General features: G+C 51.1%; 1 protein-coding gene across 4 annotated transcripts; it reads left to right on the top strand.

Moving 5' to 3' along the window:
* The first annotated feature begins 289 nt into the window (after positions 1-289).
* Ccdc34 (coiled-coil domain containing 34) lies at positions 290-59,878 on the top strand. Of its 4 annotated transcripts, none has more exons than XM_021263945.2 (6): positions 290-660; positions 4,004-4,133; positions 6,200-6,307; positions 10,506-10,664; positions 11,214-11,355; positions 59,349-59,878. In XM_021263945.2, the coding sequence occupies exons 1-6, from the start codon at positions 305-307 to the stop codon at positions 59,441-59,443; spliced, it is 990 nt and encodes a 329-aa protein (XP_021119604.2). In that variant the 5' UTR covers positions 290-304; the 3' UTR covers positions 59,444-59,878. The 4 variants fall into 4 exon arrangements, with proteins under 4 accessions (XP_021119604.2, XP_021119603.2, XP_021119605.2 ...); XM_021263944.2 differs by lacking the exon at positions 59,349-59,878 and adding an exon at positions 56,981-57,138; XM_021263946.2 differs by lacking the exon at positions 59,349-59,878 and adding an exon at positions 26,506-26,858.
* Positions 59,879-70,203: the final 10,325 nt, after the last annotated feature.

Below are 70,203 nucleotides of genomic sequence, written 5' to 3' on the forward strand. Positions count from 1 at the left end.
CTGCTGCTAACCCCAGAGGAGCGGCAGTGGGGACTCTTGCCTTCTGTCTCTGCCCCTTTTTAAAAAAGGATTTGTCTTATTCAGTGACAGGTAACCTATTTCATGTACTAGTCTGCAAAACAACAGCGAGCCCTCCAAGTCGCCAGCGGGGACTGCGGCCTGTCCCGCAGGAGCCATAGTCCGGGAAGCCACGCTGCGTTGCCACAGTGAACCCTCGCGGCGTCCAGGCGTCGCCATGGCAACGCGGCCTACGGCGACCCGGATTGGCCAGGGGCGGCGCGCGCGGGGCCTGCCGGGAAGGCGCATGGCCGCTGCCGTGGCTGTCGGTTTGAACGCGGGCGCGATGCAGGAGGCCGAGCGGTGCTGGGCGGCGTCGCCCCCTCGGCGCTCCCGGTCCTCCGCCGCCCCCGGCCCCGGCCCGTCCTCCTCGGGCGCCATCCTCGGCCTCAGGTCGGGCGAACAGGCCGCGGCGGAGGGCTCGCTGTCGCCGGCCCCGAGCTGCAGCGGCTCCACTCTGTCGCTGCTGTCCCCGCTCGGCCGGCCCGGCTTCCCGTTCGACGACGGCGACGACGAGGGCGCCGGGGACGAGGATGGAGAGGCCCCCGGCTTCGAGACCCGGAGGACCGGCCCCGGAGCAGCCGCGGCTCCGGGCCACGACAGGTAAACTGAGGCCGGGAGCGCGGTGCCGCCTCCCAAGGCGCTCTGTGCCCGCGACCCTCCCTGTGGACCTGGGGCCTTTCTTACCCACGACGACGTGTTTTGCAGGACTTTGGGTGCGTTTTGTTTTGGATTTTGGTTTTTTTGAGACAGGGTCTCACTGTGTCGTCCAGGCTGGCCTTGAACTCACTAGGGAGCCCAGACTGGCTTCCGACTTCTGTTGATCCTCCTGCCTCAGCCTCCAGAGTGCTGAGTTTGTAGCAGTATCAGTGTGAGACATTCATAGGAGAGTGAGTGAGCGGACCGAGGAATCCTATGAAGTGATCCAAGCCTGAGCTTCCCAAACTGAGCCTTTTAAGGATAAGGGGCAGAAGGAAGCACTTTGGTGGGGTCGGAGATCTGGAAGCCACTGGTTCACATCGAGGTAGGTACATGGTGAGGCCCACCAGGCCTGGCCTGATGGGACTCAGTTGTAGCACTGTGCTTCGAGAGTCCTTTTCCCTCTGAGCCATTGTAAGGCGTCTTCAGGACTGAGTGGGTCCCAGGGGTTTTTAAAGTATATTTCAAGGCCTCAGGAGACCCTGGGCACAGTCAGCAGGACTGCCGAATGGATACAGTTGGGCAGCCTGAAGCGGAGACCTCACATGAGCTTTGCCAGGGGAGAGTGAGGTGCGTGACCCTGCGATGCAGCGGTGTCCTGCTCCCCAAAGCCCTGGTCAGCACTCTGGGGGGTGGGTGCCTTCCTTACCTCATCCCCAAATCAGGACTTCTGGAACCTGCAGACCTTGTGGGTGGCAGGAGCCAGATGGTCCTCAGTGCTGACCGGAGAAGGGGGGATGCAGCGATTTCTGCAAATGCCTTGGAACTCAGCTCGAACTCTGCCCTTTAGCAAAGGTCCTTACCCCTCTTCCCCACCCCTGAGCTTTGTTTGGTGCCTGACTTCGGAGGGTGGGGGAGGAGGGCAGGAGGCCTGGGTCACAACCCAGCCGAGACTGGGGCTGAGCAGCCCTGGGGGGTGGAGAGCAGAGCACGAGCCACGTTGCGGGGCTCTGTGCCTTTTCTCCAGCCTCAGACACCAGGGCCCACGGTGTTCTTGGCCTGGCCACACAGAGGAGTGAGTTCAGGGTATTGTGGATATCAGTGGCACCTGGGGAGGACACAGGGACTTTCTAGAGTGCCGGCTGCAGTGAGGCGGACTGCAGAGCTTGCCTCTGGCAAGATGATGACAGGAATTTTTCCTGGAGTCTTTCAGTCTTGCTTTGTAGTTCAAAGTAACCTTGAACTCAAAACGTAGCCCAGGCTGGCCTCAAACTCTGAGCAATCCTCCTGCCTCACCCTCCTATGTACTGGGATAACAGGTGTGTGCCACCACACTTGGCTTTATTTTCTTTCTTTTTTAATTACTATTATTAGGAAAGTTGTACATTAATAAATGTCCTGGCTGCTTATCAAGTCTTTCTTGACCAGGGGTAGAAATACAGTGTGTTTGCTGCATGTTTTGAACACATCTGTTAATGTTAAGCAAGGGTTTAATGTGCAAAGTGTCTATAGTTAAAAACAGTCATGGTTTGACTGAGTTCTTCAGGTGTCCTGGACTCTTGGCCCTTAGGCTGTATTTTCTTGCTCTGAGGAGCTCGTGCCCTGTGGCGGAGTAGACAAGTGGCGGGAAGGCCTGGTCATTAATCAGGTGTCCGGCAGAGTTGCCCAGGCAGTAGGGGTAACATCAGAATCGAATCTCGAGCCTGTAATCCCAGCACTCAGGAGGCTGAGGCAGGAGGATTGCTGTGGGTTCGAGACCAGCCTGGACTACACAGTGAGACTCAGGCTCAAAAACCAAGAGAACAGTGGACTCTGGACAGGAGGAGGACTCAGCTGGCCATGGAGGGCCGGGAGCTGCAGTAGGTGCGGGGTGGGCTATGGCTGACTGGAAGTGAGCACAGAGATTGTGACCTGAGGGGCCGGCGCTGTAACCTTCAGATCCAAATTCGCTGGGAAGAAGCGGGGCCACCCAGGCCCTCGAGTCCCTGAACCTCAGGAGCCCCACTGAGTGGGTTGGGGAGGAGTCCCCAGGCCGCTGACTGCACACAGCCCAGCGAGACTCACCAGCACAGAGGGCCAGTGGACCCCGGCGTGGTGCCAGCCTTGCGCCCTGGTGACAGGGACAGGGCTGGGACAGGGCCAGTGCCTGGGGGCAGCTCGGGCACCCGGAGCCCCCAGAGCCTGGCGGTGGGAGCAGGAGGCAGGAGGGTGCATGGAAGTGGGGCCTCCGCCACGCCAGCTTGAGGGCAGCTTGGCGGGGGTGAGCACGGGCAGGAGAGGAGACAGGCGCAAGTGGGGACCACGCAGGCCAGGGAGAGGGGCGGGGGCGGGGCCAGAGCCTGGCGGGTGCGGCCTGCAGTGAGCTGGGTCAGTGGGCCGTCAGCCTGGCCGGGCGCGTCCGCGAGTGGACGTCTGCAGGGCTGTCGGAAGCCGGCTCCAGATTGCTGAGCTGGTGTGGCTGCCTGGGCCTGATGGCTGAGCACATCGCTGGGGATTGGAGCCAGGCGAGGCCCGGCCGGAAGGTACTGGCCTGGGCTGCTTGGCCAGTAGTGAGAGTGGAGGCTGTGGGGAAGATGAGGGTGTTCCAGCCAGGCTAGTGGCGCATGCCTGGAATCCTAGCATTTGGGGAGGCAGAGGCAGGAAGATCTCAAGTTCAAATCCAGCCTGTCTCCAATAGAAAAGGGTTGGGGATATAGCTCAGTATGAAGGCCCAGAGTTTATCCCTAATACCTGAAAGAACAAGAAGAAAAAGAAATAATACATCAGCAGTGTCTCTTGCCCACTGGAATACAAATAAAGAACATGAATGAATGAATAACAGCGGCAGAAAAAAATGAGTAAACTGACTTTCTAAGGCAGAGGAGCTTGCACAGAGCAGTGGACTAGGCAGGCGCTTTCCAGAGGGGCGAACTGTGATGACCAGTTTCCAGTGCTCCTGGGGCCGACGGCTGGTAAGCTTTTGCTTTTGCTCTTTTGTTTCTGAGACAGGATCTTCCTATGTAGCCCAGGCTGGGCACCAACTAGCTGTGATCCTCCTGCCTCAGCCTCCCGAGTGCTAGGATGACAGGCGTGCAGCACACGCCAGGCCCAGTAACGTGGTTTGTGAAGCGGAGCACAGCAAGATGCAGAAACTAACGCACACGCTACGCTTCCTTTTCATGACTTGTCTGTGCGTGCGCCATCCGTGTGGATGTGTCAAAACGTATAATCAAGGCCGCGCTGCATTTGCTTCTGTGGCGGAGGCGGAGCTGGGCAGTGCTGTGAGCAGAGCTTGGAGGCCAAGCCTGGGTGTCTTCTCTTCGAGCAGCGAGGTGGAGCCGGGAGAGGCGCGCGAGGAGCAGGTGGAGCGCGGGGCCTGGAGCCTGACCCCTTGGGAGCTGTGGTTCGTGGGCAAAGAGCAGGAGGAGCGCGAGAGGCTGCAGCAGAAGGCGCTGGAGGTGAGGCCGCAGGGAGAGCGGACGGGCGGAGGGGAGCGCCGGGTGCCATGTCCGGGTTGGCGCATGTGGTGCGGTGCTCAGCTCCGCGATTTCCGCTAACCCTGGTGATGAGTGCCGGGGTGTTCACCGGCAGGTCCTCACGAGGAGGACGGAAGTCGATTCCCGTGGCCGAGAGCCACTGTTGGTGTCGCGCAGGCAGCCTCCCTCCACACTCCTGCTCCGTGGGCCCCATGTGATCTGCCCGGGCGCCTCGGGGCACAGCCTTCTGCAGACCGGAAGTCCCTGGGCGGAAGCGGGGTGGGGCCCCCCTGCCTCGCGCGTTGCACCTGCGCCAGGCGGGCAAACCGCGCCTCGCCTCGCTGCGTAGTCGCTCTGCTGTTTAAGGGACGATGAGCAGGAGAAACACGGCAGAGCCAGCGCGTCTTCCCGACGTCTCTGCTGGACCCACGTGCGCGGTGCGTTGGATCCGAGGATGGAGACCCCGTGACTCAGGGCCGCGCGTACACAGGCGTGGACGCGGACTCAGGAGGCCCGGCAGTGCGCGCAGGGAGGTGTTAGGAAGACTGGAACGGAGGGGTGCTCCGCTTGCCTGAAAACTCGGTCTTTGGTCCCTTGCTCCTCCTGCTGCTGCTGCTCTTCCTCCCCTCCCTCCTTCCCCCGCAACGGTGCTGTGCACAGGATCCTCTTGTTGAACTCTCACCACCCTAACAAAATAGTTGTGGACTGCACACTTAATGATTTTGCCACTCAAAAACCTAGCAACAAATGGATTTGTATAATCTGGCGTTCCTGAGCTCAGTATCCAAACTCACTGTCCAAATTGTTTGTTTGTTTGTTTGTTTTGGTTTTGAGACAGGGTGTCCCTGTATGGGTCAGACTGGCCCTGAACTCACTGTGTAGCCCAGGGTGGCCTCTGACTTGCAGTGATCCTCCTGCCTCAGCCTCCAGAGCCCTAGGATGAAGGGTGGGTGTGCGCCTGGTCCCTTTCCTGTGTCCTTGCTGGCTTAAAAAGCCTTCTTCCCTAAAGAGGGAGTCAGCTCTGTGCTGGCTCATTCTGTCTCCGCCTGCTTCCTCTCCACCCTCGCCTTGGAGAAGTGTTGGGGAACCGTGCGCCGACACCCTGGCTCTGCCTCCTCCTGAGTCGGGCGACTCTGGGCTTCACGGACACAGCAGCTGGGGCTCTTGCTGGCTCCCGTTAGTGCTGGACCCGAGTGGTGTGCAGGACAAGTGATAGCTGCAGGCTGGGCGGAGTCTTCAGAGCGTCCCAGTGTGCACAGCGAGTTTGGGACCTAGGTCACAGGCCACAGGTTCCCTGAGGTCAGCAGCTCGGGGTGCCGTGTCCACGCGAGACGGGGAGCCGGCCTGTGCGTGGGAACATCGTCCTGGCCATGCCACCCAGCGGCAGGCAGGTGTCCTGGGGAAGGGGCGGCCGGGGCCTGGCCGAAGCCCAGAGTGGATGGACCCGATCCCAGGGCACGAAGCTCCCCTGAAGCCCTGTGGCTTGGCCAGCTCAGGGCCAGTGACAGTGGTGGATTTGGCCATAGGCCGCATTCTCCCCAGGAAATGCCCAGGGTGAGGATGGGGCTTTGTCCCACCCCCCAGCAAGCGGCGAGCAAAGATGAAGAAACTCCAGATTCTTTTTCTCTGAGGAAGACCGACTCCTTTGCGTTTCTCCTCTGGCGTGCCTCTGCATTGGGCTCTTCCTTCCTGGCCTCACTTGCTCAGCGCCCAGCAGCCCTTCGTGACCGAGACACTGTCACGGCCCTGAGCCCGCATCCCCAACCGCCGTTACATGTGGGAAAGTTGGCTTCAGCGAGGGTGGTTTTGCTGCACTTCAGTCTGAGAAACGAGTGTCTTGCTGCCGAGCAGTTATTCGCATTTCCAAAACCCGACGCGATTTCCTGGTGCTTTCCTTCGTCACAGACCGGTCACCTCAGCGCGTTGCTGTCACACGCGGCCGTCGCGGAGACCCACTTCGCGCTCACTTGGGTTCAGCTCAGCCTACTAAAGGGGCGCGCGTGCCCACTTCCCTTAACTGTTGCCTTCTGTTTAAATCCCACCCCCAGGAATTGAGTCAACAGATGGAAAGAAGAAAAGAAATGGAAGCGCGCGAGAAGAGGAAAGTGATTGCGGAGGAGAAGCACCGGGAGTGGGTGGAGAGGAAGAGGCGCCAGGTGAGCCCCAGCTTCTCCCGCTCCGCCCACCCGGCCCGCGGGGGTTTCTCTCGCTGCCCGCGGGGACCCTGACCGGGCCCTGTGGCCCGCTGTGGGCCCTCTGCCCTCTGTGCTGTCTGCACCCGAGAGGATTGTGGGTTTTACTAGAAAAATGTGTGTTTTTATATGAAAATAAGCACAGACTTTCAAGGGAGCAGAACGTACATTTTGCCTTCATTTAGGGTCCTGCCAAGAACCCAGCCGAGTGCTGCTGGGCAAGTCCTCTGGCCTGAACTGCGCCCAGCCCTGAGTTGCCTGTCGTTCTTGGGGTATAAATGGATCTGCCACAGTCTTAGCCCCGGCCTGTGCTTCTGCCCCCAGGAGACAGGTGCCCCTGAGACATTGTGAGAACGCGCCTGTCTGCCCGCCCGCCCCCGCCCCCGCCCCCCCCCCCGCCTCCCTCCCTCCCTCCCTCCCTCCCTCCCTCCCTCCCTCCCTCCCTCCCTCCGTGGTACTGGGGATTAAACCCAGGGCCTTCACACTGCACTGCATCCCCAGCACTTGCCTGCAGTTTTTATTCTGAGATGGGGCCTCATTGGATCATTGAGGCTGGGCCCCAGGCTGGGCTCCAACTTGCAGTCCTCCTGCCTCAGCCTCGCAGAGTGCGGGGATGGTATTTATTCAAGATGCAGCCTCATCGTATGCCGCACTTTGCTTTTCCTTTTGTCGTCCATTCAGGTTTCTTCCTACATGAGCGGTCACTGTCTAACGGTAGACTCTTTCCTGTGAACCTTTGTTCAGTTTGTGCCACTGTTAGGGCACTTTGTCGTGTCCTTTCTTGTTCTGTGGATATGTTTTGCAAGAGAGACAAACCCCAGCTATTTCATATTATGTACAGGGCTTCACTTTTTTTGTCATCTTGAGATCCTTACCAACAGATATTTTTGGGTATTACTTTTATACAGCCTCCCTGTCCTGGGTATTGTAAGAGGGAGATGGGCTAGGGGCGTGTGTGTTAGAACCATGAAAGGATTCGCTCAGTACTTTAGAAATCAGCTGCGGGTATCCTTTGTTTGCTTCAGCTCACAATATCACAAGAGTTGTTTGTGAATAAATACCGAGATCAAAATAAGCTTGTATGACCATTACCAAACTTTGGATGATAACTGTGTGTGGTACTGAGGACTGGAACCAGGGCTTTCACACTGACCTACATCTCAGCGCTTGTTGAAAAATTTTTAATTTTGAGATAGGTCTTGCTAAGTCACTAAGTTGCCCAGGTTGGGCTCAAATTAGCAGTCCTCCTGCCTCAGCCTCCCAGAGTGCAGAGCTCAGAGGCCCATGGTGCCGGGCCTGGCCTGGTGCTGAGGTTGTGAAGCTGATGGTTCTAAACCACACGTGCGGGGAAGGTTGGGTCTGGCGGGGCACCCATGCCGACGTCCCGCCTGCGTGGTGGCAGTGGATCTGCCCAGGCCTTGCGGAACGGGTGCTGCCTTGGGGGGCAGCGGCTCTCTGGCCCGGCCTGGCCTACTCAGTGGTGCTTCCGGAGGCTGTGGGGATGTGAGCCTAGGTTTTGCTCTTGCGTGGCCAGGGGAGGCCGAGGGCTGTGGTTTTCTTTCCCGCTTGGCCAGCCCTGGTGTCTGCCGCCCGCCGGGGCCCTGCCCGAGCCTCCTGCCTGGCGTCCACCCGCCACGCTGCACCTGCTCCCGTCTCGGGCCCTGTGCCTTGGCTGCACTCCAGCCGGAGAGGGACAGGGAGGATTCCCGCCTGCCTCGCCTTCTCTAGTCTCACCGACTGCTCTTAGCTTGGTCACAAGCTGATTCATTTGCTAGATTTCTCAAACAGCATTAATACATATTTTGCAAAAAAGCCTTTGCCGTCTGTGTTTTGATGTGACATACAATGAAGTCATTTTTTAATTCTCAAAAACACAGCTGAGATCTCCCCGTGCGGAGTGCATCTCCACCCGGGCCGCACGGCAGTGAGCCGCTCTCCCGACTCCCCATCCCCGAAAAGCGGTTCCTAGCCTGGGGGCGGCGACTCCCCCGCTGCGGGGCCTCCCTGTGCACCGAAGGCGCCGTCTCCCTCCTCCAGTGCAGTCGCCGGCTGTGGCCAGAGTGCAGGTGCCCCCGGAAGGGCCCACGTCCTCGGCATTCAGCCGCCCGGCTCCAGGGACAGCGGTGTCCCCAGAGCTGCGGTCCGGCGGCTCCCGCGGGTGTGGTGCAGGCTTCTCGCTTGCAGCCCCTCAGGCTCTGTTCTGCATTGCCCGTTGCTCTGCACTGCCAGGTAGTCGCTGGCCCACCAGGTGCGGGCAGTGCGGCCGATTTAGTTACAGAGAAGCCACTCGGGTGCCAGTCTTCGTGGGCTCTAAGGCTGTGCGGGTTTCCCTTCACGGGGGTCACCAGCCGTGGGAGGCGCTGGTGCCCGGGTGCATCCTCCCGAGTCTGACCTGTCACTTCCGCAGCCTCGGGCGCCTTTGCCGCCAGCTCCTGGGGGAGCGGAGCCTGGCCTCCCCAGCGGGAATGACCCCGGGCGAGACTCGGAGGGGAGGCTGGAGACAGAGGGCCGCTGCAGGGCCCCGGGCGGCGGCGGGTGTCCGCGCCTCCTCCTGGCCCCTCTGCACGGGCCGCGGTGTCCACTGGCGGTGTCTACTCGGGCCCTCTCACCGCCCAGACTGAGCTTCCAAGGGCGGCCCTGGGATCCGGGATCCGGGCTCAGGGCTCAGCGCTCAGCGCAGGGACGGCGGGTGGGGACAGCGTCCTGCTTCCAGCTGGTCCTACAGCTCCTCTTTGTCAGCTCTGCTCCTGAGTGCGCACGGTTTGGGCCCTGAGAGCCGTTTCTGGCCTGGTTCCTGATGCTCTCCTGTCATCTCCACGGCTGGCTTTCATGTCAGAAAAATGCTGGTTCTTAAAATGAGCTTGGATGTGTCCCCTTCTTCTGTTTTCTAAAGTAATTTATGTAGTTATCTGGTATCATTTCTTCTGTACACGTGTGGTAGGATCTACCAGAAACTATTCGAGGCTGCGTTTTTGTGAGAAAGTTCTTACTTTTGAATTGTTTTTATAAGTAGATGACTATTCTGACACTGTTTCTTCTTGAATTAATTTTGGCATTTTATGTAAGTTGTTTATGTTTTTTGGCCTAGAGGTTTTTTTAGCATTTTTTCCCCTCGTTTATGTCTGCGTGATCCATAGCGTGCCCCCCCGGGACGCGAGCTGTGGCCTCAGGAAGGCTGCTGTCTCCCTCCTGTGCAAAGCACAGCACCGTCCTCGCCGGGCCTGGTGGTACCGCCTGTAGGCCCAGCACTTGGGAGGCTGAGACAGGAGGATCGCCGTGAGCTCCAGACCAGCCTGGGATACATAGTGAGGCCCTGTCTCCGAAAACAAGAAGTAAACAACAGTGGCGCCCTCCTGGTGTCGCCCTTGGCGCTGCCCACCTGCACCACGTGGAGGGCGCGGAGCAGCTGCTGTCCTTGCGCAGGCGCACAGCTGACGCCGACGTGCCCTGCGCTGCTACAGGGGGCACAGCATCTGCGACGCTGCAGGCTGAGTCAGGACGCGCCTCTGCGCCCTTCCCTGGCTCCTGCCCCTCCGCCGTGCGGCATCCGCCTCGCCTCAGCCTGGCCCTGCCGGGCGGGCTCTGCCCAGCGCCTGCTCTCCAGCCTTGGATGGAGCTCTGACCTCCCGAGGAGGCCTCCGCCGGGCTGCCTGGAGGAGGAGGGCACCGCACCGGGGGCCTTGCTCAGTGGGGGCGGGGCGAGGACCGGGGTTTCCGGCTGTGCCGTGGGGTGCAGCCGGCACCCCAGGTGCCCTAGTGTCACTGAGAACAGGGGGCGGGATCCCTGGGCCTGGGGCAGCGCCTGTCCGCGGGTGACCTGGGCACCGCGTGGGCCACCGCCCCCCTGTGCGCCCGGGGGCTGCCTCGGAAGGAGGGGGGATCGCCATTAAACCACCCACCCGAGACACCCGGGCTAATCTGTGATCATTAATTTACACAGCAAGCCCTTACTGAGCTCCTGCTGTTCACTGGGCCTCCGGGCTGGGGCAGGATCTAAGTCACCGCCCCCGTGCGGCCACAGGGGCAGGAGAGGGCGAGGGCCAGGTGCCGCCCTGTACAGCCCAGGAGCTGTGGAGGCTGAAAAAGGACTGTGTGCAGCAGTCTTCCCTTAGGGAGGGTAAGTGCAGGTATTTCAGCTAAAATGCCTCCATTTTCATTTAAGGAAAGGAAAGAAAGAGAACAAAAAATCAATAAAGAAATGGAGGAAAAAGCAGCAAAGGAACTGGAGAAAGAACATTTGCAAGAAAAAGCAAAAGAAAAATATCAAGAATGGTTAAAGAAGAAGAATGCTGAAGAGTTCGAGAAGAAGAAGAAAGAAAAGGTACTTTCATGGAGGTGGCGGGCTGGAGCTCACGGCTTTGGCGTCTGTGCCTGCCGGCTGTGTTCTGGAAATAAGGTGTGATTAGAAAACTGGCACTGCCTCAGCCCGAGATCAGTAGATGAAGCTATGACGGTAGGTTTAAGCTTCAAAATGAATAAGAGCCTGTGGTTTCCTTAGGTTGAGAAATGTTAATAAACTCATTGATATTTTTAAGTCAGATTCAGCATTTTTGTTAATTGCTTTTATTTTGGATGCATTTTTATGCGGTGCTGCCGCAGCCGTTTTATTTCAGTGTGACTCACCCCACCCGCTGCGTACAGCAGCTTGTCCCCTCCTCTTTGGATTGACACATCCCTGTCCCTGTGTTCAGAGGGGGGCGTCGTAGGGTCACACCCCGACTTGTGTTCGCTTTTGCCCTCAAACTGCAGAAATTTAACTCAGTTTGCCGCCCAGAGCCACCAGCGCGGGAGCAGTGGGGGTGTTGGGAGATTGGAGTGGGATCCTTAGTTACAGAACTTGCCTGGAAATTCTTGGCCTTGTCATTTTAAGGAAAAAGAAAAGCAACGGCAAGCTGAATTACAGGAGAAAAGGGAAATAGCCGAGAGAAAGTTTAAGGAATGGTTGGAAAATGCAAAAAACAAGCCCCGCTGCACTGCAAAGAGCTACGGCTTCGCCAATGGGAGGCTCACAGGTGGGTCTGCAGGGGCAGGTGTTTCCTTTTGACGGAAGTGGAAACGGGAGGAATTGTTTATCAAATGACTCTTTTCTGGACAATTGAAAGGTAGGTAGTATGTTGCTGAGGAGGTACTGTAAACCTGCCAATTTCTGTAAGTTATATGTGTATATTTCTTAAAGAAAATTCGAGCCAAATGTGGTTTCTAACCCTAGGGCTGGGGCCGGGCCACACTCCGGCTGTGTGACTGTCTTGCTGTGCGGCGCGGCCCCCGGGAGGGAGGGTGCCCATCTCGGGGGACAGCCCGGCCCAGGCTCACCCATTGTGGGGACAGCAGCGCCTGCACCCCTTGGCTGTGCCTCTGATTGGCGTACAGGGTCTGGGAAGTATGCCACCCTGATGGTGAGATAGTCCAGCTATCAGCAGGGACGGTCCGATGGGCCACAAGGCGGCTGCTGAACCATGGAGTGTTGCACTAATCTTCCTTTGCTTTGGGCTCGAGTGTAATTCTGCCGTCCAGCATTCTTGTGTGTGAAGGGTATTCCCTCTCCGCTCAGGTCTTCATTATCTATGCTCGTGTCATTGTTACGCATTATGAAATAAAGACATTTGTGTGCCTTGGTGACAGAGGACTGACGCTAACTCACAAAACCATGGTCCTGCTTGGCTGTCACTCGTCCCCGCCACCGAGCTTTGAGCCCGGCAGACGTGTCAGTAAGGAGTGCGCGTGTGTGGCAGCCAGAGCCACGGGAACTGGAATCTCACTGGTTCAAGTGTCGTGAGCACACCGCCGTGGTTCCAAACGGTCTCCATTCATTTTAGCTACAGCTGCAAAGTAAAGCTTTCCGTGAGCCTTAGAGTCAGACAAGGGGACCCATCACAAGCAGCTATCCCCTCCCTGGCTGAGGTTACAAACGAAGGGTCTGCTCAGCTGCGGACTTCTAAGATCAGTTCCACAGCATGGCTTTTGTGGGCATTCTAATTTATATCGGCTTCATTATTATTATTTGGATTCTTAGAATGATCATGAATCTTTTAATATCCACTGTAGTATTTAGTATATTTGAAAAGTACCACTTCTTTAAAAACATTCAGAATTTCAGGTTTTAAATGAGTCAGGTTTGGTTTATCAGTGATATTTTGCCTTTTTGACATTTAACCTTTTTCCTAGGAATTTTAAAACAAGTGATTTCTTTGACCTCAGGAAGTGTTTTTCTTTTGTCGTTGTGACTTTTTAATGATTGTAGGTTTTTACAGTGGAAATTCCTACCCGGAGCCAGCCTTTTATAACCCCATTCCCTGGAAGCCGATCCTTGCGCCCCCGCCCCAGGAAGCCCGGGGCCTCTCCGGGAGGAAGAGCCGGAGGCCGGCGTCGTCATCCTTGTCCGCACGGGCAGCTCGTGGGGCCACGAGCAGCCTTTGCCTCGGGACTGCGTGCAGAGCCCAGAGATAGCGGCATGGACTGGACGCCTGCCCCCCGAGCTCCTGGGTTCTGCACGGGAAGTCATCCCGCCCTTTTCACTGGCATGCGGCATCCCCAAGTGACCCGAGGAGGACTTTTCTTCATCTGGGCTCTCATCAGCCTTAGGGCTACCCTGCAGGCGCGTTCCCAACACCTAGCACCTGTGCCTCCGTTTGCCTTGTACTGAGTCTGCGCGGTAATGTCAGTAAAACAAGCTTCCTGTGTTCTCTCATAGTGTGTTATGTCTGTTCTCGAACATAATTAGATTAAGAGTAACTTGTTCCAACAAGCATTTCTAAACTACGTGATTATCTACATGGGTTGGAAATCCGGACTAATCAAAACCAGTCTTTGTTGATGCTTTTGGTATATTTTTCCATGTAGATTCTCTTAGTTTTGAAATAATGAGCCGAAAGCTGCCTGTGACGCAGCAGTAAGGTTGAGGCTTCCAGGGGAAATTGCCTTGGACCTTAGATGGATGCGGTGGAACCTCGACTCCCTGTTTTACTGTGCTGCACTTTGTAAAAATTCTCAGATAGTAATTCGTCTCCTGGCTTTGAAGTTAGAATCACCAGTACGATATCCCTAGGATTAAAAATGTTAAATGTCAGGCTTCATTTTCTGGAAGTGGAATCAGATCTTATTAATATGTACCTTTTAAGGGTAGTAACTGAGATGAGTACTAACATAGCAGTCTGCTTTTTTGTTGAATTTTAAGTCTATACCAGTTTTGGAAAAGTTCGTCTGTTGTAGGTACTGACCAAGAAATGAAGATTTGCTCATTTAAAAGTGACTCTTGCCAGGCGCGGCGGTGCAGGCCTGTCATGGAGGCTGAGGCAGGGGGGTCACCTCGAATTCGAGGCTAGCCTGGGCTACATGGTGAGACCCCTTCTCAAGAGAGGTAGATCAAGTGATTCCGCGCAGCAGACACCCCGAGCTTTTGCTGCCCAGTCCTGTGGGATCCGGGAGGTGGGAGCAGCGGTGCTGGGGACCAGGAGGGAAACAGGCAGCCTCACTTCCGCTTCCGGGCTCGGGAGTCGGTGCAAACCCAGGGAGGCGGAGGCGGAGGCGGAGGCGGAGGCGGGGCCGGGGCGGGGCTCTGGGTGTGGTGCTGGCTCCCACCTCCGGGGAGAGGGGAGAGTCGAGGGTTCTCCGGGCCTCAGACCCTGCCAGACCCCAGTGCTCGCGGCTTCACTTTTGCCTGCAGAGAGCAGAATCAGCAGCTAGCAGCGGTCTTCTTTAAGTATCTATAAACGCAGCATGCACGCATGTAGAATTTCTGGGAGTTGGGTACAGTTCTGGACAAGGGCGTTTCTGCCTCCCAGGGAGGACATGTCTAGTACAACCACAATGGGGAGACTTTGCAGGCATGGAGTCATAAACCCTTCCTGTCTCCCCGAGTCGAGTGGCGGAGCTTTATTCAGACGGGACCCGGAGCCTCGGCCAGGTTCTCAGCAGAGCATTCGTGAGATCTGCTTTGGACTTTGGCAAAGAGGAAATCAGCCCGTGGGGGGCCTGTGATCCCAGCACTTGGGAGGCTGAGGCAGGAGGATTGCCAGGAGTTCGAAGCCAGCCTGGACTCCATAGCAAGGCCCTGTCTCAGACAAACAAAATATGTCTTTGGAATCCTATGTATTCTAAATTTTGAGAACCACTAGGATTGTTTAAGAAATTATGTGTTAATTTGGAATGATTCAGGTAATTGGAATTTCAGCTTCAGTTTTATAGTGGAAAATAAACAATGAAAGTATATATTTGATGAATAGTAATATCAACTTGATGTTGAAAATTTTTTAATTTAGTGTTAGTTTACAATTACTGCTGTTATATAAAATGGCACGGATGGGCCGGGGATTTAGCTCAGTGGTTTTGCCGCCGGCCTCGAAAGCACAAGGACCTGAGTTTGATCCCCGGTCCAAATAAATAAATAAATAAATAAATAAATAAATTTAAAAAATGGCATGGAATTAAAATACCCTAATTTTCACAAATCCCAATGAGCCTACAGCGTACTGAGAGAAAACAAGAAAATCATTGAAAACCAACAGTGTATATGATTAACATATAGGTTATTCCTCAGGCCGTAGATATTAGATAACGAAATGCTAGTCATGCTACTTTCTCTTGCAAAAACTGAAGCTGTGCTTTAAAGAAATTACTGACTGCAGCCAGGACTGGTGATGCATGCCTGTAAGTCTAGCATTCAGGAGGCTGAGGCAAGATGATTGCCCTGAGTTCCAGGCCATCTTGGGCTACGTGGTTTAAAGCTGGTCTGAACTACATAGTGAGATCCTGTCTCAGAACAACAGCAAAAAGTGACTGGCCAGTCCACTCCCAAGTTAGTGCTTACTGATGCTAAATGGAACCTTACCGCTGTTACACAGAGGTTCTGGCAGGGTGGAATCCCTTTGGGCCCGGGTGGGACTGAGGAAGGGCCCACTGCCCCGTCCCAGGGCCGGAGTGCTGATCAGTAACTCAGCAGCCACCAAAGCAAGGGCGACAGGGAGGGCCCAGCTCAGCTCCCGGCAGGCGCCGGAGCGGGCGCTGGCCTTTGGGTGACAGCGAGCGGGATTCCCGGCCGGGCTCCCTCTGCGGGCACCGTGCCCGGCCTCCTGGCTGGACACCGGCCACGCGGGCCCCGTCACCATCTCGGAGGTGCTCCTGGTGGGAGGGCAGCTGCGATCAGGATGGGGCTGAGCAGGGGTGGCCACGGCAGCCTGGGGGTGACCAAGGCCATGACTGAGCAGACCAAGTTAAACCCGGGCCCAGCCATCACCCGGGCGCAGGGGGACCTGCGATGGCACCAGCGACAGGAGTCCTGCTGCAGGCCTGTGTCCCGACGGGCAGGCGCCGGGAGGCTTCAGGGAGGCTGTTCCGGGCCAGAGGAGCGGCCGGCCCGGCCTGCTCTGTGAAGCCCGTCCAGGTGGGGAGAGCCTCCTCGGCTCATCCCGGCTCCACGAGTGTCACCAGGACCCCAGGCCCTCGCGGCTCAGATGTCAGGACCAAAAGGGAAGCAAGGGTTCTGGGTGGGAAACAGAAAGCAAAGAGAAAGAGAAACAGGAGCGATGGAGCCACGTGGGGTCAGCAGTGCCTGGAGGGAAGGCCCGAGGACGCTCCGTGCCCGGGCGGAGTGCGCAGTTCTGCCCCGTGGTGGTTGTTGTTGTTACTACTACTACTGCTACTGCCGTCCTGCATATGTCGGGTGCACATTCACCTTAGGGGTCTACCAAATTGTTTTTTTGGTACCAGGGATCGAACGCAGGGCCTTATGCTTTCGAGGCTGGCGCAGCGCCACTGAGCTGCATCCCTGGCCCAGGGCTCTACCAATCTCGGCAGGACTTTTTAGAAAATGTTTGAAGATTGTTAGAAGTTGATTTTATTTGTGGTTTTTATTTTCAATCGCACGAATGCACGGCATCTATGGCGCTGTCCACCCATGTGCCGGGCTCGCAGGTGGGTCACGCCATCACCCTCCATCCCTTCTAGACCACAGCGTCTCTTTCAGATCCTGAATTTGGGCTCTTACTGTGCTCTAGCTTTTCTTCCTGTCAGTCCGTGTGTGCAGGACGTAAGGCTTACCTTCATCGCGGGGAGCTGGACACGTCCGGGACGCAGCTCCATCTGACGTTTCATCGACTCTCCTGAGCGGCGTGCTGTCCTTCTTTTCAGTCCATACCCGCAGCACGCAGTAATCACCTTCCTTGTTGGCTTCGGTCCTGGTCCTCGCACGACAGCTGCGCCCCACCCCTCCCATGGCTTGGTCTCCTCCCTTACAAAAGACCTATCTCCCTACCTTCTGTTCTCTGTATTTTCTTTTGCTCTTTGCTTATGAGAAATTCTTAGCTCTGTAAGAGGAGACAAAGTCACGTTTTAGGGAAGGGGGTCCCCTGGGAGTAACGGGACTCCCCGAAACTAGCGCTGTTCTTCCCGCCCGCTTTATTCCCTTCTCCCACTACTTGCTGTTCGCAGCCTACCAGGGAGCAAGAGTGTTTGGCAGCCGAGCGGGTCCAGCCGAGTGGCTTTGAAGCTAGTGATCTGGGGCGTCAGCTGCCTGCTTTCCTGGCATGCAGCACAAACCGATGCCCTCAAAAACCCCTACCTTGTTATTTCAGGTGGTTCACGTCGGATATTCTTACATAAAGATGTTAAGGTTCTTCCAAGAGAGGTTCAAAGAAAAATCTCAAAATAAAATGTTAAACAGTATAATGATCATGTCACCCAGGGCAAGATGCGGTTTGCACCACCTGGCCAAGGTTTAAAAAAATTGTGCGTCGAAAGACTCAAGATTTTATTAGCTCTATTTTGACCAACAAGAAAACAGCATAGAGAAGCTAATTGTTAGTAGCAGAACTGGTTTTCAAAATACCTAGCATAATACATTCCACGTGCTAACTGTGCTTGGCAGCGAAAGAAGGGGAAATGTTTATGATCTGTGGGGGCAACAGTGACTCTTTTGTAATCCTTTCCTTTTCTCGTGATACCTTTCCTAATAAATATTGAAGAACAGGGTGAAAAAACCCTCAAGTTCACAGGGTGATCTAACCTGTGTGAAGTCAGAAAGGAGTAAACTAACTTATAGCAAAATTGATTTCAGCTCCGTTGCAACAATAAATTAAAACATCTACATGTCAGGTAGACACAGGAAGGTGTATGGAGGATTACAGAGACTGTAGGTAGAGACACCCTGTGTTTGGGTATAATCTGGTTCAACTGTTGCCAAAATGAATTTAGTAAGACTCTTACCATTGTATTTTGGGACTGATTTCATTCTGCAAGTTTTGCTACATTTTTAAAAACATAAATGGCCATGTGAGTTTGCTTTTAAAATATTCCCCATTCTCCAGGACCCAGCACTTCTCCTGTCCTGTATCCCCGCACGCGGCTCACACACACGCACACACACACACACACAGAGGAAGACGCGCACACAGCCGTACAAAAGTGGGCTTTAACACTCACTCATTAAGCACAACGAGGCCACAGAATGTGTGGGAATGGGTTGCGGCCAGGGTTTACTGCGTGGCCAGAGAGCAGCTTGGGCTGTATTGAGGCGAGGCGAGCAGACGGGCACAGCCTGGTCACGGCGCTGAGGCTCCAGTCCGCAGCCACGAGGGGCAGCTGTGCACCGCGCTCACGTGAGCAAGGAAGCTGGGAGGGAGCCTCCCAGTGACACCTCGTCTGTCTTCCCGGCGTGTGGGTGTTGTCCCTTCCTGGGTGACAGCCCCACAGTCTCCGCAACTACGACGGCTCAGCGCTGTGCTGCCCCTCGGCCTCGGGGTTCTTCACCCCTGCCGGCCCGGGGCGCACCCTTTCCTGGCGATGTTTCTGTCTGTGGGAAGTGTGTTTAAACACTGCTACCCAGCTCTGCAGTTTGGAAAGAAAACCTTCCTTCTTGAGAGCCCTTTAAATTATTATGTTACTTATTAATTGGTTCAAAATATCTTTTCATTTTTTCAGCACATGGTTTTAGGAGGAAGTGTAGGAAGCGGATGCAAAGCGAGGACAGCTAGCAGGAGGAGCCAGTGCATGATGTGGTTTAAAGGGCAGGAAGAGTCAATCAGCGAGCGTGGAGGAAGCGGCAGCTCTGTGTGTACACAAGCAGGCACCGTCGCGGTGTTCCTAGCAGTTAGGTTTATGGAGAGGGAAGCAAAGAAGGCAGGATCGGTTGGGCTGCTGTAGCCCTCGGGCAATGACCTTGGGCAGAGTTTAAAGGACACAAGATGAGTTTGGGGTTTAGAAAACTCCATCCAACAGCTACTACGTTCACCTACGCAAAAAATGTGCAAGTCCTGAAATTGGCCCCCGGGGCCGAGACAGGAGGGAAAACAAATCACTCAGGCACATGCTGGATTCCAGACAGAGGTGAGGAGACCCAGCATTCAAATCACAGCTCGGGCGCGGCTCGTGCACATCGATAAAACAAAGTCGGATCCCAAAGCTTTGCACTGTATTTGAAAACAAATTTGGGTGGATAGAAGTCTTACATGTGAAAGCAGGCACATAGAGCCCCTGGAAGGCCTTGTGTAGCTGTCGCTTCTCAGTCTTTTGGGAAAGGTCAAGCGCAGACCATGCATCGAGCGTAACCTCTTGGTACAGAAGGAATCCTTACAATGTTAAAACAGAAGTGCAAATTGCAGGAAAACTCATCATGGGTTTAGCCGTATTCTGTGACCACAGTTCATCAGACGATAAAGTCCGAGATAGACGTGATGTGGGAGGAGAGATTTGCAACTCATCTCCAACAAAGGATTGGCACACAGAAAATATTAAAAGACTTTTATGGATATATAAGATGTAGATATCCTAGAAGAAAAATGACCAAAATATATTAACAGGCATTTTATGGAAAAGGAAACAAAAATGGTCCATAACATAGGAAAATCTGCTGCACTTCATTAGTAACCAGTGCAGATTAAAGCCACAGTGAAGTATCACGCTATGCAGCAAATTGGGAAAAACGTTAAAGTTTGTATGCTGTCGGGTGAGCAAGGCTGTGGAACTGTGCAGCTCCCATTGTTGGTGGGCGTACAAATCGGGAGTGTGTCATTGACACGGTTTGTCATCACCCAGGACAGCAAGGCCACACGTGTGCTCATAGCCCAGCAGCACCGTAAGGCAGCCTGTAGCTTTCTGTGATTAGAGTCACATCAAACAGGCAGATGAATCAGCCTTAAAAAAAAAAAAGCTGTAACAAGAAATAATACCATTAAACAGAACAGGATAGAAATAGAAAATTGGGCCAGGGATTTAGCTCAGTGGTTCCGGCGCCTGCCTTGCAAGCACAAGGACCTGAGTTTGATCCCTGGTACCAAAAAAAAAAGAAAAGAAATAGAAAATACTAGGTTGCATTACTAATAGTACGCTTGTGCATTATTTTGTTAATCTTTTGGGTTGCTACTAGGAAAGTTTGTATTGTTCTATCAATCTCTGTTGTGTTGTGAAATATATTTCTAATTGTAACTTGTGTTCAGAAATTTTTGAAAGCCACCATCCTAGTGAGATCTTCATACTGCCAGGATGCAGTTCTAAGCATGTTCACAACAGTATTGCTTTTAGTAACAAAAAAGCTGAAAATGGCCCCAAATATCCAACAACAGTAACATAAGGAAATTTTGGATTAGTCATCTAAGGGAATATTTTGTAGAAATAAAATGAAGGAACACTGTGGATTAAGAGAAGTGACAATAAAGAAACTTGCCAAATACTACAAAACAGATAAACCTCCAAGGCACAATTTTGAGGCAAAAAAAAGATGTTAAATACCATTTTATAATATAAAATTTAGGATTAAGCACACCACCACACTCTGTGCTCAGGTCTAAACACACAGCTGCTGACACCATGCAGAGGGGCAGAGCTTACCGTGGAGTGGAGGGGGAGAGGCGCCGGGGAGCGGGGAGGGCCACACCGCACCTGTGAAGCTGCCGAGTGCTGTTCACTTGGGAGCGGGTGCACATGTGCCGGTACTTGTGCTGTTATTTACTTTGAACAGATACGTTTATATGTGCACGAGTCCCCTTTCCCACTGCCGGACACAACACCCGGCACTCACACCTGAAAGAGGAGAGGTTTCACTTGACTCACAGTTTCAGAGGATCCAGTCCATGGTCAGCTGGCTCCAAGGCGGGGCCTCGTGGTGAAGGGTGCGGCAGAACCAAGCTGCTCAGGTCATGGGGGCTGGGAAGCAGAGCGGGGAGCAGCGCCAGAGAGGAAGGGGCCAGGGACGCCGCCCAGTACACACGGCCACGCCTCCGTGACTGCCCGGACACACCCAGAAGCGTGCTGCACCAATTCCCCAGCTGGATCTGAAGCCGATCACGTTGACACTAAGCCCTAACCACCACAGTGTGCTTTCCATGCACGATATATTTCTCAATTCAAAAGAGCGTCTGCACGGCAAGAGAGAAACTAATTGGCAGAGTCGACTCCGTGAGGGAATGGCTTGGGCAGCTGGCTGCACAGCACAAGGACATGGGCATTTCCTGGACACAAGGCTAGCTCCTCTGCAGGCGGAGCGGGCAGACTCGAGGGTGGGACCAGAGGAAGCCACGCTTGCGGGCGCGTGGACGATCCCCGGGAAGCAAGCGAGAGTTCAGATCTGAGGGCCGCTCTTTTTTGGGGAGGACGTCAGGCTGTGTGCTGAGAACCCAGGGCTGGGTTTGGGTAGCAGCGTGAGGGGATTTCCGGCTGTGAATGGCGCCATCCATTGGTGGTAGGTGGAGGTAAATGAATACGTACGAGGCTTCACTCGGCTTTCCCAAAGCCTTTGGAGACGGCCGGAAGAAAAGAGCTAAGATTTAAAGGCTGCCTTGATTTTGCTCAGAGAAAAGCCCTGTATGCTCGCTGTCGTGCTTCATCGCGCTTCTGCCCTCGCCGGCCAGCGAGGCTGTGGCGTGCCCTCCCATCTGGAAAGATGCTTCCAAATCGCTACTTTCCTAGAAATCTCCCTGCGTGCTGCCAGCCGTGGGCCTGCCTGCGGGAGCGCTAGTATGCCACCTTGCTGGCAGATACGTGCTAATTGGTTTAATCCTTTTATTCTCTGTGAATAAGGGCCTGAAGAAAACCAACTAAGCACGGAAGACATCATAATTAAGGGAAAGTAAGAACTGCGTCTTTCTTGGGTTCTTGGTGTCTCATGATCTGTTCGGTAGATGTCATGGGTTCTTAGCTTGGGGCCCTCCAAGTCCCAGGGTAGCAACCCTGCAGTGTGGTCCATGTGGGGGAATGTTTGTAAGTATCGGTCCACGATTCCTCACAAGCCAAGAGGCACCTCTAGAGATCTCCTGAATGTGCTTCGTGAGAGGGAAAGGGCGCATCATGGCGAAGACTTCTGACAGAGGACTTCCTTGCCATGGGAGCTGTGGCTGGGGTGCAGGACACCCGGCGACAGCCCCCGCTTCTTGGCCCCAGGCCAGGCCTCTGTGCGAGACGCGGCCCCTCTCAGACTCTGCCTTTTTGTCTCTTACCTGGAGGAAACCTCAGTTCTTAGGCTTTCGTGATAAGTGATTGGATGAAGGCAAACATACTATTTAAAGATTCGAGTTGGTAGACCTTTGTCTGAGGGACCGCTGGTGAAGATTTTTTCCCACATTGTGGGTTGTCTCTTCACACTGCTGGTGGTTTCTCTTGCTGTGCAGAAGCCTTTTAATAAGAAGAGATCCCACTTGCTGATTGTTTGTGCTAGTTCATGGGCAACTGAGGTTTTGTTGATAAAATCTTTTCCTACGCCAATGTCTTCAAGGGTTCTACCTAACCTCTGTTCCAGGCGATTCATTTCTATTTTAATATTTAGATCCTTAACCCATTTTGATTTTAGTTTAGTGCATGGTGAGAGATACAGGCCTAGTTTTAATCTTTGGCAAGTTGAAACCCAATTTTTCCAGCACCATTTATTAAAGAGGCTATCTTTCCTCCAGTGAGGGTGTTTGGCTCCTTTGTCGAAGATGAGGTGGCTGAGTGTGTCTGGAGTTGTTTCTGCATCTTCTAATCTGTTCCACTGGTCTTCAGGTCTGTTTCTTTGCCAATATCATGCTGTTTTTATCACAGTAGCTTTGTAGTTGAGTTTCAAATTGAGGATTGTGATACCTCCTGCCATGTCTCCATTACCTAGAATTGCTTTCACTATTCCGGGGCTCCTCTTGTTCCAAATGAATTTTTGGATTGTTTTCCACCTCCAGAAAGAATGGCTGCTATCATGAAATCAACCAATAACAAATGCTGGCGGGGCTGTGGGGAAAGAGGAACCCTGCTCCACTGCTGGTGGGAGTGTAGACTGGTGCAACCCCTGTGGAAATCAGTATGGAGACACCTCAGAGAACTAGGACTGGAAGTCCCATTTGACCCAGCTATTCCACTGCTGGAGATCTTCCCCAAAGAATTAAAAGAATCATACCACAGCGATATACGTGCACCCATGTTTATAGCAGCACAGTTTGTAGTAGCTAAAACTTGGAAGCAGCCCAATTGCCCATCAACTGGAGACTGGATAAAGAAAATGTGATGTTTTTATAGTATGCAGTACTACTTAGCCTTAGAAAATGAGAAATTAGAGACATTTATAGCTAAATGGATGCACATTGAGGCGATACTCTTAAGTGAAATAAGCAGGACACACATGTGTAAATATGGAATAGTTTTTCTAGTGTGAGAACCTGAAAGTGTAAATAAGGACTAAAAGGTATAATAGATAATGTGTAATAAGAAGAAAAGGGGCAAAGGGGAAGGAAGTGGGAGGGGTAGGGGAAAGGAAAGAAGGGAATGGAATTAATATGAGAAAATGAAAAAATGGAAACAAAGTCTTTGTAAATAGGGAGGGATGGAGGGGTTGAAGGGAGGGCAGGGGAAGGGGGAAAAATAAGAACCAAGAGAGATTGTGTAAAGGTGCAAATTCCCAATGATGAATGTCATTATATTGTATACCTAAAATGTACCAATAAAATAAAAATTTAAAAAATACTATTTAAAGGTGTTGTCTCTAAATGGAAAGATAAAGGAATGCGTTTACTCTGGTGTGTGTTCTTAGCCGTCAGAGGGAGCTTTAGGGCTTGGGGAAGACAAGCCCCCATGTCTGTTTCTGAAAGTCTGAGCCTCTGCGAGGACTCCCTTTGTAATAATGTTTGCACTTTATAAATATCTGTCAACTTTTTAAAGGTAGAACAAAAGCGAGTTGAAGCACTTTATCTCTGACTGCTGACCTCCTGAAGGCCTGGTGATGCTGCTGGAGAAGTCCCAAGGCCTCCTAGGTTTCCAGTGGTGCAGCTGAATCCACGGCTCCTCACTTCCGGCTTCCTTGGATTGCCGTGGGTCCTTCCCAGGCCACGCAGGACCCTTCAAATGGGAAACAGGCGGTTCTGCACAAACTGGGAAAGTCTGAGCTCGCTCTCTCACGAGGTTGATGAGAGAAGTCACAGGCAAAAGGCGGTCGGGAGCACGTTTATTGGAAACAAGCAGGGGAAAGAAGCTGGGGGTGGGCTGTCAAGACGGGGCGCCTCGCTAGACCTTCACCCACCCAAGGTGTGGGAATGAAACGTGACCGTGCTTCCTGTAACGCGGATTTTCCCCTCCTCCTCTGGCAGACTTAGTCGATGGGGCGTGGCGGTGTCCGTGTGGAATCAGCTTTACAGCAAGGAAAGGAAGGAGGACGCACAGCTTCGTGGGGGAAGAAGCTTAGGAAGAAACTGCTGCTTTTCCTTTAGCAACGCCCCTCGCTGTCCGTGGGGCACAGCACTGCTGGATGGGTTTGGGGCCCCGGGCCGGGAGAGTATGGGGCTCAGCTCCAGGGGCGCCCTGAGTTCTCAGCTCCGCTCTCGCTGGGCCACGGAAGAGCGCGTGCCTGTGGCAGTCACGCCAGGAGGACGAATCCGGAGACCTTCTTAGTCCCCTCTGACCCTAACCCGCGCCCCGCCACCTGCCCCAGTGGGCCCCTCCCTCCCCCCAGGCCTCACCCGGCACAGGGGCACTGTGCTCACCGAGCTGCTGCTGGCCTCGAATTTGTTGGGACAGGGAGGGGTTTGCGGCTGTTTCCCGTCTGTGCAGCTCCTTGGGTTATGTTTCATACCCGCAGCAAAGTCCAGGCCTGTAGGAAACAGTGAAGCTCATTGTTTTTCCCTTTGACATACATTTGCAGGGCGTCTGTTGTTGTTTTAGTGAAAACCAAGTTGCTGTGCCCGTCAGCACACTGGTCCAGGAAAGGGTCCATCAGCGATCTGCGACTCCTCCTGATTCTAAGATGGACGCCCGCAAACCCTACCCTCAGCGCATTTCACTGTTTAAAAGAGGGAACAAGGGGCAGGGCACAGTGGCACACGCCTGTCATACCAGCGCTCGGGAGGCTGAGGCAGAAGGATCACTTCGAGTTCGAGGGCTGTGTCTGTCTTAAAAAAGCGTTGGGCATGCAGCCTACAAAGCTGCCTTGAAACCCGGGCCCTTCTTGCAATCACTGCCCTTGTGAACTGAAGGCTGCTCCGGGAAATACCTTTCTCTGCCTGTGTGTGTCTCAAACAAGAAGTGCTGGGGAGCCCTCCCCGGCGCATGCTGGCGGGGTTCTCAGGGGCCAGAGGCAGGAGGAGCAGCTGCCAGCCGCCGGGCACTTGATGGACACCTGCCGGCCCTGCTTCCCGGTCCAGGGACCCACGGAGCTGGGCTGTTCGGTTGCAGGGGGCGTCTCCTAGGCTGAGGCAGGACAGCTCCGGCAGCATCCCGAGGGCTCTGTTAGAACTCGCGCTCTGCCTCAGCAGGCTCTGCAGGCCGGGACTCTGGTCACCAGGGACTACACTGGAGCAGGCTCTGCATCTCTCGACCTCTACTTCCTGTTTCCGGCGGATGCACAACTTAGTAGGGTGGGGAAGACCTTTCCTTTTAAAATGTTAATTTTTTTGCTCCATGTTTGCAGTATGTGAGGAGCTGGTACACATTCATAACACATCTCAATTCCTTTTCCATCCCCTTCTTCTCTCCATCTCTTGGGGTAAGACCTTTCCTAATCTGAGCCTCCACCACTGTCAGAAATGTAGAAGGACTACATTATAAGCCCATGGACAACCATGAGGCCACAGATTCTGTCCTGAAATTGCTAAGCCATGACTTGGGACTCCAGTTGATTGCGTGGGAATACTGAGGCTCAGTGCGTAGTGCACACCTGCCAGGAAGCCCAGTGAAGCGGATGTGGCCTCTGCCCCGGCGCACAGAGTGGGGTTTATGGGGTGCTCTGTCGTGGGGGAAGCAGGGACCTGGGGAGGCAGGGGAGCCGCAGCGTGGGCCCCAGAGCTGGCCGCGGGTGCCCCTCGGGCTGGAGCCCCGGGCTGTCCACTTCCAGCCGCCGAGCTGGGCCAGGCACTGGGAGGGCAGGTTCTGTGCGGCCCCGCGCCGCTGCGCCCTGGTTCCCCGGCTTGCTGGTCTGTCCACTGCGTGGTCTCAGCTGATCCCAGCCCTGTCGCTCGTCAGGCTACGCAAGGGACCCTGAGGCACAGGGGTGAGAACCCTGCGTCCTTCCAGACATCACGGAAGGCATTCGAGAAATAGGAACTGCAAAGCGTGTGTCAGGCGCTAAGTACAGAATCTTCTCCCTGGAGCCCGGGCCGCGGAGGCTGAGGCAGTGGCATCTCCAGCCCTGACCGGCCTAGCCCGGGCACTCCCGAGGCCTGGGTGAGCAGGGGCCGCGGGCAGGACTGGGCTGGGCTCCCTGGGTGGTGAGCGACAGCGGCCGAGGAGGGGCCATGACCATGGAGACGCAGGCGCAGCCCGGCAGGCAGCCAACACCGCGGGCTCCATCTGGGAAGCAGCACTGGGCGGGGCCTGGAGCCGGCTCGGTTCTGGTTCTGAGCTCCCTGCGCGGAGTCCCAGGTCTGCCGGCCCCACGCACTGGGCCCACGGCCTCCCTCCACCCCTCCCCCTTTCCCTTCTTTGTTGCATGCGGAACATTGAACCCAGGGCCTTCGCACTGAGTCCATCCCTAGTCCTTTTTAATTTTATTTGGCGCAGGCAGAGTCTAGCTAAGTCCCTAACAGTCCAGGCTGGGCTTGAACGTGAGGTCTTCCTGCCTCAGCCTCCCCAGGCGTGCTGAGTTTACAGGTGGCCACCACCGCGCCTGGCTCAGAACTGTCTGAATAAAAACAGCTTTTATCTCAGAGCTTATACTTTAGTTACATTCTGATTTGCTACTCTTACTGGTAAAAAGCTTCGGGTATTTTCTTTTTTTTGGTACCAAGGATCAAACTCGGGACCTTGTACTTGTAATGCAGACGGCGGAACCACTGAGCTAAATCCCCGGCCCCACTTCGGGTAGAATAGAAGAGTGAGACAACAGGGAGAGAAAAGAGAAGGCAAAAGGAAAGGAGCAGCCAGCGTTTGAGCAGACCAAATAGTTGCCATCAATGATGTTCATCTCCCAGTTGGCCATCCTGCTTTTGAAATAAACGGATCTACAACAACTTTTCCCCATGGGAATCCTTCTGAAATAAGTGAACAATAATTGAAAGGGGAGAACAATTTATTCCTTTTTGCTTCTTTTTAAGTTTCCTTATTTTTCCAGACTACTAAAGCTGCTGAACTGGGTTGCAGTGCTGAATAAATGCTCCGGTCTCTGCCTGGACCTGATTGTCATTTGCCAGAGGCCGCGATCATGGCAGGGCGGTGTCCTGGACCCCTTCGTAGGCTGACACCCACCGAGGCAGGGGCCGGGAACTCGCTCCTCTGCTGCTGAGATCTGAAGATAGGCATCTCGGGCGCATCCCGGAAGGATGGTGACGCCGGCCCACTCTCAGCAGAGCCCAGAGCTGAAGGCAGACACACCGGTCTTGCAGCTGTCGTTGGCCGGGAGGCTCTGCCTCCATACTTCACAGACAGGGCCGCCCTATGCATGGGCGCGTGTGGCGGCTCTCAGCTGTCCAGCAGGAATGAGCCATTGGGACGCCCAGCTGACTGAGAGGCCTCGGCCGCTCCCCTGAGAGCGCTGTCTCACCGAGGCCGTGGCAGCTGGAGGAAGGGGCCCCAGCTGGTGTTAGGACTGAATGTTCGCCCCCCACCCATGGAGGCAACGACCCTTCGTAGCCGAGGCCCAGGCATTTGGCTTTTGGGCTGTCGTTTCTGTGGGTAGAGCTAACCCTGGAGCACTTTGCTCCGCGCTGCGCCTTCCACAGCGCCAAGGCCCAGGACGTCTGCGGCCATGGGGCCTGGCGGGTCTCCCAAGCACGGGGCTCATCTGTGGGCCCTGCCTGCCCTGTGCGCTGTCCACCACCTCTTGCACACTGCTCTGGGCCGCGGTCAAGGTCAGAAGGGGCCACCTGTCTGGACATCCCGCACCGACCGCCACTATCTTCTGGATTATCCCGACTTCCTTCAAGTGTCTGGGCTCAGACAAGACTCCTCCTTCAGGGCCTCTGTCATGAACCCTCCTTCTCTCTGGTCCCCTCTGCACTCTAGCCGGGCCCACTGTCTGTCACTTTCCCATTACTGGATGCAGTACCAAGCCCGCGACTTAGAGGAGGGGAAGTTTAACTTAGCTCACAGTTGAAGGGGGTCCGGTCCATGGTCAGCAGCTGCAAGGTGGGAGCACCATGGTGGAGGGGCGTGGGGGTGCACAGCTGCTCAGTTCATGGTGCCTGGGAAGCTGAGCAGGGGACAGAGCCGGAGAGGAAGGGGAGGGACCAGATAGAGTCCCCAGGGTCGCCCTCCGTGCCCCGGACACGCCCAGGAGCTGCCCACTGACCCGCCGGCCTTTCCTAATGCAGTGGAGTGGACGGGTCAGTGGTCACAGGCACCTTCTTGTCTTGGGTAGGGGGTGGGAAGTTTCTGTTTGGATACAGTTCTCCTTTTTTGGCTGTACTGAATATTCCCTTAGTGGTTTAGGTTTCCAGAAATGAGAGGCAGGAAGAGAACTGCAGGTGACTCCTACTGCTCCGCACTGTCTTCCGCTCCTCACAACTACTTGAATGGGGGGTCTGGGGACGGTGGAGCACAGCCTGAGCAGACAGCAGAGCCCAATCTAGCCCCAGCACGGTCCGGGAGAGGCCTGGCTTGTCCCTTGCCTTTGGGTCCACTGCCGGAGGGGGCACTGTCCAGAGGCGAGGTTGTGGGGAGCAGGTGGAGCGCGGCCTGACACACAGCTCACAGCAGGCGGCACTTTGGGGGCTGCAGCTGGAGGGATGGAACAGCCAGTAGAGCGTACACGTGCGGGTGTGCGTGCGTGCGTGTGCATGCGTGCGTGCGGTCACAGGTCACAGTGTGAAATGCATTGTTTCGGGGTGCTGTCCTGAAAACCTTGCAGGTGACTGGGCGGGAGGCCTCCGTGTGTCCCTGCTTCTCTGTGTGTCCCTGGGGGTCTAAGGACTCACTGGTCAGCAGCTGTGACCATGCAGGGACTCGGGGCGGGGACTTCTCCCGGTGCTGCAAGCCGCGGGGTAGAACCCTTCTCCTGCTCCTGCTTCCCGAGGAGCTGCTTACCCTGGCCCCTTCTCACCTCCAGCGGGGCCTCCTCCAGCACATTCGCATTTCCCTTCCCTCGACTCCCCTCTTCCACACTCTCTCTCCCCTCCGCCTTCCGTCCTCCCTGCTGTTCTCCCACCCATGGCCGCGGAGGACAGGGTTCCAGCCTGTTTCCGCGTGGCTTAGCTCGCATGGGGCCTGGTGACCCTGCGCTGTAGACCTGCGAGCTTGCCAGAGTGTGGACAGCAGCCCTGCCCTGTTGCCCGCACACAGGACTGAGCCAGAGCCTCGATTCCTGGGGACATTCAGGTGCGAGAAGCGCTGCTACGGCCGCGATCATCTTCCTAAGCAAGGAGACCTCTGCAGTCCGCCCTCAAGCCCTTCGGCTCAGTTACCCACAGGCCTGTGGGTGGGATGCAGCCCACGCTCTGCTTCCTGGACAGAGATGGGCCTGCGCTGGGCAGTGATGAGGTCTGGGTGCTGCGAGGTGGGCTCCCACGATGCTCCGTCAGAGGCAAGCGTCTGGCGTCCGACAGGCAGCAGGCCCCTCTGTTATTCGGGTGGTGGCGGGTGATGTTTATGGCTTTGTGACCTGCTGCGGGTTGTCAGATGCCAGCCCAGGACACGCTGGCTCCAGCTGGCACGGAAAGGGGCACTGGGCCGCGTTCTCCCTCCTTGGGAAGCATGGGATGCGTTGCAGGGCATCCACTGCCAACACATTTGTGACAAGTCCTGGGTTCCCTGGGACAGTCTCCGGCCAATGTCTGTTTCTCAGGAAATTATTCACGGGGCCAATTTCACTTCCAGAGCGTCTCGGTGTGAACAGAACCTTGTGCCACGCTGGGTACAGTGGGGCCCAGATGGTGCAGGCATCTCTAGGGACGGAGCAAAAGCGAATTGGACAAGTGGATGGTCCACGTCCCTGATTCTATTTGTTGCCAAGAATCGGAGCCAGGAAAAGATTTCTGCCCAATCAGCGCCCCCCGATACTAGATATTTGGGGGCATTTTGGTCACCTGGAATTTAAGAAAAGAGATCCTGACTTCGTTGGCATCGTACTGCGGGTATGGGCCTATGATGGGACAGAGTGTGAGGTTCCGACGCACGTGTGTAATGTGTGATCGCAGCGTGGAGACGGGCGTCTGGTGCTGCAGACGTTTATCGTTTTGTATTGGAGACATTCCAGTTCTGCTCCATAGGCATTTGTGAAATATTCAGTCAACTGCTGTCAACCACAGCTTGGCGACCGTGCTGTAGACGTCAGAGGTTGTCCCCGCCACCTTGCTGCAGCCCTGTTCCCACCGCCCACCCGCTGTCTGTCCCTCCCTCCGTCACACCTTTCTGTGCCTCTGGTAGCCCTTTGTCTGTTCTCCTTCTTTGAGATCAGCTTTTTAGCTTCCACTCATAAATGTGATTATGGAGAATTTATTTCCCATGGCTGACTTACCACTTAACATAATGACCTTGGGTTCCATCAGTGTTGCTGCAGATGACAGAATGTCATTCTTTTTTATGGCTGAATAATGTTCCATAGATGATATATACAGCACCACATTTTCTTCATCCATTTGTCTGTTGATGGACACTCAGGCTGACTCGACACCTTGGCTATTGTGAACAATGCTGCAAACAGTGTCCATGTGCAGAGCTCTTTGGATGTACCTGGTAGTGGGTTGAAGGACCCTATGATGGCTCTATTTCTAGTTTTTGAGGAGCCTCTGTACAGTTTTCTATAATGGCTGAACTCATAGACGTTTCCAGCAAGGATGTGTACGAGTTTCTCTTTCTTCACCAATATGGTAAACCGTTCATCCAAGAAGGATTCATTCCCAGTATACAAGGCGTCTGGGATGTTCTGAGGGACTCCCACCTTGTGTCCTCTCGGTCTATTCTAGCTGCCCCAGACAGGCCCAGGCTGTATTCCTGGCGCCTTTGAACTCCTGCAGCCGCCATGACACACGAAGAGTGCATTTCTGTGCATCTCCTAGCTGCCGTAGTCTTTGTGCCTCTTGATTCACGCATGGAAGGAGGCGATGGTGTCTGCAATAAGGCGATGCCTGCACTTCCGGTGGGAAGGAGCTCACTACCTTGCAAGTGCCAGCAAGGAGCCCGGTGTTTTAGATCACCTTATTGCAGTGACATCCTGAAACTGAAATTAATCCTGACGCCAGATAGTAAGAGTGGGAAGATGACAAGTCTTCCCGGCACAGCAGTTCCGGAATCGCCTGCATATTTATTCTTGGTTCCTCCTGATGCTTTCCGGGGCTCCTGAGTGGATCACGAGCTCCTTCCGGTGCCTCTACATGGTTCACATGCAGCTCAATGACACTCCCTCTCCTCCCATGCCACCTGGAGCCGCAGGGCGGTCGTTCTGGGGGTTCCGAGGACCTTCCAGGCCAGGCTGTGGCGCTGGGGCTGTGGATGCATGAATGGAGCCCACTGTGACCCTGCGTCTGCCTCGAGCTGGTATTTACTTTTCCAGCCACGCTTGGTTGTGCGAGGTGTTAGGTTTCTCTGAAGCCTCCCTGACTCCTGGCCCTGCGTGAGCTCAGGTTCCGCGTTTCCACCTCCCCAGCCCATGAGAGCCCAATCATCTGGAGGGAGCGTTATTCTTGCTGGCAAAGCTGTCTTCGCTCAGCCCTGGGAGAGCAGACACAGCTGGGCGCGGGCTCGCGGTCTGAGGAATTTGTTTCTGGAGGTCGATGTTTTCAAATGAGCAAACGGCTTATTTCCCATAATGCTCGCCTGTTCACTGTCCGCTCCTCCAGTACCGCCTGCCAGGCCGCGCACCGTGTTCGAGTTTGCCTCCGGAGCCCACTTAGGAGACACCCGGAAGACTCGGTCTGGAAACTCTGCTTTGTTTCTGACCTGAGTACGTCCTGGCTTGGTGTCAGATCTGCTCATCGGATGTGGCACCATGTGCCAGGCGGCCTTCCGGAAGTCCAGGCCTCCCCCCGGCAGATGGTGCACTGGCCGCCACCCCGAGGAGCCCAGGGAGGGACTGTGGCTTCCACACTGGGCTGGAGGGAGCTGAGGAGTGTGCAGGCTTCCTGGCCTGTGCTGGGGCCAGAGTCAGACCCTAAGAGGTAACCACTAGAACACTCAGTACTTCAAAGTACATGGATAGTTTACATATGCCATAAAGATCTCAAAAAACCCTCAGTCGGGATCACTTCTCACCACTTCCTTAATATGCTAACACATAGATTCTGTCTGTTTTGACAGATGTAGCCAGTAATTAAGCAGTCTGTATTCAGTCAGTTAGAAGCAGCTCAGAGCACAGCTTGTAATAGCTGAATCTTGGAAGTGGCTTGTCTGTCCATCAGCAGATGAAGGGACAAAGCAAATGTGTTTACACACAATGGAGGACTACTCTGCCATAAAGAAGGAGAAACTTGAGTCATTTGTAGGAAAACAGATGCATCTTGAGACCATGATGTTAAGTGAAATCAATCAGACACACAGCTCAAGTATGACGTGATTTTTCTTCTATGAGACACCAAAGTATAAATAAATTAAAGAGCAAAATAAACGATGACATGAAGCAGGGAGCTAGACCTTTCACGAATGGGAAAGAGAGGAAGAAATGGAGGAGGGAGAGGCAGAGGAACAGGGCCGTAACAGGATGAGGACGAGTCGCAGGCACGCACACCTCCCCACGAGGGCTGTAAACACCCTGCAGTGCAAACGTGGACCAAAACATAAAAACAATGTGAGGCAGTAAAAGTCCTGTTGGCAGTTCAACTTGCAGCGGCAAAGAAGAGCAAAGAAGAGCTAGTCACTGCCCTCATTCCGGTGTGAAAGACAGTCCAACATTCCCAGGAGAATCCCCCACATACAATAAAAACGAAAGAGAAACCGGAAGCCGCTACGGCCAGTGGCGTGGAGGACAGGAGCGTGGAGGAGAGGAGAGGAGAGGAGAGGAGGGGAGAGGAGAGGAGGGGAGAAGAGAGGAGCATCCTTGGAGCGGAGGCACCAGAGGCCCCGAGATACAGGCCCAACCTGGGCCAGGCCAAGCCGGGGGTGCGGCTGAGCTCCAGTTTGCACTGGCTCGGGAAGGGCGTGGGCCTGGTGCCTCCCTCGAGCTCTCCATCCTCCTCCAGTCCTCGGGGCCCGCAAAAGCCCGCTCCAACCTGCTGCCCTCCACCACGGGACGTCAGAGAGGCCAGGCAGGGCGCACACAGCAAGGGGAACCTCGCTCTTGCCCAAAAGGGCCTTTCTAGGTCTGATCTCGGCCAGTCCCGGGTGGCATCAGAGATCGGGGATTTGAATCCGACTGTCCGCTGTGCCGCTCGTCCACCTGCATCCACCTCACGGCTGCGCGGTCCCCAGCGCCTCCCTGCTCCCGCTGCCTCAAGTCCACTCCACACCACAGGCGCGGGTCGGGTCTCTAAAACAACCCGGCAGCCGGTCAGCAGCTCCTGCTGGCTCAGATGGTGCAAACCCAGCAAACCGGGCCTCTCCGGAGCCTGCGGGGCCAGTGCCCCGCACCACTCGCCTTTCTGAGGGTTTTCGGGCACACGGCCCTTCCTGTGGCCTGCAGTGCTGGTCACTGGCTTCTCGCTCCCACCCTGTCAGAGCCGCGCACCAGTCTCCGGAGCACTCACTGCACGGTGGGCCGGAGGGTCTCCATCTGAGGACCTTGGCCATCTCCTCCTGACTCGCAGTCCCGCCTTGCAGGCCGGTTTCCTCAGGGCTCTACTCCAGCCTGGTTGGCCAGCGAAGATCCGCTCCCCGAGGCAGGGGCTGGTGATGCCTCCTTCGCCCGGCTTCCTCTGCACGCAGTGCTTGGCACTCGGAAGGTGTGTTCAAGAAATGCTCACGGCGTGGACGCACAGAAGAGCCTGGCGCAGTGGTGCAAGGCGGAGACAGGAGGATCACAACTCGGGGCCCGTCTGGACTGTGCAGGGAGTGAGGGAGCCCCCATCTCAAGAAATGAAAAGGAGCCGGGATGCAGCTCAGTGGGGAGAGCCTGGTACATCCCTGGCACCCCGCCCCAAACAGAACTGTTCTCTGTTTAACAGCTCCGCTTTCTGGCATGTTTTCTGAATCTGAAGTCAGCAGTCACAACACCACTCGGTGCAGTTCCTGGGGGGATCCCTCTGCGGGCTGAGTTCCTGAGGCAGTGGGAGAGCTGTTACCTGGCGGTTCTGAGGCTTCTTTCTGCAGTCAGCACCGCAGTGCCTTCCTCCCTCACGTGGAACGGCCACCTGGTGAGCCACCCTGTTGTTCTCAGGCCATCGCATCCTCCTTGTCGTCCACCAGAGAGGCCGTGTCTCCATCCCCCGGCCGGCTGCTTAGAGATCCAATGAACGCGCCAGTTCAGCTTCCGCTCAGTTCACGGGCAGATACGCTGCATGCCCCTAGAGACACTGATGATTTAATCAGGAACACGGACCCCTGTATTAAACAGAGCACAAAGTTGAGTGAGTGCTGTCTTGGTGACATTTTCAACTGGATGCCTGTGGGTTTCGAGTTCTCAACATTTCCAGAAAGAACCTGGTGAATTACAATACCCAGTAGTAGGTGGCCTTGTGGACGGCAGTCCCAGGCGGCAGGAACAGACTCTGTGTTCTGCTGCATGATACACAGTCAGTGGGAAACGTGCAATGTCAAACTGGAAGCACATTTTCTTCTCAACTTTGAAACATGTGGTTCTCGTAGTGATAATGAAGAGCATACGCTCATAAGAACATTTACATTACTTCTGTAAAAATCAGTACTTTCTGTTAAGAAACCATGCTTTCTCGGAAATAAGGACCAAGGAATGTTTTGTAGGGAGAGGAAGCATACAGCCTTAGGGCAGGGAGAGTCCGCCCCCTCTGCTCTTCCCTTTCGCCTTGCAGGTGTCAGGCGAGTGCTGTGTCATAGAGCTCCCCCCACTCCCACCTCTTCAGCCCTACCCTCTCACAGGACTTCAAGTTATACTTAAATCCTATTTTCTGTGCTTGTGGTTTATTCTGAGTGGTACTTTCTTTTTCTATGAACCTTATCCTTAGGGGGAAAAAATGTAAAATTGGTATGTTTTAAAAAATGACTCTTCAGGCCGGGGGTGTAGCTCAGGGACGCAGCACCTGCTCGGCAAACTTGAGGCCCTGAGTTCAGTTCCTGGTGCCAAAAAAAACAAACCCCGAAAAACAAGGCCCTTCCGGCTTTCCCTGTTCTCTGTTCCTGGGCACGTTGGCTTGATGGTCCTTACTGCAGCTTCTAACTTTATCGCCCCCTTAATTCTCCTGGCCTATGGTGAAGCTTACCTATCTGGATTTCTGCTTCTTTATACCTGAAACTCACTGATCATCATGGTAATCCGTAAGGTTCAGGAGAAGGTAAAGAAAAAGCGGAACCAGCTAGGAAAGTCTCTCTATTTAAAAAGAAATAGATCAAACTTCCCTTTGGTCCAACATTTTCAGTCCATACCAGCGGCCGTCTCGAAATGCCCAGGGTCGACGGAGAAGCTCCTCTGTGGGCTTCACTGCTGGCACCGTTTTCTTTAGGGGCTTTTTCTCCTGAAGACCGGGAGGAAGCGGCTGCATGGGCCCCCACACGGCCCCCAGTCCCCTCACTCGGTTCCTCATCCCTGTGCTCCTCCCGCTGCAGGCAACTCCCCAGCTCCCTGGGATGACCACGAGGGGCAGGCTGCCCAGCCGGGCCTCGGGTCTGTGGAATTCCTCGCACGCCTACTGCCTCTTCTCCTCCACTCTGGCCAGCCTTGTGTTTTTTCTTAGCTGTTTCTTATACAGATGGCCAGCCTTTTATCCAGACACGACTCCTACTCCGGGGGCTGCACCCCAAGATAATCTCCTTTAACCAGAATGCTCGAGGTCCTCAAAGCGTCACCTTTTACTGTAAATGTGGATGCAAAACTAACGTGATTTTTTACACTGTACACAAGATAACCATGTCTTCTTTCGTGTCTCCATAAGAAAGTCAGGAGAATATGGGGACATTTTGCATAATTTTTGATACACCTGGAGATTTAGAATTCTGGACAAAGTTATTTCCAAAACTTGCCTGCTGAAGCAAGAATACAGGCCCAAGATCTCACCATCTCCCTGTCTTCACTCCCAAGACCTGAGCTGTAGTCATCAACACTCTTGCTGTCCAAGTCAGCAGAAGTGACGATGAAGGACGATGCCAGGGAAACTCAAAGCCATGGCCGGTCCCCTGACTTGACTGGCAGGGGCAGTGGGGAAGCAGGAGCCCCAGGGGAGCGAGGCCCAGGAGTTGCTTTTTCGTGGAGGAGAGTAAGTCCCACGAAACCTTTCGTAAGGGCGCGGTGATGCTTTGTGTTTCTGGGCCCCAGGACTCACCAGTTGACTAGAGGTAAACACATCTAACCACGCTCAGTCCCGGTTCCCAGCATCTATTCATCCACCCTCTTTGGAACCTCTTTGGGCTTCTGATGAAGAAACTACTGTTGAACATGTGGTAGGTGAAAACATAAAGATTCAGAATTTAGAAGAGAAAAAGCATTTGATAAGTATTTGGTGGCTGGACAAATCTGGGCACATATTTGAATTCTACCTTTGCCTCTCATTTCTTCAGTGACCTTGAAAAGTGGCTTAACCATTCAAAACTTTAATTTCCTCCCCTGTAGAATGGGAACCCTGTTACCTTCCTCATAAGATTGCTGTGAGAATTAAATGAACATGTGTGAAACATACAATTCAGTGGTTTTTAGAAAGTGGATTCGTGCCATAGGGGCAGTAATCCCAGCTACCGCGGCATTGCTATTGGAGCGCAGTGTCAGCATCGAAGACTCGTTCCGTTACAGTTTGCTGTGTTGAAGGTCTTGGTGTGCTTCTCCTGTGTCGCCACTGAGTGGTTCCTCAGTGTAGCTCTGGGTACACTGCAGAGGCTCAGTAACTGTTTATTGCTGTACTCTCCCAGAGATAGAAAACGGAATTGGTCCATTCTTCCCTTAGCCCTTCAGACCACACAGCTTCCTTCATTGGTCACAAGATTATTGCAACGAGTCTGATTGTATGAAAAATGCCAGATCACTCCCGTAATGCTGAAATGACCACTAGTGTCATTGTCTCCGACACTGCCCTCATCACTGAGACGCCGTACTTGACAGCTGCAACCTAAAAGAGGAAGAGTTCATTTTGGCTAACACTTTGTAGCATTTTCAGCCTGCAGTCAGCTGGCTCCAAGGCAGAATGGCACGGCTGAAGGGTCTGGTGGAGGAGAGGTGTTCAAGGCATGGCGGACAGGAAGCAGAGAGAGGTCCAGAGAGGAGTCCGGGAGGGAGATGAACTCTTCCAGGTCAAACCCACAGTGACCCACCTCTTGCAGCCAGAGCCCCGCTTCCAACAGGAAATCAGCTATCAACTGGGGGAAGACAGATGGTCAAGCTCTGCAGACACATCTTCCTCTGCAGCGTCCTGTCTGCATCTCACATTCCTTCTCTTCCACAGAGCCATGTTCCCTGGGGTTTATTCCCTTGTGGCACCTTCACCCCATCTTGGGGCTGGGCTCGAGCAAGGGACTTGGGGACGGTGACAGTGTGATCCAGCAGGAGTCTGTGAACACTGGCACGTGGAGGCTTGTCTCCTGGGAAGCTTCCTTGCCATAGAGGAGCTTGGGATGGGCTGCAGGATAAGAGAGATTACGTGGCATGCCCTGAAGGACGAGGGCCAGCATGGCTGCTCCTTTCAAAGAGCTGAGCTTTCCACTGAACGCAGCACTTAAGTGACCAGATACACTGCTTGGCGAAGGGAAACTACCCAGCTTTGCCCAGCAAACCACAGGCTTGTGAAATACAGTGAAACATTGTTACATGAAGACATGGATTTTGGAGTGGTTTGTTTAGCAATAGGCGATGGATCTATAAGGTCTTTCCTCCTTTCCTCTAGGGCCTCAGACAGGGACAAGGGCGGATAGTATTTCCTGATGTGTCCCCCCAGTGCATCTCAGTGTTTGCAGTAGGGACAGCCCTTACTGGGCCTGGTGAGATTGTGCCTCCTCATATGCCTTCAGTTTACTCACGCAAACACTGAGGCTCAGCAGCAGTGAGTGGCCTGCCCAGAGACACCCGTCCATGGCTCCTGGCTCAGCATCCAACTCTTTGTCTGCGAAGAGTCATCAAAACAGACCTCTAGTTTCAAAGAAGATCATTTCACTTACGCAGAACAGCTTTTTCTCCTGTGCTCATGCAGCGGTCCCTGTTGAGCGGACATGATCCATTTCTAATTTGAAACAATAATCAGGAGTGCTAATGAGAGTCCTGTTGGCCATGGAAACCAGAAGCTCATTTAGATGCTGGCAGGATGACAAATGAATGTCTTCAAAGGAATAAAGAAATAATTCAAAATGATTCTTGCTAAAATTTGCAGTAGACTTTTAAGCATACAAATCATGCTTCTCCTAGTTCTGCAAACCTGCTCATTATGCCCTATCAACTGAGCCCTTTCTTGGTGAGTGTTCAAGACACACAGTGAATACACAACGTGTGTCAGTCCTCGCACACCAGCGGACCTAGGGTAAAGGTCAGTTCACCTACGCAGGCTCCTGCGTATTGGCGGGTGCGGACTCTGAAGGAGGGCCAGTCTCCTTGCCGGCTGACGAATGCACAGCCAGGGCCCGGTGGGCTCAGCAGTCGCACTTCCTAAGGTCCTCTATTTCCTTTTAAGAAACAGCTTCGATTTCTGAGGACCTTGCCATCATTTCCTCATTCCCTTTGTGGGTCAAGAAAACATTTCCCTACATGCGATGCATCTTCTCTCTTTCCCATTCATCGGGCAAGGGGTGTGATCTATGTCCCAGTGTGACAGTCACATTCCTGAGGAACCTCTTTATAGAAATCACTTTAAAAATAATTATTTCAAAGGCAAAATAGGACATTTGGGGCTGGGCCATTTAGCCTTACAATAATAGAGTAATTTTGCCTGCAGGCATTTCAATAATACTGGTGTTTTTATAGCTTTAAGTCTGTAGTTATAAACCTAAATATCCCTGGGCAAATTCAGCCTTGATTACATCTAGCTTTTGATCAAGAGAAATGGTCTTTGCTTTTCTATCCTCTGCAAGACTCGTATTGGCACAAGGCTTTTAGCCCTTTTTCTCACATTTATCATCCACTGTTGGATAATCATATCACAAAGCCACTCAAACAAAGAAGCTGACGGGAAGGTTTTTCCTCTCGTCTGATATAATGTGCATAATGAAAATCATGTGCTCCACTGCCTACTTAACAGCTCTTTTAATGCCTACCTAATGTCAGGCCCTGGGCTGCGGATGTTCTCGGGGGTGTGGAATGGATGTCTCAGAAACACACACACACAAGGCAGTGTCGTGGTGCTGAGTGGAAGGAGAAAATAAGCAGGTTCAGGGGGAACCAGGGGCTCCTTTTGAGCCTTGGAGACACTGGGGGGGGACTGACATGATGGGAGCCGTTAGAAGTTTTGCACAAGGCAGTGACATTGCACGGTCTGTATTGAGAAGCCCTGCTGTGGTTTGAGAGCAGTCTCTAGAAGGTGAAAAGGGGTAAGTAGCAAAGTTAGCGGGGGCTGTGCTAGCCTGAGCTCCTCCATGGGCCTGAGACGAGCGAGGGCTTTTGTGCAGGCAGTTTATCTTGGGTAGTGGTCGAAGAAACAGAAGTGGAGAAACTGCAATGCGTTGGAAGAGAAAAGGGGCGAAGTCCGAGTGCGCGAGACGCTGATAAAAGCAGGGCTCTACCCCACTGCAGACCGCTGGGCCCCTTTCTTGTCACCCACAACTTAGAGTAGGTGAGGTTTGTTAGAGGGGTCTGGCAGGGAGAAGCTGCCCGAGTGAGCTTCAGCCACAGCCCGCCTCTGGGCCGAGTCTCCTGGAGGAGCTGCAGGTAGAAAGGTAGCAGATCCAGATCGCAGGTGTGGGTGTCGGAGCCCGTCTGCCCACTCCCTTCGCGGTGTGCAGACCTCTGCACCCTGGTTCCTGCACGGACCAGGCCTCAGCAGCTCCCCTCCCAGGCAGCAGGGACAGAGCAGGGGCGGCAGGGGAGGGCTGGGGACAGGAGAGCAGAGCGGGACACAGCCTGAGGGGGTGCGGGTGGCCTGCTGAGGTGCTGGGGGGCGGGGCCGGGCACGAGTACCTCCACACAGCTCGGGGTAGACGTGCACGGGCGCGGGAGTAGCTGTGTTTCCATGGCAAGGACCGGCCGTGCATTTCATGACACTGCTTCTGAGAGGAGACCCCTGCACAGTGCTGCTGCACCCCACGCATGCAGGTACCTGCTTTGTAGGCATCAAAGCTCACCACTTAAAGCCAGGAAATCGATGAATGAAGATTTAATCAGGATAGGGAGGGGTAACTATGAGATTTTTTTTTTCTGGAACCAGGGATCAAACTCAGGACCTTTCACTTGCAAGGCAGGTGTGGCACCATTGAGCTAAATCCCTGGCCTTCTCCATTGCCCCTTGCAATGTGCCTGCCTCCCTGTCTTAATTTGTTTAGGGTGCTATAAAAATATACCTTAACTCTAAAGTTGCTGGAGTGTAAATTGGTACAACCACTATGGAAATCAGTATAGAGACTCTTCAAAACACTAAAACTGGAGGTTTTGACCTCCACGGAAGGCAATGCATGTATGAATCTGACTGTACTATTCTCTAGGTACGTGTACAGCAAAACATTGTGCACATATATATAAGAAAAGCTATGGCCCACACCTGTAACCCCAGCGGTCAGGAGGCTGAAGCGGCAGGATCACCATGAGTTCGAGGCCACCCTGGGCATAGTGAGTTCAAGTCCAACCTGAACTGAATAGCGAGACCCTTCTCAACAAAAAAAAGCTAATTTAAAATAAAAGATTTAATAACCTGCAAGCCAGCCTCTGTAGGCTTTGACGTTTTGTGTGTGTAATATATTTGATAGATTGCAGATGCAAACAAAGGCGAGGTAATGGGAACAAGCTTGAACTCGCTGTACCTTTAGACAGGAAAATGGATTTTGGTTTAGACAGCGTCTGAAAGAGCAGGAGACTTATGGACGATGTTGAAAATGTCTGTTTCAAGGTTAAAAACAAAACAAAGCAAAACAAAAGATTAAAAACTGAAAGATTATCCCTCCGCTGGCCATGGTTATTCCAGTTTCTTATATCACACGAACTCAAAGCCAGGAACACAGTTTTCATGGCATGAAACTCAGCGTTCTGAAGAATAATGTGCATCAGGGTGGTTCTCAGGAAAAGAAGAACAGCTGCAGTCTGTGTTAAAAAACCTCGTGGTTGAAGGTGCCTAGGAGAGTGATTCTGAGCAGAGCAGTTGGAGTGTTGGCAGATCGGCAGTGGAGAGGTAGCCGAGACGTGAGGCGAGGCTGGGGAGCAGCGTCTCCCACGGGTGCAGGACCCCGCCCTTCTGCATTGTAATCACTCTCCACAGCCGCTGCAGGGTTTCTGTTTATCCTCACTGAGGAAAAGGGACATACTACTACTGCTAGTGCTGCAGCTGCTGCTGCTGTCCACTTAACAAGTCCTTTTTCCCCTAAGTACTATTCCCAGCTTCACCCCCAGATATGCACTGACAAAGAACAAATTTGGGGAGATGATGTGAGAATTCTTGGTGGAGAGAGACACCTTTTACTGAACATTTACTCTTTCCTACCCACTCCAGTGTGGAAGGAAACTTCTTGGGCTCTCGAAGACCAGGCTATGCCTGGGACAGAAGCAAGAGGGAGCTTTGTGTTAGAAAGTAGAGCAAGAGACAGTGATGTGGAATCCCAGGACTGCCGTAGCAGCAGGTGAAGGAAGAGTTGGCCCCCCGGCCCGAGCAGGAGAAGCCGGCGGAGAAAGGCCCTGCCGGGAACTACTTCCAGTGAAGCGTGTACTTCTGACCCCATGAACCTTCCTGGGGAAGGTCCTGACTCAGGGGCAGGGCTGTTTGCTTACAAAGCGGACAGGGAGCTGAGGTACTCTGGGCTGTGCAGCCATGGAGGGGTCCGCACCTGGTGACTCATGAGGCAAAAGAGCTAGTGGTGGAGAGGAGGAATTTGAAGCCCACCTCTAGCCAGTTGCAGTTTTTCTCCATTAGCCCACGCCGGTTTGTCCTCAGCCTTTCTCTGTGCTCTTCGATCTTGACCTCTAGGTTCACTGTCCCTAGGCTCTCAACCTGACTTCCAGCTGACTTCGATCGTGGGAAGTACTGGCAGAAGACTGCAGGGTGGTGGAAAGGACAGAGGCTGTTTCCTCCAAAATGTGAACTGGGCAGTGGCTGGTCTCACTCATATTTGCAGTGCTCATGTAGGTTCAGCTACGACTCTCTGTCCATGTCCCCGTGGGCTGGACAGGGACGATGCCCCCACCAGTAGACCTTGGGGCTGTTACCATTCTGTTCTCTTCATTCTGTCCACATCTTTCTTCATTCTCCATTGTCCCTTGCAATGTGCCTGCCTCCCTGTCTTAATGTGTTTAGGGTGCTATAAAAATATATCTTAACTCCAAAATTGCTGGAATGTAAATTGGTACAACCACTATGGAAATCAGTATAGAGATTCTTCAAAAAACTAAAACTGGAGGTTTTGACCCAGCTGTCCCCTTTCTAGGTATCTTCCTGAAAGAGTTGAAAGTATCAAACCACAGCAATATATCCACACCCATGTTTACAGCAGCACAATTTATAATAGATAATTTTGAAAACAGCCCATGTGCCCATCAACAGATGAATGGATAAAGAAAATGTGGTATTTATGTACAATGGAGTACTACTCTGCCATAAAGAAGGATAAACTTGAGACATTTTTAGGTAAATGGATGCATCCCAAAACCATAATGCTAAGTGAAATAAATCAGACACACAAGTTTAAATATCACATTGTTTGTCTTGTGTGAAAAACCCCAAAAATATTTTTTTCCTCAATACCAGGAACTGAACTCAGGACCTTGTGCTTGTCAGGCAGGTGCAGTGCCACTGAGCTACATCCTCGGCACCCCAAAGAGTAAATAAGGAGTGAAAGAGAGGATACATACCAGGAAGTGGGAAGAACATTTTCAAATGGGAAGGGGAACAAAGGAGCAGGGAAAGAGAAGGAAAAGAAGGGAAAAGGGATTTTAAAAAAGAGAATGGAAGGAAAAATGGAAACAAGGTTTTTGAAAAAGGGGAAGGGAAGGGATGGAGGGAAAAAGAAGAATTAACAGGTAAGACGTATTATGTACAGGTACAAATTCCCTATGATGAATATGATCACTATGTAAAGCAAATATGTACTAACAAAAATAAATTTAAAATACACCTTAAACAGATCAGCATATAAATGGTGCAACTTTACTTCTCATAGGAAGGGGCCCCAGGCAGCTGAGTCAAGGCGCTGGCAGACGCAGCGTCCCCAGAGGTCAGCGTAGAGCACCTCTGGGTGTGTCTGCCATGGTGCAGTGGCAGAGGCCTCCCTTCCTGTCCCTTTCATGAGGGTGGTGAGATCATGGATGAGCTGTCGCCTGCCCAGGGCCTCTCTGCCCAGGCTGCCACTTGGGACTGGGGAGCTCAGTGCAGGAGCTCTGAGGGTGAGAAGTCTCAGTCCATTCCCCTTCCGGACCCGTGCTGTGTGCATGACCATGAACCAGTCACTCAACTGATCTCCCATCTGCAGACGAAGCCAACCACAGGATATACACCTGAGACTATCGGAGGATTCATGTAAGGCACTTTCCACACAACAAGAATTACCAACGGCTGCAGATACCGCTCCCATTTCATCCTTACAACAAGTTTAAGGCACAGGCACCTTCTTATTTTACATCTGGGGAAAGGAAACTATAACACAATGAAGTTTTTTCCCCCCCTTTGGAATTGAATCTTCATTTAGAGACTTTTTTCCATTGAGTTTATTGGTACATTTTAGGTATACTATACAGTTACATTCATCGTTGGGCTCTTGTACCTTTATATGATGTATCTGGGTTCTTATTTTTCCCCCTTCACCCCCTCCACCCTTCCGTATTTACAAAGACTTTGTTTCCATTTTTTTCCTTTTCTCATATTTTTTCTTTTCCCTTCCTTTCCCCTACTCCTCCACTTCCCCTACTCCTTTAGAACTTTTCTTCCTGTTTCACAATATCAATTATACATTTTGATTCTTATTTACACTTTCAGTTTCTCACACCAGAGAAACTATTCAGTATTTACACATATGTGTCCTATTTATTTCGCTTAAGAGTATGGCCTCAATGTACATCCACTTAGCTATAAATGTCTCTAGTTTCTCATTCTTTATGGCTGAGTAGTACTCCATTATATATATATATATAAAACCAACCCACATCTTCTTTATCCAGTCCTCAGTTGATGGGCAATTGGGCTGTTTCCAAGCTTTAGCTATTACAAACTGTGCCACTGTAAACATGGGTGCACATATATCACTCTGTTATGATTCTTTTAATTCTTTGGGGAAGATACCCAGCAGGGGGATAGCTAGGTCAAATGGGACCTCTAGCCCTAGTTCTTTGAGGTATCTCCATATGGATTTCCACAGTGGTTGCACCAGTCTGCACTCCTACCAAAAATGGAGAAGGGTTTCTCTTTCCCCACAGCCCCACCAGCATTTGTTATTGGTTGATTTCTTGATAGCAGCCATTCTTTCTGGGGTGAGGTGGAATCTCAGTGTTGTTTTCATCTGCGTCTCTCGAATGACCAGTGATGTTAAACATTTTTTCATGTTTATTTGCTACTTTTACTTCTTTGTCTGGGAAATGTCTGTTCATTTCAGATGACCATTTTTGAATTGGGTCTCTTTATATTTGGGGGGGGTGATTTTTTTTTTATACTTCTTTGTATATTCTAAATAGTAGAACTTTGTCTGAGAAACAGCTGGTAGAAAAATTTTTCCACATTGTAGGTTGTCTCTTTGCTCTGTTAGTAGTTTCTCTTGCAGTGCAGAAGCTTTTTAATAAGATGAGGTCCCAGTTGTTGATTCTTGGTGCTAGTTCCCGTGCTACTGAGGATTTGTTTATTTTCCTATGCCAATGTCTCCGAGAGTTCTACCTAACTTATCTTCAGAAAGTTTAGTGTTTCTGTTTTAAAATTTATATCTTTAATCCACTTGGATTTTAATTTAGTACATGGTGAAAGATAGGGGTCTAGTTTTAATCTTTGGCAAGTTGAAATCCAGTTTTTACAACACCATTTATTAAAGAGGCTATTTTTCCTCCAGTGAGGATGGTTGGCTCCTTTGTCCAAGATGAGGTAGCTGAGTATGTCTGGAATTGTTTCTACATCTTCTAATCTATTCCACTGACCCTTGGGTCTGTTGCTTTTCCAGTACCATGCTGTTTTTATCATAGTAGCTTTGTAGTATAGTTTTAAGTTGGGGCTTCTGATACCACCTGCCATGTCTCTGTTGCCTAGAATTGCTTTTGCTATTCTAGGTCTCTTCTGGTTCCAAATGAATTTTTGGATTGTTTTCTCTAGTTCTATAAAATATATTGTTGGAATTTCAATCAGCATTGCATTAAATCTATATAGCAGTTTTGGAAGTATGGCCATTTTCACTATATTTGCTCTTCCTATCCAGGAACAGGGGATGTCTTTCCATTTTCTTGTATCCTCTTGGATCTCTTTTTTCAGAGTGCTGTATTTTTCAGTGTAGCGGTCTTTTGCTTCCTTTGTTAGATTGATTTCTAGATATTTCATTTTTGGGGATGTTATTGTGAAAGGAATTGTTTCCCTAATTTCTCTCTCAGTGAGTCTGTTATTTGTGTACAAGAAGGCTATTGATATTTGAGTGTTGACCTTATGTCCAGCTACTCCACTGAATCTTTCAATTAAGTCTAGAAGTCTTTTGCCGGAGTTTTTTGGGTCTTCTGTGTAGAGTATCTTATCGTCAGCAAATAATGTCAGTTTAACTTCTTCCTTTTCTATCTTTATTCCTTTTATTTCTTTCTCTTGTCTAATTGCTGGGGCTAATGTTTCCAGAACAATATTGAACAGAAGTGGTGACAGTGGGCATCCTTGTCTTGTTCCTGATTTTAGTGTGAAAGTTTTCAGTTTTGGGCCATTTAGTATCATGTTGGCTGTTGGTTTTTCATAGATAGCCTTTATCAAGTTAAGATAAAGACCATCTATTCCAATTTTCTGAAGGGTTTTTATCATGAGTGGGTGTTGAAGTTTGTCGAATGCTTTTTCTGCATCTATTGAGATGATCATATAGTTTTTATCCTTGATTCTTAATACAGTGTATTACATTTATTGATTTATGTATGTTGAAACATCCTTACATTCCTGGGATAAATCTGAATTGGTCAGAGTGTATGATCTTCTCGATGACCCTCTGTATTCTGTTTGTCAGAATCTCGTTGAGGATGTTTGCATCTATGTTCATTAGGGAGACTGTCCTGTAGTTCTCCTTTTTGGTTAGTTCTTTCTCTGCTTTTGGAATCAAAGTAACATTTGCTTCCAGGAATGAATTTGGAAGTATTGCTTCCCTTTCAATTTCATTGAAAAGTTTAAAGAGTAATGGTGATAGTTCTTCTCTAAATATCTTGTAGAATCCAGCAATGAAGCCATCAGGACGTGGGCTTTTCTTTGCTGCTTAATTTTTAATTACATTTTAAATTTCACTGATTGTACTTGGGGTGTTGAGAATTTTTATATCTTCTTTGTTCAACTTTGGTAATCTGTATGTACATAGAAATCTGTCCATCTCTTCTGTAACACAATAAAGTTTGGAGATCAGAGTTGTGATTCAAAAGCCAGGTCTGATTTGGAGTCTGTTTTTCCACATCACTGTGTAAAATGAGACTTCCTACCCCATTACCGGGGAGAGAGCAAAGAGCAAGATGAATGGCTCACGAAAACGTGCTGAAGTCGTCCAGTGATGACGGACTGTTGGGCACATTTGTTTTTAAAGAAACTAATCTCCTAGAAGTGAGATTGGACAGGGAAAAGAACATTTATCATTGTCATGCCGATCTTGCCATGAAAATACGGTGCTTTTTTTTTCCTCAGAGCTTGTTAGTCGTATTTTCATTTTTTTAAGCACTTGATTTCTGCTCTGGCCTCAAGGGCTTTTCCCTCTGAGTACACAAAAGTGTCTTCCAGCTTTGATTCTAGAAAAGGACTATTTTCATTTTCCCAACTGCCCCCTGGGAAGACCTGAAGTTCTGTGATTAACTGGACAATCCTGCTCTCATTCTGTCCCGCCCAGGTCTTGTGCTGAAGACAGGCTGGGAAGAGAGCACTGTCTCTGCTTCTCGTCCAACCCTTCTCTGCACCCTTGGCTGTGCTGTGCTGTGTGTGGAGGCAGCTGGCCTGCACGGCACCTGGCTGGTTTGTCTGAGCCACCCAGACAGCACCTCTGAAACTTCTCTCTCTTTTCTGCTTCTGCAAATTGGAGGAGGCATTGTCTTTTGGACTGAAAACAAGATGATAGGGCTGGGGATTTAGCTCAGTGGTTCCGCCGCCTGCCTTGCAAGGGGAAGGTCCTGAGTTTGATCCCTGGTACCAAAAATAAATAAATAAAAACCAAGATGATAGACCTGAGACCGAGGTAGCCTGGCATCTCCCGTGTCCATGGTTCTATCCTGGCCTCTGCTGAGGCTGTTGGACTGGGAGGGAAAGGGAAAGTGGCTGTGTCAGAAGAAGGTTGGCAGAAGTCCTGGGAATGATGCTTCTCCCCAGATAGGCACACTGAGGGCCGCAGATGGAAAGTTAATGAAATTCAAATTGGGGAAAGGAACACACACACACACACACACAAACACACACACACACACACGTACTCTCCCTGGGAGAGAAGTCAGCAGGGCAGGAAAGCCGAGCGAGCACATGGGGACACAAGTCCCCACTCCTGCGTCCTTCTGTATGAATTCCCGTCCAAACCATCAACATTCTCCTTCCATGTCCACACCCCAAGTGTGGCCAGCGTGCATGAGCTGCCTGTGTTCACACCCAGGAGTTGATGGAGACGAGACACAGACGATGCCTTGGTGACAAGCTTACAGCGGAGGCACATGAGCACCCTAGAGGGCATCTGCAGGACTGATGTCTTCTTGTCCTAAACAGTGAGCTGGCCCTTCTCTCTCTTTCCTTAATGACCGGAACTCTGCAGGCAGGCGGCCTGCACCGTCACCGCTGCTCACAGATGACTCAGAGCAGGGCGACGAGGGGCCAGTTACCGCAGCATGCATTTCACGAGGCTCATGTCATTGGTCCCCACATGGAGTGATCAATAAAACAAATAAGCTGCTGGGTGTGGTGGGCAGGCCACAACTCAAACATTCCGGGAGGCTGAGGCAAGAGGATCGCAAATTGAAACCCAGGCCGGGCAACTGAGCAACTCAGACACTGTCTGAAAATGTACAAAAAAAATTACGCATATCAAAAGGCTGGGGATGTAGTTCAGTGTGAAGGTCCTGGGTTCATTCTGCAGTACCACCACAACAAAAAAGTTCTTTCTTCTCACTTAATAGATTAGGAAGCTGCCAGTTAGAACGGCATAGTAAAGTGGATCTGGAGTTCAGAGCCAGATCTATTAAATCCTAAGTTTGTATGCCTGACCACTTTCCAGGAGGGTCCTAATCCATCCTAATCACTGAGAAAAAATGGAAGTGGGGTGACTTGCCAGTTACCCCGCTTTCCACTGAGAGCCAAGTGAAGAAAGCACTGGAAGGTTTAGTGTCACCCGGTCCCTGACCTTGGTGACTCGAATTGGCCAACATACAACTTTCTCTTTGACAAATTAGCCCAGAAGGAAAACACAGATCTTTCCCTGGTTTGCACAAAGGTGTCCTCAAAGAAGCCTTTACCAGATTTTACCGAAACTCTGAGGTGTGGCTGGGGACAGAGGAACATCAGGCACCCTGCCCCGGAATCCTGGGCTCAAGCTTTCCATGCTACTTCCTCGAGCCCCAGCCCACGCTCTGCTGCTCTTTCTCCTCATGTCCTACACGCCTCCTCGAACTGTGTGCTTGTCTAATTCTGTGAAGTGGATCCTCACTGTTTTTGCCTCTTATTTCAAACTCTGCCTCTGTATTAGTGGGATTCACTAGAAGAGTGGGACAGGTATACGACTGCACGAAGGACTTACTAGGTAGGCTCACAAGGAGTCGAGCGAGGTGTGTGTTGGAGGGCGGGATCATCCAGGCGAAGGAGAGGCCTGGAGCGTTCTGCAGTCTCGTGTGAGTCCGCACTGGAAGCCTGAAGGAATTGGAGGTGAAGGTCCGAGGTGATGGTGAAGACTGGAGCTCCTCGAAGAAGCAAGGGCACACTTCCTTCTTTCCCTTTGCATTCCATCCAGGCTGCAAGCCTATTGGTTGGTGGCACTGCATCTGGGGCGGGCCCTCTCTCCTCAGTCATCCACAGATGTGTGTGTGCGTGCACGCGCACGCGTTCCACTAATCCATTAGAAATTTTTTAATCTATTCAAGTTGATATAACAATTAAGACCAAGCATCAAGTCCACTTTTGTGTATCTAAATCTATCAGTGTGCATACAGGTCAAGAGAAGACTCTGTTTATGGATTCCACCTTCCTTAGAAGACAGGTGCTAGAGAAATTCCTGTCCTCCTCTCTCTAGGGGCACTGCCCTGGAGGGCCTAGGTCTGTCCCTGGCAGGACATGGCAGAGAAGGGGTCAGCCTGAGTGGTGACTCCAGTGCCCTACACCTCTTCTGACACCCTGGGTCAGGCAGGTTCCCTGGAGACTGAGTTCATCAGGTCTGTTCTCTGCCGCTGGGTCAGGCCGAGGCTTCTGGAATCCCGGAGACTGCTTTGGGCTTCTGGACTCCTGAAAGGGCATTTGGCACCATATAAAAGCTGCTCATTAAGGGCAACAGTAAGGCTGCTTTCCCTTTAATAGTCCAGCCACGGAAAGTCTGAACCACGGGGGAGATGGGAGGTGGAGACTGTTGACTTTGAGATGCTGGACCAGCCTGTTTGGCAAGGCAGTAACAAGACTCCAGAGGGGAGCCCAGCCGCCAGCCAGCAGCTCGCAGCCCAGTTCCCAGTGGTCAGGAAAGCCCAGGGAGGTCTCTATAAAATATAATGACAGCAGTTAAGCCAGTCAAGGGTCCACTTTGGGGCTGAAATTCCAGATTTGTCTTCATTTTTTTTTCTTTTTCCCTTCCTCTTGAGGTTTGGCTCACCGATGTTTCCCCTCTCCTGAGGTCCTGTTGACACATGAGTGCTATTAAGGCTTCCGGAGGGTGGGACAAAGGTGGCCCTGTCACAAAGGAGGACTAATTGGCTGGAACTCCCTCCTCCGCCCCCCTCCAGCTGGCCTGAATCGCCTTGGTGTTTAGTTCTCCCTAAAGGGTCTTGGCATGGATGGCTTGCTTCCCTTTTCAAAATAATTAAAACCAAAGAAATTTAAATGAGGCCTTTTCTGGCTGTTAGTGCTGTTTTGCCCTCACTTGAGGGGTAGGTGGAAGCTGGGCGCCTCGGGGACATTTGGGCTCCACAGTTGGACTCGGACCCTGTTAACTCTTCCAGGATGACATGTCCAGGTTGTGACATCCCTGAGCAGGAATGACAAATTCCTGGCACGTGTGTGGATCCTCCTACTCCCTGGCTTTGGCACACATGCCTCACGGGCCAAGGCATTTTGTTTTTCCAGCTGAACTTGGGCAACCCCATGATTCTTCTTAATGCAACTCCTGCAGCAGCTCCTACTACCAGTAACCCGTGCTGGCTCTGGCTGGAATCCATTTAGCCTGTGACCGTTAATTTCATCCTGACATGTCGACTTCACTGGGTTAACAAACATCCAGCAGATTAAGAAAGCTTGCTCTTGGGTCTGTCTTGGTGGGTCATGAGACGTGGCCTTGGGTACTATATAGGATCCCTTCCTCGCTGGTTCCTCTTGCCTTGCTCCGCTGCTCTGCTTTCTGGCTGCCGTGAACTGAGCACTTTACTCTGCCACACCCTCTGCCATGATGTTCCTGCCTTGGAGCAGCTGAGCATGAACTGAAGCCATGAGCCAAAGTAACCCTCTCCTCCTTTAGGCCAAGCCAGGTATTGTGTGCAGCAATGGGAAAACTAATACAACATCCTTGTCTTTCCCTGAAATTGTTCAGAGGCACAGAAAACATTGTCTTTTTGCCAGGCACTGCAGCAAGGGCAAGGTAATTTGGGTGAGTTGGAGGTTTGTTTGTAAACACAAAAGAACCTCCTTCGTAGGTCTCAGGCTTTCTGCACCTTCCTTTTCCTCTCCACCCACCTCCACACTTCCTTTTCTTCCAAATGCATTGCTTCTTCCTAGGAAGGCTCTCTTCTTTCCAAGGTGCTGCTCACAACAATCCTAGTCCCATGATTAAAAGCCCCACTCAATCCAACTGAGACTCCCTCAGCTTAAAATTTATATCACTGGCAGAGAGTCTTCTGGGTTAGTCTTCAATTAAAATGAAAACAGTATGTTGCCTAGAAGGAACTGAACATTGAACTCATTTTGGAATCCCTGTAATGTTGAGTGGCTATAGCAGGTCATTAAGACCCAAGTCAAGAGGACAGATAGAACTGGACTTGAACTGCAGCTGGACCACTGACTTGTTGGATGGCCTTCAAGAAGTTAGTTATGTTTTTTGAACATCTGCTTTTTCATCAGTCAAATGGAGAAAACAGGAACTCCTTATTTTATGTTGTGTTGAGAGAATAAAATGAGTTCATACCTATAAGACACTTGGCATGTTTGCAAATTCTGAACACGTGAGGTCCCTCCCATCCTCAAACTGTGGCAGATATTATTAATGAACTGAGCCACTCTGTGAAGTTATGCTGATTTTATCCTGTACTTATTGACCACTGGTCAAAGAGGTGAAATAAGCCATCTGAAAGGTCAGTAACTAATATGAGACAGAATGGGCTTTGAATGTAAGTCTGATGCATTTCAAAGACCACGTTTAATCACCTTGATGCTTCCTATTTGATGTTAAACAAGTGACTATGTTTCTTAGCTTCCTGGAGGGAGAAGTAGAGATAAATAAAATCAATCTCATTGAATTATTCTAAGGATTAAATGAGTCAGTGCTCGACCTTTTAGAAATGTGTTATCATATCATCATCATCATCATCGCCACTGTTACTGCTGTCTTTCTGAGTCTACTCCCTCTTGCCTATTACCTACATGGTGGCTGGCACACTTTTCAGTACGTGTGAGTAACCCTGTGGAAGGAGAACAGGGTATGTCATGCCAGCAAGTGAGGAGGAAAGTCAGGACCGAGAACTCTGGCTGACCCCCTGGCATCCTCATAAAGAATTCCAGGACATCTCTTTCTAGCTACCTTGGGAAAAGCCTGTATGAAGAGCTTGTCCAAGCAAGGACCAGAAGCTCTTCCTAGTCTCTAAGCTTCTCTGCCGGACATGGCCATGCACAGAGCTTGGTCTCCATAAGGTCCATGAGAGAGAGAGAGACCATTCTTCTTCTGCCTGTGTGGGAGTAAGTCACAGGCCTCCTGCATGTAAAGGGACAGATGACTGGGTCATGTAGCGAAGAGGTCTCATAAACTCTTGTGTCCCTGTTTTTAACATCCATGCCAGGAAAATGTCACTTTTGTTGAGAATGTCAAGAAGGGATATTTTGCCACTAAGAGTCTGGAAGAAAAAAGAAGACTTCCGTGAGCTGTTGTTGGAAGTGTACCCAGACAAATGCTAATATAGGGTTACTTACCTGAGTTCTTATGAATAACTTACTTCTTCCCCTTCAGGAAGTCACTGTGACTTGGGCAGTCTTTTGTAAGTTTTGGTGGTCATGTCTTTCTTTAAAATATATTAACCCCAGTGATGGCAACTTTATATTTCCATTGGACAAATGGCAAAACAAACCTTGCTTCCAGTCCACACACATCTGTTATTCTTTGTCATTCACATATTTTAAAAATTATTATGTTTTAATTATTAGGGCCGGGGATTTAGCTCAGTGGTTCCAGCACCTGCCTCATAAGCGCAAGGTTCTGAGTTCGAGCCCCAGTACCAAAAAAATTTTTAGAGCAGTTTTAGGTTCACAGCAAAATTCAAAGTACAGCGATTTCCTGCATTCCCCCCCCCCCCCCCCGGCCCCACACAAGCACTGGCTCCTCCAGCGTCAGGGTCTCCCGCCTGAATATGACTTTGGTACTTTCTTTCTCATCACCGAGACCCAATACCCAGCACCTACGACTTACACCTACTTTGGCATATGATTTTTGGGGGCTTCAACCCATAACTGGCTGGCTCCAAGGCAGGAAGGGTTTGGTGGAGGAAAGCTGCCCACATCATGGCAGCCGGAAGCTGAGAGTGAAGGCAGAGTCCGGGAGGGAAGGCCTTCCGGGTCACAACCTCCACGATCCCTCTTCTGACCAGGCCCAACCTCCTAATGGCACAGTCAGCTGTGGCCTCCCAGTGGATTAATCCACTGCTGAGTACAGCACCACCATGATCCCGTTGCCTTCTGAAGCCCATCTTCAAACACAAGTCTTTTGGGGGACATTCTAGATCTAAACTGTAACAGGTACCCTTCACTGATGCGTCATAGTGCCCAAAGCCCACGCTTCTCAAGGTTCTCTCCTGGCATTGTGTGTTCTGCGTGTGTCATTACAGTATTTCAGTGTCCTGAAAGACCTCTGTGCTCCTCCTACCCGTTCCTCCCTGATCTTTTTAGTTTCCCTTTAGTTTTGCCCAAATAATTGTGTGGAACTTTTCACTTCCAAAGAACTGCAGATTTGCAGGGAAGTTGTGAAGATGGACAGTCTCTGTGTTTTCCCAGTGTTCCCGAATGTGCTACTGACTCCCAGCACACCCGTCTAAGCGAAGAAACCAGGTCTGCCAGAGCATTATCAGCTACACTGCAGACTGTGTTTCACCGGCCTTCCTCCTAGTGGCCTTTTGGATCCAAGGTCTGATCCACAATATCATGTTTTCTTAAGTTGCCATGTCTCCTGAACTCTGATCATTGACGGTTTCTCTGTGTGTGTGTGTGTGTGTGTGTGTGTGTGTGTGGTGCTAACCTTTTGCAGAACGTCTCACTTGGGTTAGTTTAATGTGGCTACTGATTTATTTATTTATTTATTTGGGTACCGGGGATCGAACTTGGGTCCTTGTGCTTGCGCAGCAGGCGACAAAACCACTGAGCTAAATCCCTGGCCCCCTTACTGATTTATTTAAATCTTTTATTTTATGTTAGTTTTAGATTCACAAATCTTGTAAAGACAGAACAAAGAGTTACACATATTGCACACCCAAAATCTTACATTATTTGTCACAGTTCATGAACCGATATTGATACATTATCATCAAGTAATTTCCATAGTTTATAAAGTTTTTCTTAGTTTTCACCTACTATCTTTTTTATGTCCCAGACAGGCTACCGAATATAATATACAGTTAGTTGTCATGTTTCCTTTCCTCAATTGGTATTTGTTGTTTTTCTCATGATTAGACGGGTTATGACTTCTCAGTAAAGGGAATACATATGTAAATCTCTATTCTTGCCATGTCATACAAAGGTTCATATTATCAGTATGACTTAATGATTGTTGGTGTTGACTCCATAACCTGGCTGAAGGAGGGTTTAAAGTTGAGGTTTAAAGTTCTTCCCTACTCCTCTGTCATTGCCACATTGTGATCTTTATAAGGATGTCATTGAAGGAATGGGGACTTGTTTCACACACCCTGGAAGATACAGAATCTGTGTACATTATTCAGAATTTGTTTGCATGTAATCCACTGCATTTGCCTTATTTTTTCCATTTATTTATTTACTTCATCATTTATTTATATCAGCACACATTGATATGTTTTATATTTTGGGTTATAATGCAATACTCCTTTACTTATTTTGTTGCTCACATTATTCCAACTTTGATGACTGGGCGCTGTATCATTTGGCTCCTTTGATGTAGCCCCATCGTTTTGTATATCACTTCATTCATTTTCTGGAATTACAAGAGGATCCAAACTCATTATATGCAATTCATGCTCCACTCCTAGAAGCAGCCATTTTTCTAGAAAGTCTTGGCTCTTTTGATTGGACATTGATGTCAGGAACCAGGATCTGGGGACCAGAGTTCTCAATGCGGATAGGCTCTCTCAGCTGAGTGAGAAAGGAAATGTGTGTGTCTGTGTGTGTGTGTGCACGCTAATCCATGCATTTACTCATATTTATATATGTCACCATTCCTATCTATATTGGTGTGACATGAATTCACACCAATAGCTCCAATTCTTATATAGCTTCTTTCTACTTACTTGTTCATAAATTCTGTCTTTAAAAGTAAGAAGCCTGGATCCTGCTATCTGCCATTCATTTACAGTGGACTCTTAATTTAAACTCAGCTGGTTCTTGAGGGCTGGTTGTAGCTCAAGTTGGTCAATTGGAGGCTTAGACTCCTCTACACAGCCTTCAAAGTCTGTCTCCTGTACACAGGAAGAGCTCAGTGTCCTTAGAGAGATAAGCAGCTGGCATTCGGGTCATAACTCAAGACTTTGGTCATAAGTTAAAACTAAAATTGTGGTCATAACCCAAGTTGTTTGTATGTCAGGCCAGCTGTAACTTGAGGGTGCACTGTACTTAGCTGGAGCCCCAGTGCACAAGTGTAGTGTTGCAGAATTAGCAGTTACAGCACAGCACCTGGACAGTTCCCTGTTACACTCTTTCAGGCCCCATCATGCTCAACATTGTATAGGTCAGCATTTTCTTTTATGCCTTCTTCCTGCAGGAATTTTTTTTTTATGCTTTTGTAGTATAGTTAGCTCTTTGGTCCATTTCTTCATTCCATCTGGGGTTCTCCTGATTCCTGATTTATTTAAAATTTGCACATATTAAGGCTTACTCCATTTTTCAGTCTTCTGTTAGGGCATACTTTCAGGGAGTATGCCTAATAACTTCATACAAATTCATGTCAAAGATTGCACTTAATTCATCAATTACTGAAGTGAATTTTAAGAGCTTGAAACCAGTCCAAAGAACATTTGAGCCGGTAGGTGTCCAATAGTAGAAGAGGAGGGCTATGTTAGATACGAAAATGGTTCTTTTCCAACGGGGCCATAAGCCATATGTTATGAGATCATCTGTTCCATGGGAAAGGAATTATTTTCATCTCTGTTGGACAGAAATGTCTAAGTGAACCTCCACCCCTACAGAGCTGTAAAACAACCCAGAAAATCAATTGTCAAGACTAGTCTTGTACTGGAGGAAAAAAAAAAGAATTGGCGGTATCTAATAAAATACATAAATGGGAATAAGACAAAAATTGGTAAAAAGGTGAAATTAAGAAAGGTACATAAGGAAGGAGCCAGGATGAAACTCAGGAACGGACACCTGCGAATCCTGCCCAGCTGTGGCAGAGGGGTCGGCAAGCTGGGCTGTGAGCTGTGCCGCTCAGCAAACAAAGAGGGAGCCATGTTTGTCATCTCCACAGATGGTTCCGAAGCACATAGACCTTGGCCCTGATTTCTTAGTGGGGCAAGAAAAAACTCTGTCCATTAAATACTTGGCAAAAATGCCTGGAGCCTTTAGCAGCTGAAAAACTTACAGGGTAGAGAAGCCCTCAGATAAAGCCTTTTTGTTAAACCACACAGTCTCTCAGGTGCTTCTAGCCAAAGCCCTTTGCTGATTAAAGCAAGGCCTTGTTTCCACCCAGGTACACGGCAAACAGAAGAGACAGTTCTCTGATGTTGCTCTCCAGAATGTGTCTGCCTAGATTAGTTTTCCATAAATATCACTTGAAGAAGTGATTAGATTTTATTCATGGCAATAGAATAACACATTCTGGCCACACGGCCTGTTCCTAGAAGTGGTTTTCCCTATCCCATAAGACATGCATGCTCAAGGCCTGGGGGAGTAAGACTGTGGAGAGAACTCAGGACAGTGAACCTTGGTCATCAACTTGATTGGGTTGAGAGCCACCTGTGGGATTAGCAAAGCCCACTCCGGGGTGTGTCTGGTTGGGTCCTGGAGGTGTGGCCTTGGGGACTCTTATCTGGTCCCTGAACCCTTCCCCTTCCTCTCTGCACTGCTCCCCTGCTCTCTGCTTCCAGCAACCAAGAAGCAAGCAGCTTTCCTCTGCCATACCCCAATCCCCCATGGCATCTGTCTTGGAGCGAGCTGACCATGGACTGAAATCTTTGAAACTGTTAGGCAAAAATAAGCCTTTAAGTTGCAGGTGTCAGGTATTTTGTCATAGCAACAGAAAGCTGACTAATTCAGAGCTGTCTAGGGAACAGCAAGGCTCAGAACAGAACAGAATAGAAGGTTAACCACAGAGGAATCAGAGTGTGCTTCTTGCTTGGACACTTCTTGATTTATCTCCCTGTTGGGTTTCTGTGTTTCGGCTGAAGGCCTTTGTGAAACACCCAACCTTTGTTCCTTTGTCTGTATTTAGGCTGCAGAGGCAGAGACATGTGGAAGCTCTGGAGGTGGCATTGGCGATATCATGAGAGAAATTCTAGGAGGGGAGGTTCTACCCTTGAATGTGGTCCCAAAGCTTCTGTGTTGCCGACTCAGTCACCGCCAATCCAGCGTTGAGAGGTGGAGCCCTCAAGAGGCGGTTAGGTCCCAGGGCTCTGCCTCCTGCTCAAGTTGTTGCTGTTGTGTTGCGAGTGGGTTCCTGATTAAAGCATGAATTCGCCTGTCTTCCCTTCTGTGTCTGTCTGGTATGCATTCTCTCTCTGGCTTTCTAAGAAAACACATGATTTGTAAGATGGACTTAAAAATCAATACAAGTCAATTTCAGGCATTTCTTTAATACAGACTATGGGAATTTTCTACCAAAGAATAGTACATCTAGCAGGCAAAATACCACGCAGATTTAAACTTTAGCTTTTAGGACAATACACAAGCATCCTCCCTTGCCCTTTGCCTTCTGCCACAGAATGACTTAGCAAGAAGGCCTTGGGCAGATACCTGCCCTTACACACAGACTTCACAGCCTCCAGAAACCACAAGGGGTTTCTGTTCAATAGAAATTACCCAGTCTTGTGCAGTCTGTTATAGCCACACAGCATGCACCAAGACAGGAGGAAAGGATCAGAGGGCAAAAGCCGAGATTCCTTGTGTGCTGGGACCTCTCTTGGGCCGTACTGCCCAAGAGCAGGCTTTGTTCTGATTTTTAGAACAAAGGCTTTAGAATGCTTCTTTTAAAGCCTGGTTCCCTTCCAGCACCTTTTTGCAGAGCTGAGTTGTGACTCGAGAAGCAGGCTTGCAGGGTTTCTCCCCACACAGGATGCACAGAAAACAGCTTTTCTGTTTGAAAGGGCAGGCGTTGGGAAGCCAAGCTCTAGCTGGTCTCTGCTCAGGAGATCTTTTCCTCGGTAACTGTTTGCATCTTCCCTCTGAGGTCACTGGGGCTCAGCCTGGAGATGCTATCTGGGGCTCTGCTGGCTCCCAAGCCTGAGTGTGGTGAGAGCAGACCTGGCTCCTCCCTGTCTCACACAGAGATGTGAGTCTCCACACTGAGTGATGGTTTTGTGGTTTACAGATGGTGAGGAGAGCTTGTGGAGCAGACGGGGCTCTGCTTTATTCAGAGCTGCACAGACCCCAAACATTGGGCTTAAGGCTTCAAACACTTGGAGGAATTTCCCATTTTCATCAATATTTCTTACTATAAATTACCACAATCATAAGCATCTGAAACTTTCTGGAACTCTCAAAGGATAAAGATTCTAAAAGTCACAAAATGCAATGCCCCATCTACAACCAGATAGTTTTTTTATATCTCTATTGCCACTACCGCCATCACAACAGAATAAAACATTAATTGCCTATGGCTCCCTAAAACACGGTTTCTTCATGTTTCATGGGCTTCTACACAAACATTTTCTGAGATAAGAAATTTTCTCTCCAGAATTGCAAATTATTCTCTAAACTGAGCATGGTAAATATCAGTCATTCAGTCACTGGTGGTGTTTAATCCTAAATCTTCCTTTTTCCCTAACATCCTCTGGGAACTGGCTCCCAAGGGAGTGGAGATTTTTATTGGAAAGGTGTGGGAGTGGGGGGGGGGGGACTTAAATTGGAAAATGCTGGGCTATATCTTGGGATTCCTTCAGCCAAAAGATTTATTCTTTGCTTGAAATATTCTTCTCTCAAAAATTTATGTCCTGTATTTAAGCCAAAATAGAGTAGAATATGTGGCCACATTGCTACACACCTGGGGGTGTCCACCTCCTATAAACAGCGAAGAGGGGCTCACACTCAATCTAAGTAGCAACCAGAGAGTAGTTCCAGGTGAATGGCTTATTGTTCCATGTGCAGCTCTTAAAGCCCTTCAAGCTGCTGGGGGCTGTGACTAGAGCAAATCTGGAAGTAGAAGGGAGAAATGGTACCCTACCTTCTGAGAGGCTCACAGGTATTCACTTCGCATGGCGTGTGCTGCGTCTCCTCCACCCCATGTCAAGTCTGTCACATTTTACCCTGCCCCGTCAGGACTCTCCCACGAATAAAGCTTGAGTCATTGGAGCACACTTTCATTTATCCATTTCTCCCTTCATTCACTTGTTTCCAAGCAGGTATAAGTTAAGAGTTTACAAACTGCAAACAACAGAAGCTGACGTGGACTCATTTTAATTGCAAAAGGAGTGCACTAGAAAAGCATCAGAGAGAATTTTCAGCAAAGCCGTGATCATCTGCAGACATGACCATCCTTTTCTACTCCTTACTGTCTTCAGCATGACTTGTAGATCTTCTTATCAAGGAGGAAATCTGCTTTCCACCCTCTTGAGTCTGATCCTCTGATTTGCTTTGGCCAACAGAATGCAGTGGAAATGACGACGACCCAAGACTGAGCCTGGGCGTACAGCCCTGTGCTTCTCCTCCTTCTCTGAGCACTTTTCCCAGCGGCGGGTGAATAAGCTCAGCCTAGAATTCTGGAACACGAGACTATAAAGAACAGCCAATCCCAGCTTAGGCCACCCTACATCAGCAGTCCATATGGGTGGCTCCAGTTCACCAATTCTCAATTTTAGTGTGTGTGTGACTCTTACCAAGACCAGGAGAAAGGCTGACCCTCAGAATTATGAGGTAAACAGGTGGGTATTATTTTGTTACCAAGTTTGGGAATTGTGACCATTAATCGCGATGTGTCAACGTGACTGCGTTACTAGCAGATCAGCAAACCACACCTGTGGGGTGTCTGGGTGGGTCATAAAGGTGCCCTTGAGTCCTATATCTGGTCCCTGGCCCCTTCCTCTCTGTCACTCTTTCCATTTCGCTTCCTGGATTCTATGAACCGAGCACTTTCACTCCTTCATGCCCTTGTGAGCCAAATTAAACTTGTCCTCCTTTAAGTTCTGCTCGTCGAGTACTGTATCTAGCAATGAGACAGCTGTCTGATATAGGGATTATTTGTTACACAACAAAAGCTCACTGGTATAAAAACCTGAAGAGTAGAACGTAGGAATCAGGGATTGTAGCTTCTCTAGAGATCTCATAAGATGACTTAACCTCTGATACTTTTCGTTCTTTTTGAGCCTTGCTCATTCTAGAGCAAAAGTAATGGGACTGGCCGACCTTGGGTCAGATGCTGTTCCCCAAGAAGGTCTGGAATAGTCTGGCTTTGGAGCCTTTTCTGAACAGCGAGGAGCAGAAGAAGAGTTCCTTAAAAAATCGTTAACAGCGACTACCTCTAAGAAAAGGAAAGAGGAGGTCTGGGGTACACAAAACACATGTCCACAGTTAGCCTTCTGTTTTTATGCAGGGAGGAGTAAAACCTTCATTTTCAGCAAGGGAGTCCTGGCCTATGGAGGCGTCAGGCAAACAGCCACATGTGGGGAGCACCTGTGTGACTGCTGCTGTCTCAGAGGGACCAGAGAAAGCTTTCAGAGTCAAGGAGGGTGCCTAGCTCAGACTCACTACCAAGAAAAATCTGAGGAAACAGCATTGGAACTAAACCCTGAGCTCAGAGAGATAAATAATGAGCTGAGAGGAGAGAAGGGAGTGGTGAGGGACAGGAGGGTCCTCTGGGGAAAACCTAGGGTGTGTCTTGGGCTATCAGCACCACGGGGCACGTTTATACCATACTATGCCTGGTGTGGCCCAATGTCTAAGAGACAGAGAGGGACGGAGAGGAAGGGAAGAGGGAGGGAGAATAGGAATGAGAATTGGAGGTTCACAGGTTCTCGGTTCCTATTGTTCACACGTCACACCTGTCATCTGCTTCATCCTTATGGAATTTTCCACCATAACTAAGAGACCAGAGAGCATCATGTAGTCACAGCGACAGGACCATGAGAGGCTGGACAGGATGGGCTGTGGAAAGCCTATGTGTCCCCGGGGCCATGTGCATTTTCTCCCTTCAATCTTGAGGAGCACTTGCTGGCCTGAGAGCAAGGGTGGTCTGCTCAGTGGGGTGGAAGCAGAAGTTGGACAGCTAAGGTGACAAAGGAAGAGGGACCAATTAGGACACTTCTGTTTTCTAGACAAGAAATGATGGTTTCTACTAATGGGAGTGGGGTGAGAGAAGAGGAGGTTGGGAGAGATCTTTTTATGATATCCTCCAAGAAACCATGGAGACACCAGCTGCTTCTACCTTCAGAACTCCTCTTGTTCCCTTGGAGCAAATAATAATTTAATAGGGCCCTGTCAAAGGAGACACTGGGAGGGCCAGGGATTTAGCTCAGTGGTTCCGTCACCTGCCTCGCAAGCGCAAGGTCCTGAGTTTGATCCCCAGTACAAAAAAAAAAAAAAAAGCCAGGAGACACTGGTGATAAGCTTAAGTCCACATAAGGCTGAGGCATGAAATGCCCCCTCGTCCTGGCTAGGAAAACTAAATAGCTCTGTTGGACCTAGCCCACTCCCTGGAGGCTGGTACAGTCTCCACCACCACTTGGACCATCCAACGCTGGCCTGAACCAAAAGCAGATGGGAGCAGACTCCTGCCAGGGACACCAGCCAAACCTCTTGCTTCGCAGTGAGCAAAGGCTAAATGTCCAGAGAGTGTGTGTCTGATGCCTCAGGCCCGGCTGGGTCCTCTGGAGTCACCATGCAGGGTGGCATCCTGGTCTGAAGGACAATAGGACCAGCTACCCAGGGATCCTGACTGCCTGCTGGGGAGGGACGGTGCCATTCCTCAACAGGATATGGACAGAAAGCACAGAAAATAGAGAATTCTCTCCTGCATGTGATGATGTGGACTGGAAGACAACAGCAGGTTTCTAGGATATACAAGAATTAAGAGGATAAAGAAGAAAACATGAATTTGTAGTAGAGAGAATTGGATTTTCATTAGTATTTTTTTAAAGCAACAACTTGCTAAACATCAGGTATCACTAATGCAATTATGCCACACATGTTATAGAATAAAAAGTTACAGCAGAGCCTAAGCCCTTTTATGTTGGCTAGAAAGGAAGCCCAGCTGTGTGCATGGGAAAAGTCGGTGTTCATGCAAGGGATAAAGGCTGATCGCACAAGCAGCCACCACCAGCTGTGGTAAAGAGGGGAGAAGGGTCCACCGCAGGTGATTCGGCAATGGAACCCAATTTTAGCCACTGCGCCTCTCCAAATGATACCACTGAGTCACACAGCTCTGTGGACGTGACTGAAAGATGATCCTGTACATCACAGAGCTTTACAGTTTGGTCTCACCAGGCCACATCACCTACAGTGTTTACCCTGCATTATTTGCTTTTCATAAACCTTGAAATTATACCATCAGTTGTACAGTTCTATCATATTGTGGCTTTCTGTGTGTGCTCAGAACATTGATTTCTCAAATAAACATTTCAAAAGGTGGTGTGTGTTTTATAATCCTGTTTTTCCATTTTTCTATTTTGATTTAAGGTAGGCAGCTCCAGAAAATGGATGTGAAACTGGCCTCTCCTAACGAGGGAGATCTGATTCTGATGCAGGAAGAATGTGTGATTCATTGCCAAATAATGGATATCATTATTTATTGAAGGTCTATCACGAGCCAGTGACTCTGGGTATATCCTGTGGATTCTTTTTGGAGACAGGGTCTCGCTATGTATTTTAGGCTGGCCGTCAACTCACAGAGATCTTCCTGCCTCCACCTCCTGAGTGCTTGGATGATGGGCGTGTGGTCACCTTTCCATTTTTAAACTGAAGCGAACAGGATTACAGCAGGAACAGTGGCTAAGGCAGGTGGGGAAGGCAGCAAGTTAGCTGTCCCGGGTGGTGGCCGCCCCTGCGGACCTGGGTCTGGTTCACTTTCCTGGCCAAAGTAGCAGATACTCGCGACTGAGAGGAGGAGAGGTTCGTGCTGGGCCGGGACTCCGAGGGCCGTGGGCCAGGTCCAAGGCAGGGCTGCTCACAGCGTGACCGACAGGAAGCAGAGGGAGGAGGCGGGGCCGGGGAGGGAGACACGCCTTTTGGGCCACGCCCAGCGGCCACCTCCTCCAATCAGACCCCGCCTCCCACCCTCGAGTCAGCCGTAGACCCTGCAATCCAGTTGCCTTCCCAAAATCCTGCCTATGAGGGCAAGCAGCTCGTGGGGCCATCTAGGGCCTGGCGTAAAGATGTCGGGACCAGGACAGCAGCTGGAGGCTCTTTCCTTGAGTTATTCCTGCGCTTCGCTTCCACCCGCTACTGTATTGCTGGTATGTGCTTCTCTTCCCCAGCCCGGAGCGTAGGGGGAAATGTTTCACCTGGTGAAGCGTTCCAGTCTACTGAAAATGTCTCCTTTCACCGAAGTATTTCCCAGGGCTATGATTTAAAAGAAATGCAGTTCTGTGTTTAAAGCTAGGACTTCCAGAGCTCTTCACATATTCTGACTTTTTTAAATTTTATTTTTAAGATAGGCTTTGGCTGTTTAGTTCAGGCTGGCCTAGAACTCACTGTGTAGCTCAGGCTGGCCATGAACTTGTGGTGATCCTCCTGCCTCAGCCTCCCAGGTGCTGGGATTACAGGCGAGCGCTACCATGCCCAGCACCATATTCTGACTTTTGGAAATCTCACCATACAACATGCCAAACAAATCAACTGCACCCATATCCCACTTAAAATATACTTTTCCACCTAAAACATTTTTGTAAGGATTTTTAAATTTGTGTTTTAGAAATTATTTGGCTCTGTGTAGCTTTTGTTCAATTTATGGTTGACTATGAGTTCCTGACAACCACTGGGTATCTCAGGGGAATTTGTGAAATGAGAAAATTGTACAAGTAAGTTGCATTAGATGTAGTGAAATCCTCACTTACAGTACTTGGACAGTTAATGAGGTTGACACGTTGCATCTTTTGGTAGACATTTAATTGGACAGGTATTAACTTTTATTTTTGCTGTTTGCTTTAGTAGTTCTACAGCCAGCAGCTGCTTTTGTGCCCTAGTCTTACACATTCTTTAGGCCCTGAATGCTTCCAGTGCTTGAATTTTATTGCATTGCTGGATTTTGATGCGGTGCTAGTTCTTAAAAATTTTCACTCCAGGACTCTTTTCTACTCTTAAAAAATTACTGAGCACCCCAAAGATTTTTATTTTAAAATATGGGTTATGTCCATTGATATTTATTGACCTAAAAGTTACAATCCAGAAATTTTCAAATTATTTATTTTTAAACTTCTTTAAAAATGACAGTAGTGAACTGACTACAGGCTACGTAATAAACAAAAATAAAACCACGCACCCCCAAAATAGTGAGAAAAATGGCATCTTTTTTGTAAATCTCTTTAACATGTGACTTATTAGAAGCAAGACTCACATGATCTTTTAGGAATGTACTGTGTTGCCATATGTTGTTTTGGCTATAGTTATAGAAATTTTAGCTTCATGTAGATATGTAGTTAGAAAAAGGAAGGTATATTTTGATAGGCTTTTTGAAAATATATCCAATCTTAAATTCAAGTTTTGTAATGTAGAACATAAATCATTCTAAATACATTTTCATTCCATGTTCCTTTAAAATCCATGCTGTATTTACTTCATGTTTACATGGGTGCGATTTTGTCACGTAAGATGCTAGACATTTGGAAAATATCAGTTCACTGAATTTTGCAGATGTCCGAACGCTGATACATTTCTTTAAACAGCATCAACAGATGACATTCACAATGCCACCGCTGATCTGATTGGAAAGGAGTTTTGGTTTTGTTTGGCTTTGTGTTGCAGTGGTAGGGACCAAACCCAGGGCCTCACTTGCACTAGGCTCATCTCTGACACTGAGCTACACCCAGCCCGGAGATGTCTCAAGGTTTGGGGAAGCTGGTGAGTTAACAGAAACGGATGTGGCTTCCCCAACTGGGACTGTCATGCAGCGACCAGAGGTGACGGCTGGCAACACACACTGCATGTTGTTTTCTGCACAGCACCTCACTCCCTTAGCTGAGGCTGGAGACCGCGCCCTCCCAGCGGGTGGGATCAACACTGTCCTCTGTCTTTCTTGGTGATCTCAGAAGTGAGAGTTTGGCTCAGGTTGAAGCTCCAGCCACCACGTGGGCACCTTTCCTGGGGACACCTGGGCAGAGACAAGCCTACTAGACGTGCAAGCTCCAAGAGAGGAGGCTCTGGGCTGAGAGGGAGCAACATATACAGCAGCTCTGCTCTGCCCTCGAGATGCCTGCGTGAGCTGCCACTTCTTCCTGCTGTGAGGGCCAGGTCACCAGCTCAGTGCCCGCTGGTGTGCTCGGTCCCCTGCCCCTGTGGCTTCTCCCCTGCATTCTTTTCCAGTGCTGGTGCAGTGGAAAAGGCAAACTGTGTCTTCGTGCTATTACAACTACTCTCTGATCTTGTTGGTTCTGTAGGGGTCTTGGGGACCGAGAGAGAGAGAACTACTGTGATCCCCACTCTGCATAAATAGCCAAGATGGTACCTGGCCCATCCCAGATCTTCAATCCACCGTAACTAAAAAAATCTCTGCTCTGTGTTCTTCTGAGCATCATTTTGTTCTTTTTAAAAAATAGGACTCTTAGTATTCAACTCAAGTGACAGCAGTGGGGATTAGACCGAAGGACGCCCCTAATGGACGCTAGTGTTCAACACGCAGTACTTGGGCTGGGAAGGCGAAGTGTGATTGTTAACAGTGTGACTGGAAGTCATCCTGAGCCTTTCCCTGGAGATCCCAGCGGGAGTCCTTCCAGGGTCCAGTCCTGGTGCCCGCCGGACCCCTGCCTGCTGGGCTTTTCCAGGAGCTGCAGTGTCCCCTTCCGTCCTCGCACTGTGAGTGGGGCTGCTTTGGCTCCAGACTTTGCCTCTGTGTGGGAAGAGCGCCCCACCAAGGAATTCCCGGCAGCTTGCCGGCCACCGGAAGCTGCAGTCATTTTTTCTCCCGCTCTGGCAGTTGTGTCTAGACACCCGAGGAGGTGAAGGATGTAATTACAGCCTAGACAGCCGTGCCTGCACATGTGTAACTCAGGCCGCAGAGAAGGTGAAATGGGATGACAGAGGCCTGGGGCCCGGGCGTCACCCGCACCGCCCCTCCATTTGGTTCCTTGCCTGCCCAGGTGGGCTGCAGCCCCAGGTGCCGGCCGGGAGGGGTGGTTCCAGCCTCGGTGGCCACCTCAAGTTTGCAGCATGAGCAGGGACCCAGCTTCCGCTCCTCAGGTGGGGCCAGCGTCTTTTGTGCCCTTGGTGGACACCACGCTCCTCCCAACCCTCTCCTCTCTGCTGCCGCCCCTCTGTGCGCACCCTGTCCCTACCTGTCTGCGATGTGTGTCAGGCCCTCATGGACAGGACACTGCCCCGAGAAGCTGCGGTCTGCCCAGGCCAAGGAGCGGGCAGTCAGATCCGAGAACCTGCGTGGGCCTCCTTTTCACGCGCCGCCTTTTTCCTTTCGATTTTCCTTTTCCTCAGCGTGTGTTTGCAGCACGCACTGGTTGCATGCAGCGCAGGGAGCTGGTGCGCGCACCGCAGCTCCATTCTCTCTACGCCCCTTCCCCTCGCCTCCCTCCATCTTGGCCCCCTTCCCTTTCACAAAGGATCTGTCTCCCTGTTTCCTATTGTCTACCTTTTATTGTGTTCTTTAATTTATTTAGACTTTGGATTTCTCAAACGAGAGAAACCGTGTGATATTTAAACTCATGCTTCTGATTTATCTCACTGAACATTATGGTTTTAAGGTGCACCCATCTTCCTACAAAGGATGCAAGTGTGCGCTTTATGCACTTCATTTCTGCTTGATTTGCCTCATGTTTTAAACTGTTCATTAATTCAGGTGAAATAAAGAAAGAAAAAGAACGTGTTATCATCAGCTAAATAGAAAACAGTCACACTTGCTGCTGTAGTTTGAACATTCCCTCTGCAAACACCCATGTTCAGTCCCTGAGGCTCCAGGTGACAGCACTGGGGTGGGAGGTGATTGGGTTACAGGCGTGAGGCCCTCAGGGTGGGATTAGCACCCTTGTCAAAGAGGCCACAATGAGAAATGAATACATTTCTGTTGCTTACAGCTACTTAGTTTATGTTTATTTGCTGATTTTGTGGCACTGGGAGTTGAACCCAGGGCTCTGAGCATTCGAGGCTAGTGCTCTATCACCGAGCGGCACCCCCAGCGTAAGGCAGGTGCCTTCTTTCTGGCAGCCCAAGCAGTGACTAAAATATAAGATAAAGGCAAAGACAAAGGAAAACTTGCAGGCTGGGAAACTCTGATCGCTGCTGTGGTCAGGGCCCATGCTCTGGAGAATGCCCAAGAAGGAATCCAGTTCTCCCTCTTTAGCTCTGTGACCATTAAGTCTCAGAAATGCTCTGAGGCTTCAGTGTCTTCCTCTGTAAACCGGGAATAAGAGTCCTGTCTATGCCAGAGGTTGGGAGGACTAAGTAATATATGCAAATACACACAAACATGCAAAGCACCAGAACCCTGCTCGGCGCAGAGTAGGACTGTGTGGAGTTCACTGCCTTGGTTTTTGGATGATGATGGAGGTGATGATGGATTGAGCCCAACACACCCAGGCCCTGAGCGCAGACACAGGCTCTCCCCTGGAGTTCCCATGTAGCTGAGGCTCCTGGGAGTGGGAGGGTAAACAGGTGCCGTCCTTCCGCAGAGCCAGGGTGTGCTTCAGATGCTAGAGCAGAGTGCGCAGAGACCGAAAAGCAGGGAACAGTAACTGCCTCACTGTGCGGTTTGGTGTCAGTTTTCCCTGTGGCCACCGGAAACCACTGACAGACCACAGAAGGGCGCCTCCAGCCCCTGCCGAGAGACAGTTGGGAGGAGAGGACGGGTGTCACAGCCCTGAGCAGGAGGGGACCTCCAGGGCCACCGACGAAGGAGCAGCCGGGCTGCAGGATGCAGCGGGGAAGGTGGGGAAGGGGGGCATTCGCAGATACTCAGTCCCCAGGGGACAGAGCCAGGTGTGGGGCCCCACCCGTGAGATGGGGCGCCCGCAGGAAGCCAGATTGCCAAGACCTCCAGGGCCGCTTAGTCCTGCTACAGTGTGAGGGCCAGCCCACAGGAAGTGGAGGACGTCCGCTGACTGAGTGTGAATTTGGGCACATATCAGTGAGGCATTTATTGAGCAGTCTTTATATGTTAAGGTGAGAGCATGTGTGTGGTGCCCAGACTGAACCCAGAACCTTCTCACTGAGCTACGTCCCCAGACCTCTTTTTAATTTTGCGATAAGGTCTTGCTAAGTCACTAAGTTGCCCCAACTAAGCTCCAACGTTCGATCCTCCTGCCTCAGCCTCCCAGAGTGCTGGGATTACAGGTGTGCACCACCCAGCATGTGCCAACTTTTGTGCTCATCACTTTTTACCTGTTCCAGCTTCTCTGATCCTGGTAGCAATGCTGCTATCCCATTCCCCAGGTGAGAAAACTGAGGCTTAGGCTGAAGTTGAATAATTGTTCTTGAGGCATGGGAGCCTAGAACAAAGAGGGTGCTGGGTAGTGGGAGAAGGTGGAGGGGGGTTGAGCTGAGTGTCAGGCCCTCGTGCTGCAGTGCTGCCTACACTGGCAGAGACGCTCGCTCTGCAACTTCCTGGCTCCCCTCTGCTGTGCATCTAAAGTCACAGAGCAGGGGGGGCTGGGGCCAGTGTTGGCGTAGCCCAGCCACCACAGCAGCGCCCTTCCCTCTGTAGGGCTCCGAGCTCCTGTGCTGTCCTTGGCGGTCAGCGTGGGTGGTGCCGGCCTCTGGGTGGCCCTGACAGTCTGGCCCAACGCCCCCCACAAACAGATGGACGAGGGCTCCCTGGCGGCTTTGGGGGACCCCTTCTTCCCGAGCCTCAACGGTGCCCGTGCTGCCCCTGCGTTCATGTTAGACCAGGGTCAAACACAGCCCCAGGACGCTGGGCTTGGTTCCTCTGCCTGAGTCTCTCTGGGGCTGGCGGAAACCAGGAAACTCCTGCTCCCAAGGATCTGGGCGTCCTCAGCCTGCAGACTGCTCGATCCACCCCCACTTTTCCTCCCACTACCTCATTGTTCTAGGCAAGAGGTTGAACAAGTTTGTTTGTGAAGAGCCAGACAGTAAATATTTTCAGCTCTCATGAGGTCTGTTTCATATTCTTCTCTGTGTGGGGCTCTTGTTTGTGTGTACGTGTGTTTAAAGACAGCCCTTTACGGTGCTAAAAACCGTTCTGAACTGGCAGGCAGGATCTGCTCCCAGGCCTCTGTCCCAGGGCCTCTCGCCTTGGGAACAAGTGTTTGCCGGCTTATCGAGCCCCGGACTTTCTGGTGACCGCAAACTCCTGGGCCCCCAGAGTTGTGGAGGACGCTGCGGGGGTGGACGAGCTGTGGCTGGAGCCTGCTGGGGCGGGGGCTCCTCTGAGGCTCGGAGCTCAGGAGCTCAGGTTGCAGGAGAGCTAGAGCTCGGGGACTGGCAACTGGACCCTGCAGGCCTTCGTGCAGCCTCGGGGCACGCGTGGCCCCTGGTGTCACCACACTCTGCCCGCTCTGAGCCAGTGGGGTCAAGCGGGTGGGGTCGTTCTCAGCCCTGAGGCAGACAGCCCCGAGGCGACAGAGCCCTCTGGCCTGCTGGGTTCCGTGGCCGCCTCTCTGAGGACGTCTCTGCAGGACTCCCCGGGAGATGCCGTCCGAGTGTGGGACCCTCCCAGGTCCAGGCCCGAGTCACAGCCGGGTGGGACACGCGCCTCTCGCCCTGACGGCCACGCAGCTGAAGGCGGGCCAGGCCAAGACCAGGAACTTGGACTCCCGCCTCATCGGTAGATAGAGCACCGTCCAGAGCTGGGAGTGGGCAGGTCCCCCTCCTCCCGGGCCTCCCCTTCCGGTGGAGAGTGGACCCCGGCTGGGCTCCTGCAGTGCTGCATCCCTGTGACAGCCTGAGTGTCGGCCCCGAACCCGAGTCTCACAGCCCCTTCCCTTCACCCCCCTCCACCGCTCGCTTTTTTTCTTTGTTTACACACGCACGCACACACGTACACACACACGCACGCACACACGCATGCATGAAAGCGTTAACTTTGGCTGGGTCTCTCCTTTTCCGGCGGCAACTACACCCCAGAACTCTATCCGTTCCTCCGGGAACGCGGACATTTCCGTCCTGGTTTGGAGAAGGGGCTGATTGACGCAGCGTGAATTTGGGTCAGGTGGAAACTTTTTTTTTTCCCATTTGGTGAAAAACAATCAGGCCAGTCAGTTGACCAGCAACAATCTTTTTTTAAGGAAAGCTCTGGTGGTGCTGGTGGGACGGATTACTGGTGCCCACCCCAGCGGTGGCCCCGAGCGGAGGGACAACGTGTCACCTGCAGAAAACAAAACCCCAAATACT

The sequence above is a fragment of the Heterocephalus glaber genome, unplaced genomic scaffold (genome assembly GCF_053883595.1).
Source record: "Heterocephalus glaber isolate CG9 unplaced genomic scaffold, H.glaber_assembly_v1.0 deba00001428, whole genome shotgun sequence".
NCBI classification, from domain to species: Eukaryota; Metazoa; Chordata; class Mammalia; order Rodentia; family Bathyergidae; genus Heterocephalus; species Heterocephalus glaber.

Bases quoted from the DNA above. Each gene is read 5' to 3' on its own strand.
- Ccdc34 (XM_004851792.4), top strand. From the start codon at position 305: ATGGCCGCTGCCGTGGCTGTCGGTTTGAACGCGGGCGCGATGCAGGAG. The intron at 4,134-6,199 runs GTGAGGCCGCAG...TCCCACCCCCAG, and splicing joins TGCAGCAGAAGGCGCTGGAG to GAATTGAGTCAACAGATGGA. The intron at 11,356-12,584 runs GTGGGTCTGCAG...TAATGATTGTAG, and splicing joins CGCCAATGGGAGGCTCACAG to GTTTTTACAGTGGAAATTCC.